The sequence below is a fragment of the Scyliorhinus torazame genome, chromosome 13 (assembly GCF_047496885.1).
Source record: "Scyliorhinus torazame isolate Kashiwa2021f chromosome 13, sScyTor2.1, whole genome shotgun sequence".
Classification (NCBI taxonomy): Eukaryota; Metazoa; Chordata; class Chondrichthyes; order Carcharhiniformes; family Scyliorhinidae; genus Scyliorhinus; species Scyliorhinus torazame.
In genome coordinates this window covers 73,855,311-73,917,667 of record NC_092719.1, presented here as the reverse complement: position 1 = coordinate 73,917,667, position 62,357 = coordinate 73,855,311, and the positions used below count along the sequence as shown (strand labels likewise).

Genomic DNA, 62,357 nt, shown 5'->3' with positions numbered 1-62,357 from the left:
ATTCCAGTATTTTAATATCCCTGAAACATTTAGCCTGCAAATTCCAGGATCAATAAAATGGCTGGTGCCCTGTTCACAAGGGGCACCTGGACTGAAAACCCTCAGCAAAAATGGGTGAGCAGGATGGCAGTATTGAAGGAATTTTGGTCAAACATACGAATAAGGAGCAAGAGTACACCACTCGAGCCCTCGCCATTATAAGATCATGGCTGATCTGATTCTAACTTCAGCCCCACATTACTGCCTACCCCTGATAACCTTTCATCCTACCCCCGATAACCTTTCATCCTGTTGTTGATGATCAAAAATCTATTTAGCACTGCCTTATAAATATTCAAAGAATCTGCTTCCACCACCTTTTGAGGAAGAGAGTTCCAGAGACTTACGACCCTCTGAGGGAAAAAAATAGTCTGAACCCTGGTTGTCTGTTGGGAGGAAGATGAGGATATGCAACCTTGTGGTAATGATACTTCTACTTGTCTGGTGGAGAGATTGCTATGGTGACAGTACTTTATTATTACAGATTGTGGTATTTCATATCTGGGTTCCTTCAACATTACAACATACTCAAAGGCCCCAGTGACAATGTGGCACTTGTTAAGCATAAATTACATATTGGGTATAAACTACCTTAATTTAAAAAGCCATGATGTGGAGATGCCGGCTTTGGACTGGGGTGGACAAAGTAAGAAGTCTTACAACATCAGGTTAAAGTCCAACAGATTTGTTCCGAATCACTAGCTTTCGGAGCACAGCTCGGAGCACATTCACCTGAGGGAGCTGTGCTCCGAAAGCTAGTAAGCTAGTGATTCGAAACAAACCTGTTGAGACTTTAACCTGGTGTTGTAAGACTTCTTACTGTACTAAATTTAAAAAATAGACAGAGTAGCTTTAAACACAATGGCTCCCCAGCATCGTATTTGGGGGGGATACTCAAATAGGGAAATGCACAGGATAATCCCTCTCAGAAGTTCCCAAATGTTTATCCAGCAATTTTGTCCAGAAATGCTAACTTCCCCAGACAATTGCGCTGGGCACCATTCAGCAAAGCAATTTAAGTCATTAACTTCGGATGGTTCTGCCTCTTTTACCCTAGTAGCTACTCTGAAAGTTAGAAGGAAAAAACACACTTCTAATTTCAGCAAAACTATTTTAACACCCAGATCCAGTCCTGCTCAGGACCCTCTCTCCTCCCAACATCCCCACTCCACCCTTGTTTGACCTCTACCCACCAACCCCGCCTGACTGCCACTCCCATCCGATTCCACCCCATGCCATAAAAGGGGATGTGTCCCCCCCTTCGCTTAACTTCATTTACACCCCAGTGCTGCAGCTTCGTTGTTCCTATCTCACCCTGTCTGAGTGAGGATGGGCAGGCGACACAGGAGATTTGCAATCTGAGCGAAGGAAAGTTCCTCGAGTGGCAATCTGCCGCTGACTGCCACACTGAGGAAATTACAGGCCAATGACGGAATTAACATGAGATAAATGCCTAGATAGAAAAACTGAATACTGACAAAAAAAATTACAAGTTTCACTTGTGCTTTATAAATGTTGAAATATTAAGGGCAAATTTTGTTTGGCAGTGAAGCATTTCCGGATGTTTTAGTAATTTAAAGGCCCGACATAAATGCAAATTGACGTTGCTGGTTTGATGCTATTTATTAAAAAAATGACAAAACAAAGTAGAGCAAGAAGCCTTCTCATCAAAGTATCAATTTCCACGAGGTCAATCACAATCAAACATAAAACATAATTCAGAGCACTTTTCCCCCCCTAGAAGAACACAATTTATTTGGAAGATCCGAGAAAGATGGAATCAATTCATGACATTTTAGTAAAAATACAACTTAAAGCACTTTAAACCTATCAGGATAGATATTACACCTCCCACATCCTCAGGATATCCAGAAGTGCTTCAGAGTCAGAAGTGCAGTCCCTGTTTTTTTATGTAAACAATCAAAGCAGCCAATTTCCACAGAGCAAGGTCCCCTTAACAGTAAAGGATACAAATGACCATCTAATCTGTTTTGCTTGTGTTGGCTGAGGGAGGAAGGTTGATCAGGACATTGGAAGAACTTCCTGCATCTCCTCCAATAATACCATGGAGTCATTAACAACCACCAGGCACAAGGTACTTCACTATAGTCCATCAGGACAGAATTAAAGAACTTTCACAATAAGAAGCAAATGTGTTGCAGATCTGTTCATCTTAATCAAAATAATCCTCTATATCAATGTTTGGGTCGAGTAAATTCTCTCCATATGCAGAAAGATCCATCTGATTCAAAATTAGATTTTCGAAGGTCTCTTCCAAGTCGGTTTCACCAATGAGCACGGCTCCCTTCATCCTTCCATTCTGCATCACTGTTTTCACATACTCCTGGCCTCTGGTGCATCGCAGTAGCAGCTCATGATCTGTCCCCAGGCCCTGGCCGTTGTACTTTGCGAGCAACACCACCTTAAAGGGAAAAGAAGTATAAACAACTTGAAAGCATCAATGTCAAATTAAGTCCTCAAATGAGTGAGTTTTTACACATCATTGAGTCATTTAGTTAAAAGCACGAGAGGGGCTGGAGCTGGTATACGCCTTTACCAGGACTTTACGGTGGAGTTGGCGAGGAGGCAGGCGGCCTTCGGCCGGGTGAAGAAGGCACTGTACAACAGCAAGATGCAGTGTGGCATAGTGTATCCAGCTAAGTTGATGGTGACCTACTAATCCAAGGACTTTTATTTTGGGACGGTGGAAGAGGCGGAGGGGTTTGCGAAGGCAGAAGGACTGTGGCAGAATTGAGAAATGGGACTGAGAGCTGGTCTTGTATTGATGTAGCCTCATGTAACTTTATTTTTCAACTTTGTGTTGGTATATGTACTAAATGAGTCAACGCTGTATATTTGGACAAGGGAAGAGTTGGGACTTTCATTTGCAATGATGGTTCTTTGGGGCTTGGGTGTGTATGCTGGGGTTGTGTTAAAGGGGATTTCTTTGTTTCCCTGGGACCGTGCAGGGGGGGAAGGAGACCCGGGCGGGGGCCTCCACGCTGGCTGGTTTAAGCCGGCCAGTGAACGGGAGAGCGGTCGGGGGAGAGCTGTGGCCATCGGAACCTGGTAGAACAGGTTTTGATGTGTCTAGCTGGGGTGAAAAGTTGGGGGAGGGAACTGATGCTGGGGGGAGGAGTTTAAAAGAGGAAGTGGAGGGGAGGAATCTGTGTGTGTGGGGGGGTCTGCAATTCATGGGTGTCATCCACAGTACACCATCGGGGATTGGATGGCGTTGAATATTGGGGGGGATGGGGATGTTGGACTATATATGGTAATGGTGTCTGTGGCGATTCCTGATTACTTTTTCTTTTTTTTCTTGGGAGGTTTCTTTTTCTTTGATGCTTATATTGTCATGCGGGCCGTTGTTTGGGGGTTGGTGGGAGGATGGGATCATTGTTGTTGATAAGGGGATTGACATTGTATTCGTTACCGTTTACTGTTTGTTGGTGGGGTGTAAATTTTAAGAAAATGTGAAAAAGAATAAAAATATATATATTTAAAAAAGCACGAGAGAACCATTCTCTCAGCAGTCATTGTGTAAAATAAATGGTAAATCGATTTAAAAAGCAGCACACAATGAATTTTCCGCTATTATTAGTACAGATACTCAAGCTTTAGCTGAAAGCACTGGGTTCAGCTTATTTTATTGTAACTGCTTTCAAGATTACCTTATAATTGAAGAATTTGGTGACGTGGGCAAATGATTCAAAGCAGAAGTCCAGTTCAATCGATTCCCCCAACATTTCTGCTGCTATACACTTTGCTGCATAATATCCCATCTGTCTCGCCTGGGTCCACAATCGCATCTGCTCGGTTGAGTAAATGAAAAAGAAATATCCGCTCATTCAGGCAAATTGCATTTTCTAAGGTGAATGACAAATGCTTTGACAGATGGCATATACTGTACCTGTTGCCAAAGAGCACGAGGCTCCCATGATACAGTGCAGACGTCACCTGCAGCGAAGATGTCTGGGATCGAGGTATGCATCTGCTCATCAACTTTAAGACCCCCATCTTCTGCCACGTCAAGCTATAAAAGAGAGAATTTGGAATTATGAATCAACTAGAACAGTACGATCAATACAAGAATGCTTCCACCTGTTATTAATTAAAAGTTCAATTTAGTAATTTATTTTGATCGCACCGATACACAAGGTGGGCAATTGACCTGTCGTGTCTATACTGGCTTCTTGCTGGAGCAATACCGAATTAATTCCACTTCCCTTTGCAGCGTACTCACTGTTCTAGCAAAGAGAAATACAGCGGTCAATTTGTGTACAATAAATTCCCACAGATAGTCATGTGATGGCGCCCAAATTTGTTTTCTCAGGTAAGATTGGTTCAGGAATAAATATATTTGCCAAGGGAATGTAAGCAAGTAATTCAATATTTTTGCACTAAATTCCTATTTCCATACATTATGTATATAACTCAGTTTCATAAAATCCTTTCAGTGCAGAAAGAACTCCATCGAGTCTATACCGACCTTCCGAAAGAGCACTCAACCTAGGCCCACTCCCCTGCCTTAGCCCCATAACCCCACCTAACATACACATCTTTGGACTGTGGGAGGAAACCGGAGCTCCCGTGGGAAACCTACGCCGACATGGGGAGAATGTGGAAACTCCACAGTCACCCAAGGCTGGAAGTGAACCCAGGTCCCTGGCGCTAAGGCAGCAGTGTTAACCACTGTGCTGCCAAGGGATTGTGCCTTGTGACTAAGTTATATAAGCAATATTGACACTGAGCTGTAGTCCTGGTGGGTATGGGCCAGTCATGATGGCGGGATGGGGAAGCATTCAGAATTCAGGGGCCAGAAATAAATGCTAGTCATTAATAACACCCTGGAATTGTCAGGTGGGCAGAAAAGTGGCAAATGGAATTCAACCTAGAGGAGTGTGAGGCGGTGCATTTGGCGAAGTGAGAGTGACTGCCCTTGACATCAAAGTTGTCCAAATGTGGCATCAAGAAGCCCTAGAAAATCTGGAATCAATGGGTAAGCGGAGAGGGTTGGGGGGGGGGGGGGGGGGGAAGAGAGAGAGAGAGAGAGAGGGGGGGGGGAAGAGCGGGGAAGCTCTCTGATGGTTGGAGTCATACTTGGTATAAAGGAAGATGGTTGTGGTGGTTGAAAGCCAATCATCCTAGTTCTAGTATATCACTGCAGTAGGACCTCAGGGTAGTGTCCTGGCCCAACCATCTTCAGTTGCTTCTTCAATGACCTTCCTTTCATCATAAGGTCAGAAGCGGGAATGTTTGCTGATGACTGCACAATGATCAGCACCATTCATGACTCCTCAGGTAATGAAACAGGCCATGCCCAAATGCAGCAAGACTTGGAACATATCCAGGCTTGGGCTGACAGTGGCAAGTAACATTCGTGCTGCACTCATGTACAAGAGAGAATCTAAACATTGTCCCTTGACATTCAATGGCATTACCATCACTGAATTCCTCACCATCAACATCCTGGGGTTACCATTGACTAGAAATTGAACTGGACTATCCATATAAATACTGTGGCTACAACAGCAGCTCAGAGGTTGGGAATCCTGTGGCAAGTAACTCACCTTCTGAATCCCCAAAGCCAATCCACAACATAAAAGGCACAATGATGGAATACTCTCCTCTTGCCTGGATGAGTGCAACTCCAAAAACATTCAAGAAGCTCACATCATCCAGGTCCTACTGCAGTGATATACTCTTTCCACAAACATTCACTCCTTTCACCACCAACGAACCACACCTGGAGTACTGAAAACAGTTTTGGTCTCCTTATGTAAGAAAGGATGTACTGGCACTGGAGGGGGTGCAGAGGAGATACACTAGGTTTTGATTCTGGAGTTGAGAGGATCGGCTTATGAGGAGAATGGGACTATACTCATTGGAAATTAGAAGAATGAGGGGGGATCTTATAGAGACATATAAAATTATAAAGGGAAAAGATAAGATAGAAGCAGGGAGGTTGTTTCCACTGGCAGGTGAAACTAGAACGGAGTGCATTGCCTCAAAATAAGAGGGAGCAGATTTAGGACTGAGTTGAGGAGGAACTTCTTCACCCAAAGTGTTGTGAATCTGTGGAATTCCCTATCCAATGAATCAGTTGAGGCTTCCTCGTTTAATGTTTTAACCACTAGCTTTCGGAGCACTGCTCCTTCTTCAGGTGAATGAAGAGGTGGGTTCCAGAAACATTTATATAGACAAAGTCAAAGATGCAATATGATACTTTGAATGCAAGTCTTTGCAGGTAATTAAGTCTACAGGTCCAGACAAAGCAACTGGAGAGAGGGATAACCCCAGGTTAAAGAGGTGTGAATGTAATGCGACATGAATCCAAGGTCCCAGTTGAGGTCGTACTCATGTGTGCGGAACTTGGCTATACGTTTCTCGCGATTCTGCATTGTCGCGGGTCCTGAAGGCCGCCTTGGAGAACGCTTACCCGAAGATCAGAGGCTGAATGCCCTTGACTGCTGAAGTGTTTCCTGACTGGAAGGGAACATTCCTGCCTGACGATTGTCGTGCGATATCCGTTCATCTGTTGTTGCAGTGTCTGCATGGTCTTGAGGGGCCAAATGGCCTACTCTGGTCCTAGTTATTATGTTCTTATGAACAATTGCAGCAGTGTGTACCACCTGCAAGATGCACTGCGCAAGATGCACTGCAGGAACTCACCAAGGTTCATTAGGCAGCACCTTCCAAATCCATGACCACTACCACCTAGAAGGACAAGGACAGCAGATACATGGGAACACCACCATCTGGAGGTTCGTGTCCAAGCCATTCACTATCCTTTTAGAATTAAAAATTTTTTTTAGAATACCCAATTGTTTCTTTCCAATGAAGGGGCAATTTAGCATGGCCAATTCACCTACCCTGCACATTTTTTTGGGTTGCGGTGGTGAGACCCACATAGACACGGGGAGAATGTGCTAATTCCACACGGACAGTGACCCGGGGCCGGGATTGAACCCGCGTCCTCGGCGCTGTGAGGCAGCAGTGTTAACCACTCCCCCACCGTGCTGCCCTAGCCACTCACTATCCTCACTTGGAAATATATCACCATTCCGTCACTGTCACTGGGTCAAATTCCTGCAACTCTCTCCCTAATCACTACCTGAATGTGTAGTAGAGTCGCGAACCTCCCAGCTCTTTTAAAAGGTGCCTGAATAGGCACCTCGAGTGCTGTATCCTACAGGGCTATGGACCAAAGGGTGGAAAGTGGGATTAGGCTACGTGGTTCATTTCTCGGCTGGTGCAGACACTGGGCTAAGTGGCCTCTTTCTGTGCCATACGCTTTCTAGGATTCTGAACCCACTAGGGAATTCAGGAGAAGCTTCCTTACTTGATGCAGAGTTGGAAGAGGGTCATACAGAGCACAAACATCAGCCTCAACCTGCTGGGTCAAATGACCTGTCTGTCCTGCAAATTTTATGTAATTTATCGAACCCTCACAGCATATATTCCATTTGTTCCTTCCTCATTTACTCCTCTAACTTTCCCTTAAATGCATCTAGGCTGATCGCCTGTTTGCCCAAAGGTTGAAGGGAGATCTTCACTGTTTTGTCAACGCTGAAATGATGGCAACTGACGCACAAGCCACACAAAGCTGCATTACTGGATATTCAGCCATCCTCCCTAGAGTTAATTATCCATTTTAAATTGCAATATTACGCACAAATGTTCTTGTTTAAAATAAAAACTGTACCCAAAATGATTTCTCTAAGCCACTTTTAATCAACTGCAGCCAAAAAGTCATTTAATTTTGACGTTGAACATCCAAGTATAGCAGCCACACAGCATACTTCAAAACAACATGCATCAAGGAACTGAGTGGTCCAGCTGGTGTGCAGTCAACTCCAAAGTGTCAGCTTTCTGTATACATGAAGTGGAATAATTGTGGAGCTGCTGGAAATTGTAATGAAGCCAGATGCCGAGATTTTCCAGTAGAGGAGAAAGTTCCACAAATATTCCCAACCTTAATGATGGAGGAGTCGAGCACATCAGTGCAGAAGACAAAGTTAAAGAGTTTCTCGCCATCTTCAGCCACAAATGCCGAGTGGATGATCCACCTCACCCCTTTCTGAGAACCCAGCAATACAGATGCCAATCTTCAGCCAATTCGACTCACTCCATGCGATATCAAGCAACGACTGAAGGAATGGGATGTTCAAAGACCATGGGCCCTGACAACCTGCTCACTGATTCTCAGTTTTGGTTCCGCCAGGATCACGCGGCTCCTGACCTCATTACTGCCTTATTCCAAACATGGACAAAGGATATGAATTCCAGGGTGACACGAGGGTGACTGCTCTTGACATCAAGATGACATGTGACCAAGCGTGGCATCAAAGAGCCTGAGCACAGCTGAAGTCAATAGGTTTCTGTAGGTTTCAGGTTGGAGCCATACAAAAAAAAAAGGAAGGTGGTTGTGGTTGTCGGAGATCATTTGTTGTGGCAATGTTTGCACAAAATGATCTCAGAAGACTCGGGTACAGTACGATCATTTATTCTTCCATCATATACTGGGAGAGAATGATATCGGAAGAACCTCTGAAGGAGAACTCTGCTAACCTATAGAATTGCAGTACCTTTATACACTGATAGTCATGTACGCAGAACATTATTTAGATTCCAATGCTGTCTGCATATAGGTTTATATATTAAAAGTTATTAGATTCCAATGCTATCTGCATATATGTTTATGTATGAAACAGATATCTCTAGATCCAGGAGGTACTTGGTTCACAAGCAGGACTTAGGCATTATCTGTCCTCCTCCACCTTCTCAGAGGCTGCACCTAATCGCTGTCTCAATGTCTGTTCCTCCTGCAAAGAATAAGCCACCTTTTCCTTCTACAATAAAAAGCTACGGCCTTGAGGAGTACAAGGCTCTCTGGGAAACTCATCCCACTGATATGTGTAAAATTGACTGACCCCTTATGTAAACATGTAGCTAGTGGCGTTTTTTACTCCAAGTGCATGAATATTGGTTATAATCTCTTTTAATAAATTCATTCTAACAATTCTTAACACTAATGATCTCAGACTCAGGACATTGGTGCGGGTATCTCAGTCCCAGCCATCTTCAGCTGCTTCAACAATGACCATTCCTGCATTCTATGGTCGGAAGTGGGAATGCTCGCTGATGATTGCACAATGCTCCATTCATACCTCCTCTGATACTGAAACAGTTTGTCCCTATATGGAAGCATGATCTGAGCAACAATCAGCCTTGGGTTGGTGTGGCAAATAACATTCACACTATACATTAGTCAGACAATGATCGTCTCCAACAATAGGGAATCTAACCATCTCCCCATGACATTTAATGGCATGACCCATTGCTAAATCCCCCACGAATAATAATAATAATGTTTATTGTCACAAGTAGGCTTACAGTAATACTACAATGAAGTTATTGTGAAAAGACCATAGTCGCTACATTCCGGAGCCTGTTCAGGTACACTGAGGGAGAATTCAGAATGTCCAAATTACCTAACAGCATGCCTTTTGGGACTTGAGGGAGGAAACTGGAGCACTCGGAGGAAACCCACGCAGACACAGGGAGAACATGCAGACTCCGCATCCCAGGTGTCACCATTGAGTAATGTTATTGAGTAATATCATTGAGCATAATCCCACTGGGGAATCAAACTTGGACCAGCCATATGAATACTGTAGCTACAAGGTCATTACAAAGGCTTTTTTTGGCTGGGAATTGCACAATGAGTAACTCAAGGACTCCCCAAAGCTGGTCCACCATCTATGTGGTACAAGTCAAGGGTGTGATGGAATACTCCGCGCTTTCTTGAGTGAGTGCAACTTCAATAAACCTTACTTGTGACAATAAAGATTATTAAGCAGCTTGACATCCAGAACAAATCACCCTGTTTGATTGGCGCCCTGTCATCTTAAACATTCACTCCCTCCCTATATCACCAGTGCACAGTGACAACAGTGCCTACAATCTAAAAGGTGCACTGCAGCAACTTGTCAAGGCTCCTTCAACCTCTACAAACCTCTTCCACCTAGAAGAACAGGGGTAGTAGATGCATGAGAACACCACCATCTGCAAATTACCCAAAGCCACAAATCATCCTGACTTTCAAAATATAATGCCATTTCTTCATGGTTATGGAGTCAGAATCCTGGGGCAGGATTCTCCGATTCTGCGGCTATGTCCGCAGGATCCGTCTGGTCTTACGACCAAAATGTCGGCGCCGCCCCCGCACCGATGCTCCGTCTGGTGGGGGGCAGGCAGCCGCACCACGTAAAGCCAACTCACAACGTGGACGCAGCATTGCCGGCTCTGTGGCAGCACATGCGCACAGCGGCGGCCTGCATCGGCCATGCCATACAACATCGTACCGTCCACGCGTGAACCCGGCCTGCCAAATTGCACCCCTGTAACCCCCCCCTCGCCAGTCCCCCCCCAGCCCCCCCTGCCAGCAGAACGGCTGTACCCCCCCCCCCCCCCAACTGTGGCGATGCTGGACACAGTCCGCAGCCGCCGCGCGAGGTCCCCGAAAAGTTAGAGGACTCGCGCCCCATGCCATCGAGAACCTGGCCCATCGGAGGCGGAGCATCGGGGGAGGGTCTCAGGCGACGTCCTGGGGCTGCCCCGGCAGCGTGGGGCATACTTCTTGAGTACGCCATTTTTGAGGAGGCAGAGCATTGGAAAAATAGAGGCTCCCCCGATTCCGGCGTAACAATGGATTCTCCGGCCAGTCGCCGAACCCGATCAGAGAATCCCGCCCCTGGAAGTCTCTTCCTAACATCACTGTGGGTGTTCCTACACCACAAGGACAGTGGTGGTTCAAGGAGGCGGCACACCAACACCTTCTCTAGGACAACAAAAAATGGGGAATTAATACTGGACTTGACGCTCACATCAAGCGAGTAAAGAAAAATTTTAAAGTTGTGAAAAAGGACAAACAAAAAGTGAGGCATGGTGAGCTTTCAGAGCGGTTACAGCGACATTTTATACAGAACACTGTATTAACTTTCAATGACTGCTCCTTTACCTGTTTTTCAAATTCCAATTGATTGCATAATCTGGATTATATTTGCAGGGTTTAAAAAGAGAAAAGAACAGGAGCAAAAAGTACAGCAGCTGCAGAAGTAACACATGCCTGGTGCGCTAGGGAAAAGAAGTTAAAAATGAAGCAAGTTAAATATTCACGCAACTCAACTAAAACATTGAGAACTAACCCAGCATTAATAACTGCAAGTATAAGAAGAAATATAATACTGGAAGAAGTGATTGTTTTTGTCAACATTAGGATTCAGCAACTTGGAAGAAGGTTTTCTTTTTATATCCCTCACACAGCTTTCAAAATTAACAAATCCTAATCATGAACCTTGATTTAAAAGGGTAAGAGGCACACTTCATTAAGGTTGAGTAAAGTCTGGCAGCACATCTAACATAATTATAAACTCGAGTTTACAGTTCAAAAGCATCTTTATAAATGCAGTAGTGAGTGCAAGATGGCATAGAGAGAACATTTTAAGTTTAAGATTCAGTGCTTCAGAATGGTTCAGCGTGTTTATCCCATGAACAGCTGGATTACATAGTAAAGGACGGAGTCCCGGTCTGTTATATTCATTTCTTGCGTGAGTAGGTGTGGGAACGTTACGCCAACCTCTTGAGCGGGTGCATGTATGTGGGTAAGTACCTTCCAGATGAGGGCAAAAAGAAAATCTGCACAAAATAAAAATCCTTCCTAGACATTCAAAATTCACACCTGTACATCACCACAATGCAATACAAAAGTCAAATGATTATTGCCATATAACATTTACTTTCATCAACTGGAGATTGCTGGTAAGTATTGCACACTATGTACGCTGCGCACACACTCAAATTCACTTGCTGAGCATTCAGATACTCAAGCATACATGAGGAGTTACTGCTCGGGTGAAATGCCCGCACAAAGAGTTATAACAACTCAGCATGGGACCACCAATAAAATTCAGATCCAGCTTTTCGTTTTCCAGCTTATTGATACTTCCTGTTGGGGCAGATGTAGTCAATCAGGAAGTTACATTATTTCCACCTTCAAGTTTGATCAAATAACAAGTTGAGATATCAGAAACAAATTTCAAACTTCTGCAATTGTTCTTCATTTATTAGAGGTCAGGTCTTCCAAATGATGAGAACTAAATAAATCTGCTTTATCAACTGTGCTACAAACTACCATTACTTACATACAGGAAGCAAAATATTCAGTGCCTTCCATTTGCCATTTTGTTCTATTGACCGATAAATATTTTAATGCTCATTAGCTTTTAAATGTTTACTAAACAAATTTAACGAGCGGTTTTGAGGGTGAAGAGACAAATTAGTCGTTCCCTTCAATGTTCAAATTGAACGCATTTCGAGAATTAGAGTATGTTTTCACCCAGTGCTCTCTAGGCATAGAATAAACCCCCTTCTACCTGTTTTAACCCCAAATTCTAATGAGCACACTTTAATGCAAAAAGGTGAACATTCCCAAGGTAACTATCATTGCATCCCAAGCAAAACTAGCAATTTATTTGATATTGATTTTCACATATTATTATCTGGCAAAGATCAAATCCACCACTAACTCATTCAAGGGTTACTGAAGACATTCTACATAATTGTGGCAAAACCAGCCCTTAAACCAATACATCTAGAAACAATGTTTTAAAAAGATGTGTATATGAACCTGTTGTATTTGACAAACCAATCACAATACCAAACCATGCCAAACATTCACAAAGTATTTTCAGTGGAAACAGCATATATAAAGCCAGCAGGGGGCAGCCTTTCATAAGTTGCCAAAACAGTTTTGCAAGATTGCTCCATCCTCCCTCAGTTGACACAAGGGGATCATTTATTTTTGTCAATACAAAGATTCATTTGTAACATAGCAAAAATGCCTAAAAGTTCTAAGTTAAGAAAAAAGAGAAGACAACTTTTGACAAGCATGATTGATGCATGATTGATGGGGCAGCACAATGGTTGAGGCTGCTGCCTCACAGCATCAGGGACCTGGGTTCAATTCCAGTCTTAGGTGACCGTCTGTGTGGAGTTTGCACTTTCTCCCCGTGTCTATGTGGGTTTCCTCTGGGTGCTCTTGTTTCCTCTCATAGTCCAAAGATGTGCAGGTTAGGCGATTGGCCAAACTAAACTGCCCCTAAATTGCACCAGACCTTAGTGCCCAACGGTTTGGTGGGGTTATGGAGATAGGGCGGGGGACGTAGGGGGAGTGGGCCTAGGTAAGGCGCTTTTTCAGAGGGTTGGTAAGGCTCGATAGGCTGAATGGCCTCCTTCTGTACTGTAGGAATTCTGTGGTTAAAATCAGGATTTCTGAATCGCTTTCAACAAAGTTGGAGAATTGCTGGTTTGAGACGCACAAGGAGGAAGCTTTCGATTGGGCATCAAATTTGAATAGATAGCTCATGTTGGACTCCAAAATGTGCACCTGATTCAACCATTCATATTTCACGATTTTGATTCATTTCTTACAAAGACAGTGAGCTGGATTCTCCGTCCCACCACGCCAGATTTCTGGTTCAGCACGCCGGCGGGATGCTCCATTTCGCCGGCTGGTCAATGGGGTTTCCCATATGGGGCAGCCCATGCCGTCGGGAAACCGGCAAAACGGAGCATCCTGACGGCGGCGAATCCAGTATCCACAGATACTCTGTGTGGAGAAGCAACTTTGTGCCTTCGCTAAGGCCTAGTTCCAATTTCTAATACAGTACTCAAGTAGCTGAATAAAATCATGTACTGTACTTACAGGATTATTTGTGATGAATGGTTCAATATTTGGTGTCACTCCAGTTGCACTCACGATTAAATCAGAGCCATAGACCTTTCCATTTGTCAATTGTACATAAACAGGCCAAGATTCTGAAAGGAGTGGGAAAGTAAATGCCAGTTAACTCTTGTCTGGGAATTTAGGCATACCTTACTGCACCAGGCCACAGGAGATCATTCAAGGGAATATCAGCAGTAATTGAACAGCTTTGTGCAGCAAAGATTTTAGACAGTTTTCTTCATTGATTCAATTACAATGAGCTGAATTGATTCTACCCAGACATATTTTGCATAAGATTCTTACAGATGGGAGACAGAGGGAACTTTGGATAATCTGGACTGCATTTGAATGCAAATTCTAGCACGGAAAGAGTATTGTCCACTGTTCTACAAAATAAACTTGTAATATCCATTATTGTAATATCACATTTGTTTTGTTTCATTGTCAGTGCAGCAGTGAACCAATTTACATCCAGATGGAAGTGCTGAATTTACTTTTTATGTCATTGGAAGGCTTCGGGCAGAACAAAACGAAGGCTGAATATAGTTACGCACAATTTTGCTATTTTTACCCTCTTCAATTATTTATAGCCGCATGTTAAACACTGACAATCCTGTTTACTCTATTTAACCAAGTACAGCATCCATAATCTATATTAGGAATCCCGTTAGTAGCATTATGCAGTCAGCTGGGGATGTACGACCACTGACTCCCAGGATTATGGATTAGAAAATTATTAAAGTTTTGAACTGCGATGTATTCTGCAACACCGCATTATTAACTCTCTAAACAACATCCGAAACCAAAGTCTTTCAGTCTTTCTATAGATTCCAGCAACTGTCAGTCTGCACAGTAGCAATGTCGCTGTTTTTAAACTGAAAATGTCCTGGGAGTTACAGAATTACACATGCGAGAGGCATTAACTTCAGTAGTAATTGCAGCCTCTTCCTTTCTTTAATAACTAATGACTGGAAAATTAGCACATTGGACTTCATAGTTAATTCATTCATAAATTACTGCCAACTGTCTGAGGCTGAACCAGACTGCTCACAAATTTGGTGTCATATCCATCTGGCCCTGAAATGAGCTTCCGACCACTGGTGCAGCCAGCGACACCCACATCCCCACATTTTTAAAAATCTGCACCGTAGTTAAACTCACATTCTTCCACTTCAATAACATTGTCAGATTCGGCTCGGTCTCAGCTCATATGCTGCTGAAATCCTCATCAATGCCTTTAATACCTCTAGACTTGACTATTCCAAAACACTCAGATGGCCTCCCTTCTCCATTCTACTAATAATAATAATCACTTATTGTCACAAGTAGGCTTCAATGAACTGTGAAAAGCCCCTAGTCGCCACATTCCAGCGCCTGTTCGGGGAGGCCGGTACGGGAATTGAACCCGCGCTGCTGGCCTTGTTCTGCAATACAAGCCAGCTGTTTAGCCCACTGTGATAAACCAGCCCCTCAGGTCATCCAAACTCTGCTGCCTGTGCCCTTAATCGCACCCGTCCTATTCACCTCTGCACTCACCGACCTACAGCGCTCCAAGTTAAACAATGCCTCGATTTTAATATCTGCATCCTTAGTTTGGAACCTTTTCCCTCTCACCCCTCCCTACCTCGGTAATTCTCTCCAGCCCCACAACGTTTCTCTTATTCAGGCCTCTTGAGCATTCCTGATTTTAATCGCTTCACCATTGGTGACGGTGGCTTCAGCTGCCTGGGCCCTGGGCTCCGGAAATCTCAGCCTAAACCTCTCATTGAATTACAGAATTCCCTACTGTGCAGGAGGCTATTTGGTCCATGGAGTCTGCACCCACCCTCTGAAAGAACACCCTACCCAGGCCTACTCCCCCATCCTATCCCCCTAATCCGGCAACCCCACCTAACCTTTTTGAAGGGGCAATTTAGCATGGACAATCAAGTCAGCCTGCACATCACATGTGGGAGGAAACCGGAGCACCCAGAGGAAACCCACGGAGACATGGGAGAACGTGGCAACTCAATAAAATGAGTCACTCACGGTCAGAATTGCACTCAGAAGGCAGCATGTGGGGCAGTGGTTAGCACTGGTACTATGGCGCTGAGGACCCGGGTTTGAATCCCGGCCCTGGGTCACTGTCTGTGTGGAGTTTGCACATTCTCCCCATGTCTGCGTGGGTTTCACCCACACAACCCAAAGATGTGCAGATTATGTGGATTGCCCATGCTAAATTGCCCCTTAATTGGAAAAAAGATAATTGGATACTCTAAATCTATAGAAAAAAAAAGGATTTGAACCCAGGTCCCTGGCACTGTGAGGCGGCAGTGCTAACCACTGTGCTGCCTCATAAGAGTCAACCACATTGCTGTGGATCTGGAGTCACATGTAGGCCAAACCATACGAGGATGGCATATATTCTTCCTTCAAGGACATTAGTGAACCAGATGGGTTTTATGAAAATAGATAATGGTTTCAGGGTCATCATTAGACTTTAATTGAATTCAAATTTCACTATGGTGGAATTTGTGCAGGTGACCCTCAAGGCATTACCGTGGGTCTCTGGATTACTAGTAATACCACTGAGCCACCACCTCCCTATCCACCTCTCTACCTCTTTTAAGATGCCCCTAAAACATACATCTTTGGCCCACGTCTTGACAATCTGCCATAATATCGTCTAAGTGGTTCAGTGTCAAATTTTGCTTCATAACACTCCTGTGAATAATGATAATAAATGCTTACTTGAGAAAGGACGTACTGGCACTGGAGGGTGTGCAGAGGAGATTCACTAGGTTAATCCCAGAGCTGAAGGGGTTGGATTACGAGGAGAGGTTGAGTAGACTGGGACTGTACTCGTTGGAATTTAGAAGGATGAGGGGGGATCTTATAGAAACATATAAGATTATGAAGGGAATAGATAGGATAGATGCGGGCAGGTTGTTTCCACTGGCGGGTGAAAGCAGAACTAGGGGGCATAGCCTCAAAATAAGGGGAAGTAGATTTAGGACTGAGTTTAGGAGGAACTTCTTCACCCAAAGGGTTGTGAATCTATGGAATTCCTTGCCCAGTGAAGCAGTAGAGGCTCCTTCATTAAATGTTTTTAAGATAAAGATAGATAGTTTTTTGAAGAATAAAGGGATTAAGGGTTATGGTGTTCGGGCCGGAAAGTGGAGCTGAGTCCACAAAAGATCAGCCATGATCTCATTGAATGGTGGAGCAGGCTCGAGGGGCCAGATGGCCTACTCCTGCTCCTAGTTCTTATGTTCTTATTTTCACAAATAGGCTTGAATGAAGTTACTGTCAAAAGCCCCTAGTCGCCACATTCCGGCGCCTGTTCGGGGAGGCCGGTATGGGAATTGAACCCGTGCTGCTGAAGTACCGTAAAGATGTATTATTTCATAAAAGGCTCTAGATAAATACAAATTGTTGTTCTACCCACACTCAACTTTTAAGTCAAGTGTCACAATGAAAGAAAAGATGTAATAGAACAAAACTGAAAGGTAGTCTTGTTCCTGAATACCTTCATCTGCATTTCTTTTTCTTTCTTCTGACCCATTTTCAGGGAATGCCAGTGATGTTTTCTGTGTTGATACAAAATCATCTTGCAGGTAAATCTTATCAATTTCGCACTGGTATTCAACATGGACTCTGTGGGAAATCTGTAAAAAAAAGAACAGGGGTGTTTCACAATCGTAAGATATCCCAAAGGTTTTTTTTTAAATTTGCAAAATAAGTGCTTTCTTGTCAGTTCTGATGTAGGAAGCATGGTAACCAATTTCCACAAAACAAGTTCACACAAAAATCTACGTGATAATGCCAACAGAATATTTTTCCGTGATGTTGATTGAGGGATAAATACTAGCCAGGATACCGGAGAGAACTTCCATGCTCTTCTTCAAAGTGGTATCATGGGATCTTTTACATCTGTGATGAATGTAGGAATTTCTTGAGACATATTGCATTATAGGTATCTGGTGCAGTAATAGCTTTAAAGTCTGGGTTAGGGTATGTGTGTATCGGCTGCAGTAATGTTTTTAGAAAATCCCGATTTAAAAGACAGGCAGACACTGTGGCTGCAGAATGTGCAATTAACTGTTATACAAGAATCATTCATTCCAATCCTATTTTTTTTACCTAAATAGAACTATTGGAAATTTTCTTTGGAAAGAAGGCTCCCTGTGGAGCAGATAATTAGAGACATTGGGCCCGATTCTCCCCAAAAATTTCAAAGTTAATTTGTGGCGTTTTTTTCAGAGAATTTCCCGCCAGCTCTACTGGCGAGTTCCCCACTGCTATACAATGACACTTAGATACTTTTTTGGACCCTGGGGAGATTCCCACCGGTTTAGCCCACATTGAGTTTTTTTTAGCACTGGGGAGTTGAACTCAGAGATTGGGCCGCCATTATGAAAGGGTGCCCCGATCTCTAAGTGAGCTTGTGGGTCTCCCACACACACCCACCCATGGGCAATGCCATCCCCCACATACATGGACACTACCACACACCCTACAATGGGATCCCTGGGGGTCCCCCTTCTTCAGGCCCCCCCAAGCCTCCTTACAGCACCTCCTTCTAGGACCTCCACCCATCACCCACCCAACCTCCTGGAGGCCCCTACCTACCTGCTCCACACTCCCCCACAATCAACCCCCCCCTCCACCCTCATTTCATGAGCATGGTCCCCCTCGGCCCCTGGCCCTTGATAGTGCCACTCTGGCACTCAGGCGGTGCTCCTGCTGGCTTGGCAGTGCTATTCAGGCACCTTGGCAGTGTCAGGGTGGCAATGCCAAGGTGCCAGCTGGGCTGTACCAATTGTCCCGTGTTCCAGGGGCAGGGCCAGGGAACCACCGTGCACTTACCCTGACCACGCAGAGGTCTCTGGTGGCCTGGGATGCCCCCCCCCCCTGTGCTGTTCCACTTGGTCCACGTTTGTGTGGATCAGTGCTGACCGGCACCCAGCTGCAGCCTCCCTGGGGAGCATAAGAATCAAGGGAGGCCGGTGGATCCAATGAAGGTAGGTCGTAAGTAGGTTTACGACTTACATCCACGAGCATCATTCGGCCCCACCCATTTAGGACGGGGTTCTGACTCCGACATCTCGCATGACGTCGGAGAATCACGGGAGGTGTGGAGCCTGTCGGGAGGGTCGCTACAGGCCTTTCCCGGCATTCTCTGGCCACGTTGCGCTCAAGCGAGAGCCCAACATGGGAGATTTGCGTCAAATGTGTTTAGCCTTAGCAAGATGGTCATAACCTGGTGAGTGGGATAGAAATGATGATGATATAAGTAACGGGAGGAGCCAGGTCTGGGGCAGTCAGTTTTGAATCAGTATAGATTTGGCTGTGAACAGAACAGCAGCTTCTGAAATGGCTGCCAGGTTAAACAGGAGTCTGACACAAACAGGAATCTGCAGGCTGTTGCCCGACTGAATTTATCTTTCTCTCCAATCAGTCTTTTAAAAGAAACTCTATTGAGCAGGTGACCTTGTGTTTGCTGACTGTATTTAAAAGTGTTTTTTTGACCTGTGATGGCTTGATTGGAAATAAAAACAAAAGTATTGGGGTTTCTGTCCAGTATTCTAGCAAACATTGGAGTCTGGTCCGGCATCATAATACATCCACGTGAGGGGCCTCCAGGTTTATCAGTGTGACACTCACTCAGTACCCGACAGAGTGTTAGGTGGGATTTTATGCTAGGTAGTGCACAGGTACTGAGTAAAAATTTGATTATGCAAGAAAAATCAAACTGCGAAAATAGGCACACATAAATCAGCATTGAAACAGCTTATTACCTGTTTTGTTCCTTTCAATTTCATGCCCTCATGCCAGTCTGGTCCCAATGCACTACCATGTTCTCCATCTTCAGAAAGACTTTTCTTTTCCTGTTCTAAACCTGAATTTAAAGTGACCAAATAAGCTGCTATTCATCAAGACCATTTGCCACATCAGCTACATATTTAATTTGGACTAAAAATGATTGTTTAGATATCCTCAGCTCCACACAAGTGGTTCACCCCAGAGAGTGGGGAGGGGTGTCTCTTCAAACTCATGCTAGTGTTTAATATATTAGATGGGATTACAAGAGATCAGATCATCCCCAACATTCAACAAAAAACAGGTCAGTTTCAAGATACCACAGAAAATGACCTGGGTGAGGGAACACAACACTTTGACTTGAAATTGTGCTCATCCATTGATGCTCTGTAGTGCTGCAATTAATTTTTAAAAAATCTTTGAAAGATGTCAATTTAAATTGCAGATAACTGCAAGAGTAAGTGAAATTTCAGTCTAATTTAGGTTCATTTTATTCCACAAGGTGTACAGAGAAAAACAAATATTCTAAAATTAGATTCATGTGGGATAATGCAACTTTAACAGCAGCACAATTGGTCTAAAGTTATCTACACATCATTCAGTGTAAAGTGGATTACAAAAGCTGCATCTATACAATTACCTTCTGTAGTGTATTTTGTCCTTTTACAAGGAGGAATAGCCCCAGGCTTATCAGCCTTGAGCTGAGGAATCAGAAATTCAGCTGCTCCTGCATCAAAGAAATTATTTCCGATAGCTTTATCTTTTATTGCCCAAATCACTTCGCATCCTTCGACTTCATAGCTAGAAATACAATGGAACAATTTTAAGAACATTTGATGCTTATCGGGCACTCACAACATAATACTGTTGGAAACTCATAAACCTAGCCTGTCAACAGGGTTGTTGATGAACACAATGGGCATATCAGCGTGCAGTACACGGTATGTAGTCCTCACTGGCTGGTTTTCAAGGTATGGAGCGGAGCAGGTTTAATTCTTGCTCAATAGCATAGGTAGACGTAACCAATCCTGCTAATGGAGGAAAGACCAAACCAACGCTCCCAACCAATCCTTTCTTCGATGATTCTCAGGTCTTCGGCCTTACTCTACCCAAAGATCAAAGGACATTACGGCACAGGAACATACCTAATAGTCCATTCCATACATTGGCCACCTGTACCTGTAGTAAATTACATTTGTCACCGTTCTGCACATTTAATGGAGCTAACTCATCTCGTGGCCCCTTTAATATTTCTTCAGATCTCACTGCCCCTCATCTGCCTCCAAAAATAGTACAGCATCATCTGTGATTTGATCAGTTGACAGTGAATTTCTCAATCCAAGTCATGCTGTAAATTAAAGAGCTTTTTTTTCCTGTTCTAAACCTGCATTTAAAGCAACCAAATAAGCTGTTATTCATCAAGACCATTTGCCACATCAGATACATATTTAGTTTTGATTAAAAATGATCGTTTAGATATCCTCAGCTCCACACAAGTGGATCACTCCGGGGAATAGGATGAGGCTCGCCAAACTCATGCTAATCATGTATAATATATTATATGGGGTTACAAGAGATCAGATCGTTCCCAGCATTTTCTTGTTGCATTCCCTCCACCAACTGCTACAAGAGTGCCCTAATAAACAACTTCTGCTTCAGTATTGCTGAAGAAATTGGCATGCTATCAAAGCTTTTCGTTGTACTCATCAGAACAAGAATAGCAATAGTAACGTGACCAACAATTTATACTGCATGAGAAGAAAGCGCTGATTGGTTGGCAAGAGCTCTGATTAGTAATGGCGTTGTCCTGGAGAATGCACCAGGGAATAATTAACTGGCAAGCATTTGTTTGATTTCAAACCAGGCAAGTTGACTCTGATTGGTCAAGGTATTGTCATGGGGAATGAACTGGGGAATGGCTATACTGCAAGCCTTGGTTTAGCTGAAAAATGTGCAACATGTGGACATGCTCCTTCTGCCTGTGAAGGACAGGGCCCTGTGTGTGAATATATGTAACTTCTAATGTAGGTAAGAGAGCTGCACTGCGAGCCCAACTGATAATCTTAAGTTGGATTTCAGTGTAATTCTTAATACAATCAGAATTGTTTAGCAAGTGTTGTGAAATCGTGGAATCACATCTAATTTTATTTAAACGCATCTAACTTCTGCTTCCTACCTGCAGTTTATTTTCTATTGAACTAACAAACATCATAGAGTTGGCTATCTTGAAAATACGCCAAGACACATTTGGATCATGACATTTGCTGACTGAAGAGTGAGGATACTGGTTGGCAATTGATCAAGAGGTAGATTACTATTCATCTTTTTAAAAAAAATATGGACCTTACCCCCAAGTTTTAGCTACTGTTAATTTTAGAAAACAACTACTAGACTAGGTTCCTTCCTCATCATCATGTCTTCAGTGATGCCACATGAAGATCATTCATTCTCTTACACTGTGGATCTGATGAAACAATTGAACCAATTGAACAAGAGAAATGCATCACAATTTATAATGAAATATTGGGCACGCAAATAACAAATTCAGAATGGGGATTTAGAAATGTAAATATCGAGAAATGCAATGCTTTCCATTCAGGCACCATAGGGTCAATATCAAACACTCCCAGATTGTATATACATGCAACATGGTAAAAAAAATCCCCATATCTACCCAAATCACAGACCTCAGCCTAAACCTCACAGAAGCCCCTTCACTGAACAAATGTGACCTTTCTTCATTTTCCATACAACCGATCCTGTGGAGAGTCTAAACGGGATTGCAAATTATGGTCTGCAAGCAGAAACCCACTCAGAACTGCCCATTACACATTGGATCTTTGCGGAGCCTTTCTGGGCTGAATTTGAACCCAGAGAGTGAAAAGCCTCGTGTCCAACTCACAATATCTCCCCAGTTGTGAACTCATGTTTCCAACTGCCCAATATTCCAAACACTTAAACCTGGCAAATCAAATTTGAGCATTGGACTTTTCACTAGGAGACATACTTACACCAGTTCCAGTGCTATACCTCCATTGCCTATAACGGTAATCCTTTTGGCTTTAGCTAAACGACTTTGAAATTCCTGCAACGACAAACAGATTTCAAAATTATACAATACAGACATCTTCCCCTTTGGCAAGATGATGATGTATCTCTAATTCTGGCTCTCAAACACTTGTTTTTCTGCGGTAGTCACTGTAAAAAGGCAAGTTGCTGCTGCACTGTGAAATGAAGGAAGAGGACTGGATAGGGCCAGGAAACTGTTAAAAATCAGTACACTCTTGGTTTATTGGACTGACAAGATTAAGTTGTTTTGAGAACTGAAATGGACCAATTATCCTGGTCCTGACATGAAGGGCGAATGGTTTCCTTCTGTGCCAAAATTTTTGTCTCTTAATTTGTTCCAATGAGATTTTGCTGATGGACATTTTTTTTTAAAATAAACAATTTTATTGAGGTATTTTTGGCATATAAAACAGCAACATTATACCGTAGTGTACAAAAAGCAAATAAGATATAATGCAAGCATCGGCTCCCCTCTCGCAAGAACCTGCCTATTGATGGACATTTCTTGGCAGGGTCAATGATTAGAAGCATATTACTTGGAACTTTCAGCACCTGCACAGGTCTTTCAACCTTGTCTGTGATGTTCATGCTTCATACGAGTGTCTCCTTCCACCTTAAACTATCTCAACCCTCTCTGCTCATCCTTCTAGTTTTCTCCCCTATATAGATTGAGCTTCTAATTAAATACATCTATTTGCATCAAATAATCCATGTAGTTCCACATTCTCACCACTCTCTGCGTAAATAAGTTTCTCCCAAATTCCTTATTGGATTCACACACTACCTTATATTTATGGCTCTTGTTTTGGGTTTCCCACAAGTGGAATCCTCTTCTCTACACCTACTTTATCAAACCCTTTCATAATCTTCAAACACCTCTGTCACATAATCTCTTTTTTCTTAATAAACATTTTATTGAGGTATGTTTTGGTTTTACAACAATGACAAAATAAACAATATACATAAGTCTTAACATAGTGCAAAAACAAGGCCTGCTACCTCCCTTGCAGGTCCCACCTTTATTAACTCCCTACTCTAAACTAAACTACCCCCCACCCCCCCTAACTTCTGCTGACGATTAATTTTCTGCAAAGTCGCCGCCGAACGGTTGTCACCTCCGGGCAAACCCTAACAGCGACCTTCTCAAGGCGAACTTGATTTTCTCCAGACAGAGAAAGCTAGCCATGTCAGATAGCCAACTTCGGGGGCTTTGAGTCCCTCCAAGCTAATAGTATCCGTCTCCGGGCTACCAGGGAAGCAAAGGCCAGAACGTCTGCCTCTTTCTCCTTCTGGATTCCCAGGACTCCGAAAATCGCCACCTCCGGACTCGGCGTCACCCTTGTTTTTAACACCGTGGACATGCCATCTACAAACCCCTGCCAGAATCCCCTGAGCTTTGGACATGTCTTCTGTCTTCTACACCAAAGAACCTGCTCATCCGGGCCACTGTCATGTGAGCCCGGTGAACGACCTTGAACAGTATCAGGCTGAGCCTGGCACATGTTGTGGACGCATTAATTCTACTCAACGCATCCGCCCAGAGACCATCCTCTATCTCTTCACCTAACTCCTCCTCCCATTTGCACTTCAGCTCCTCGGTCTGCGTGTCCTCTGACCCCATGAGCTCCTTATAGATATCGGAGACCTTCCCTTCTCGCACCCACACTCTGGAAACTACCCTGTCCTGAATCCCATTTGGTAGTAGGAGCGGGAAAGTTGAGACCTGTCTACGTAGGAAGTCCTGCACCTGCAGGTACCTAAATTTGTTTCCCCTCGCCAATCCGAATTTCTCCTCCAGCTCCCTCAAGCTAGGAAAGCTCCCTTCTATAAACATATCCCCCATCCTCTCAATTCCTGCCCTCTGCCATCTCTGAAACCCCCCCGTCCATCTTTCCCGGGCAAAACGGTTGTTATTACAGATTGGGGAACAGACCGATGCTCCCTCCGCTCCCACATGCTTCCTCCATTGTCCCCAGACTCTCAGGGCTGCCACCACCACGGGGCTGGTGGAGTACCATGCCGGCGGGAACAGCAGAGGCACCGTTATCAGCGCCCCCAAACTGGTGCCCTTGCATGAAGCCGCCTCCATATGCTCCCATGCCGACCCTCTCCCCACCACCCACTTCCTGATCATAGCTATATTCGCCGCCCAATAATAGTTACTGAAATTTGGCAGCGCCAGCCTGCCCTCTCCCCGGCTCCGCTCAATCATCCCCTTTTTTACTCGCGAGGTCTTGCCTGCCCATACAAAGCCCGTGATAACTTTGTTAACCCGTTTAAAGAAGGAGCGCAGAATAAAGATGGGGAGACACTGGAACACAAACAGGAATCTCGGAAGGACCGTCATCTTCACCGTCTGGACCCTCCCAGCTAGTGACAGCGGGAGCACGTCCCACCTCCAAAATCACCCTTCATTTGGTCCACCAGACAGGCCAGATTAAGTTTGTGTATCTGTTCCCATTCCCGCGCCACTTGGATTCCTAGATACCTAAAACTTCCCTCTACCACTCTAAACAGCAGTTTCCCCAATCGCCTCTCCTGTCCCCTTGCCTGGATAACAAACATCTCGCTTTTCCCCATATTTGGTTTGTACCCCGAGAATCGGCCAAATTCCCCCAGAATCCTCATGATTTCTTCCATCTCCCCACTGGGTCCGACACATACAGGAGCAGGTCATCTGCGTAAAGTGAGACTCTGTGTTCCACTCCCCCCCGGACCAACCCTTTCCAGCCCCTTGAGGCTCTCAGCGCAATTGCCATCAGCTCTATAGCTAGCGCGAACAGCAGTGGGGAGAGGGGGCACCCCTGCCTCGTCCCCCGGTGTAACCTAAAATAGTTTGATGTCGTCCTATTCGTTCGTACGCTCGCCACAGGAGCCTGATACAGCAACCTGACCCAATCAATAAAGCCCCTTCCAAATCCGAACCATCCCAGTACCTCCCACAGATATTCCCATTCTACTCAATCAAAAGCCTTCTCTGAATCCATTGCGACCACTACCTCCACCTCCCTACCTTCTGGGGGCATCATGATCGCATTTAGAAACCTTCTTACATTGGACACCAACTGCCTTCCCTTAACAAACCCCGTCTGCTCCTCCTCAATCACGTCCGGAACACAATCTTCATTCCTAGAGGACAACATTTTGGCCAGCAGTTTGGCTTCCACATTCAATAGGGATATCAGCCTGTAGGACCCACACAGCTCCGGATCCTTATTAAGGGGCTTCAGAATCAGTGGGATCGTGGCCTGTGACATCATCGGGGGAAGCACCCCTCTCTCCCCTGCCTCATTGAATGTCTTCATCAACAGCAGCCCCAATATCCCAGAAAACGTTTTGTAGAACTCCGCTGGGTACCCGTCCGGCCCCGGGGCTTTACCCGACTGCATGGCCTTCAGACCCTCCACTATCTCTGCGATCCCGATCGGGGTCCCCAGCCCTTCTACCAGCTCCCCGTCCACCTTCAGGAAATCCAGTCCCACTAGGAAATGCCTCATCCCCTCCGGCTCCGGTGGGGCTTCCGACCCATACATCCTACTATAAAAATCCTTAAACGCCTTATTCACCCCTGCTGAGTCTCCAACCAGGTTCCCGGCTTCATCCATAACTTTCCCTATCTCCCTGGCTGCTTCCCTCTTTCTAAGCTGCTGTGCAAGCATTCTGCTGGTCTTCTCTCAGAGCTCATTAATCGGCCACCTCGCCTTTCTCAGCCGCTCTACCACCCTCCCTGTGGTTAACAAGCCGAACTCCGCCTGTAGCCTCCGCCGTTCCTTTAGAAGCCCTGCCTCTGAAGTCTCCGCATACCTCCTGTCGACCTGTAGTATCTCTTTTACCAGTCGGTCCGACTCTGTCCTGTTTACCTTCTCCCTGTGGGCCCGTAAAGAGATCAGCTCCCCTCTAACCACTGCCTTCAATGCCTCCCAGACCACTGCTGCTGAAATTTCCCGTGTCATTGACCTCCAGGTAATTCTGAATACATTTCCTCAACTGCCTGCACACCTCCTCGTCCGCTAAGAGCCCAACGTCTAACCTCCAGTTCGGGCGCTGATTACTGTCTTTACTAACCTGTAGGTCAACCCAGTGCGGGGCATGGTCTGAGATTGTAATCGCCGAGTACCCGTGTCCACCACCCCCATCAATAAAGCCCTGCTCAGAATGAAGAAATCGATCCGACGGTACACTTTATGCACGTGTGAGTAGAAGGAGAACTACTTCACCCTCGGCTGCCCAAATCTCCATGGGTCCCCCCCTCCCCCCCCCCCCCCCCCACCCACCCCCCAAATCTGCTCCATGAACCCTTTCAGCTCCTAAACCATTGCTGGCACCCTGCCCGTTTTTGAGCTTGACCGGTCTAAACCAGGGTCAATAACTGTATTGACGTCCTCTCCCATGACCAGCTTATGCGAATCCAGGTCCGGTATCTTCCCCAGCATCCTCTTTATAAACTCCACATCGTCCCAGTTTGGCGCGTATACATTTACTAATACCACCTGCACCCCCTCCAATTTCCCACTGACCATAATGTACCGGCCTCCCCCATCTGAAACTATTCTACCCGCCTCAAACACCACCCGCTTGTTGATCAGGATCGCGACCCCTCTGGTCTTTGAGTCCAGTCCCGAGTGGAAAACCTGTCCGACCCAACCTTTCCTTAACCTAATCTGATCAGCTACTGTGTCTCCTGCAGCATTACCATGTTCACCTTCAGTCCCCTCAGATGCGCAAACACGCATGCCCTCTTGACAGGCCCACTGAGCCCTCTTACATTCCAGGTGACCAGTCTAGTTGGGGAGCTCAACACCCCCCCCCGGCCACCCCCTCCCTCGCTTCGCCAATCAGCCAACCCCTCTCTTGGGCCAATCACCAGCCCGCGCCCCGCGCCTCCACCGGCCCGCCCCCAGGCAGCCTCCGCCCCCGACCTCATCTCTGTCCCTCAGCAACAGTCCCTCCCTCGTCAGCAGAACATTTCCTTCCCCCCCAAGTAACAGCACTAAATAAATCAACCCCTTTGATAAGCCTAACATCTGTATACCCCCCACTACGCCCCCGTAAGCTAGCCCGCCCAGCTGACTTGGTGGCCCTCGCCCCTGGCGCCAGACAATCTCCCACCTATTGTCCCTCCCCCACCCGGCTCATTCATACATATTCAAATGAAAAACAATCCCAACCCAATTGCCCGACAGAGATGAAAAAAACCCTAGTTGAACTCAAACAAAGGAAAAGGTCAAGTAAAAGATCCTGCATCTGAACAAACACACCTCCATCCCCCAACAGTGCAAATACAAACTTTTACCTCACTCAGCTCTGCAGCTGGTCCCAGATCCATACAGCAGGCATTACAAATAATGTCTGAAAAAAAAAATCCAAGAAACAAGAAACCTTTTCTTTGCAAAACATAGATGCTACAGCCAAATTCAAAGTTCAAAGTTCTCAGTCCAACACTAGTCTTTTTCGCGAAGTCCAGCGCTTCCTCTGGCGACTCGAAATAGAAATGTTGTTCCTCGTATGTGATCCAGAGGCGGGCCGGATACAACAGCCCGAACTTCACCTTTTTCTTGAAAAGGGTCGACCTGATTGAATCCCACTCTTCTCCTGGCCACCTCCGCACTCAGGTCTTGATAGATCCGTAGGATACCATTATCCCAGTTGCAGCTCAGTGTTTGCTTGGCCCACTGTAAAACACGCTCCTTATTCAGATATCTGTGGAATCTCACCATCATTGCCCTCGGGGGGGGGGGGGGGGGGTCTCCCATTCGCGGCTTCCTCGCAAGCACTCTGTGAGCCTGTCCACCTCCAAGGGTCGGGGGAATGCCCCATCCCCCAGCAGCTTCTCAAACATGGCCGCTATATATGCCCCAGCGTCCGCTCCTTCGGATCCCTCCAGGAGCCCAACTATCCTCAGGCTCTGCCGGTGGGACCTGTTCTCTCGGTCCTCCACCTTCTCCAGGAGCCTTTTCTGCTGGTCTCTTAATATCCCCACCTTCACTTCCACCGCTGTTTGATGTTCCTCCTGGTCAGCTAGTGCCTTCTCTACTTTCTGGATCGCCCGTTCTTGGGCATCCAATCTAAGTTCCAGGCGCGAAATTGCCTCTTTAATCGGGTCCAAGCAGCCCTGCTTCTGTTTGGCAAAGCCCCCCTGGATAACTTGCATCAACTGCTCCGTTGACCGCTGGGTCGACAAGACAGAGGTCCAGTCCTCTGCCATGCTTTCTCCCCCTGCAGCTTCAGCCCAAGCCTTCTCTGTCTTTCTGTTTCTGCCTTTACGAGCACTTCTAGTCCTCCTCTCCTTGTACCGATGTGGGAATTCAGTTCACAATAGCCTCTGTCATCAATTTTTCAAATCAAGTCCGGTAAAAAAATCGGGGGAAAAGGTCCAAAAGTCCGACCCGAGTGGGAGCCACCAAATGTGCGACTTATTCCTTCATAGCCGCCACCAGAAGTTCCGTCACGTTATCTCTTAGCCTTCTCTTTTCTGGAGAATAAAACCTGAGTCTGTTCAATTTTTGATGATCATTATAACATCAGTCCTGGTATCGTGCTTGCCGATCAATTCTGAACCTTCCATAATGCCTCTATATTCTTTTTAAGGATTATCTAAATTTGATGGGGCATTCGATGAGACCTCAACATCTCATTTTAAACTTAGTTTGTCTTGTTCAACAAAGCTTCCACCTTCACTGATGTCCCAACATCGTACTACCACATTCCTCTTCACTGCCCCTGCCAAGGCTCAATGCTGTGATGTTGCCTTACTCCTCCCAAATCCCTGTAACAGCGCAATGCTTATCAACCCCTCAAGTCATTTATCATTTCTATACTAGACCTCTACCCAGATTGAGATAATTGGAAATTTGCCAAGCCCAATGATTTCCCCTTTAAAACAAGAAACAAATATCATTTTTCAAATAAGACATTACACAATGAACCTCTGTTACTGCAGCTGTCAGTTTAAGTCTTCAACTTTAACTGTATGTATTTTGTAAAATTGCATTAAATATTAAAACAGAGATTTTGTTTAATTTTCAAGATATCAATCAAATTTTATGGTGAGTGATTAGTGGGAATTTTTTCGAAACTGTGTTTTTAAATTTTATTTTCCAGCAATAAAAAAAAGTTAAATAAAAACATCTGGGCCCGCGGGATTCTCCAATAATGTGGCTATGTCCTCACTCCCGCCAGAAAACGGGCGAGAATCACTCCATACATTTTTCTAAATAGTCCTGGCGATTCTCCGTTTTTAAGGGGGCTTGTGCGCCACGCAGCTCCTGCTGCCGATACGGGGCCCTGCACTCCCTGCACAGCGGGCCGGTGTGGAAGGTAGGCTCCCCCCAGATCGCACACGCCCACCGATCGGTGGCCTGGCTGTCGTGGAGGCCCCACCCCGAGACTGATCCCCTGCCCCCCACCAGGACGGCCACCACAGCCGCGACACCAAGCTCCTGCCGGGTGGAACAATACGAGAACCACGCCGGCGAGAACTCAGCCGCTCGACTGGCGCCGCGTCGACTGTGCGCGCGCGGCTGGCAGCGATTCTCCAGTCGCCGGAGAATCGCGCGAAGGCATCATGGGTCCGACGCCCCATTCTCCGCCCCCACGCCGGGCGCGATTGCGGCACGGGGGCTCGGAGAATCTCGGCCCTTATGTTTAACATTAAAGAACCATATCTCTTAGAGCCTAAAAGTAACAGAAATCAAAGAATAAAACTGAATCCTCCATTTGTCATTAGGTATTTCAAATAAAACAGTGAGCTACATTTTAAAATATATTTCCCTCTGTAACAGTTGCCACCTAAAAACCAACACGAAATTCAAAGGCTGAGGTCAGAGGCTAATGACCAAGGTCAAAGACAATCAAGGGTTAGAAGCATCCCCTACTTTGGTATGTTCTTAGATTTCATTACCAATTCTGTAAATTGGACCACAACAACTGGATGTCCCCCGGCAAATCCATATAAACAAGCACTTCAACCAAATATCAAGTTTTTGCAAGAAATAGCAGCAAAACATTTCATATAAGCCCAAGTAAACAACACAAAGGTTCTAGTTGTTAAATGGGTGGAATTCTCCAGCAATGGGGCTATGTCCCCACGCCTGCAAAAAAAGCACGCAAATCACTCTGGACTTAGCTGGAGTAAGTCCAGGGTGATTCTGTGATTTATAGGGGATCAGCAGGGCCCTGGAGTGCTCCTTGCTGCCGATATGGGGCCCTGCATTTCTGGTCGGGGGTCCGTGCAGGTGCACGACGGCGGCCTTGGTCGGCCACGCCGCGCGACATGGCCTACCCATACCGCGGACCGGCACCGACAACTTTGCACCCCACCCCCAGATCGTACACGCCCGCTGATCGGTGTAAAATTGTACTTGTTCATAATTAACCCCTGATCGGAACCCTGGCCGCCCTGGAGGCCCCCCCCCGGCGAAGGATCCCCCCCTCCCCCCCCCACCAGGGTGACTGTGTCTGCAGACACCACGCCGAGTGCCGCCGGGTGGAACCATGAGAAAACCACGCCGGCGGGAACTCGGCCCGTTGACTTTGGAGAATCGCCACAGGGGCCTTTTGCAATGGCTCCCGACCAGCGCCGCGTCGACCGCGCGCACCCGATTCGCAGTGATTCTGTGGCAACCGGAGAATCTAATCTTTTCTAATTGTACTTGTCCATAATTAACCAGACTAATGTGATCTTGAGATACTAAATGATAAAAATTCAATTTTCTTGCACAAATATAGTCCACAGAAGCACAGAGGGCAAGATTTGAGAGGAGGCTCAGGAAATCTTGCCCTCTGTGCTTCTGTGGACTATATTTGTGCAAGAAAATTGAATTTTTATCATTTAGTATCTCAAGATCACATTAGTCTGGTTAATTATGGACAAGTACAATTAGAAAAGGTTGACAACATGTATTAATTCCCCAATATCACAGGAGCAAAAGCACAATACTTCTAACACTGACCCTTCCCATCACATTCCCCTTGTTCTAACTAGCCTGCATATATCTACCTTTCCAGTAATATGATACATCCATGACCAATTTTATTGAAATCAAACATACATGGCGGTAAATCCAAAAGAGAAATTGTATAAAATAGTACTTAATTTGAAGAGACCACTAAAGACACTGGGAAATTGTTAAGATCCCTTTAATATTAAATATAGGATGTATTTTTCTTTTGAAACATTTATTTTATTGCTGAGAAATATTACTGAGACCAATAATGTTTGAAAAGAAATTCAACTTCCAGCTAAAAAGGATGATGCAACAAGATTAAGATTTTACTGTAACAAATGATTGAAAACACTATTAACTAAACTTGTTTTTGTAGGCAACATATGCTTTAAGCTACAGGAAGAAATGTTTGCCGTTTACACACTGTACTCTCGGCGGAATTCTAGTCTTAAAGCAAACATTCCACATTTTCCCCGAGTCGTAACGTCAGCTGACCATCTCCAAGCACCTCCCTCAATTTTCAGAGAGCCCCCCTGCCCCGACCATGCCAGGCGAATCTCCCACAGTTTCTTTAGATGGCTGCGGAATGCTTCTCTTCGACTAGACTGTGCGCCTTCCACATCCTGCCTCAATAACTCATAAAAACCTACGGCCTCTTCTTTCTGTTGACCACCAACTGCTGCTCTTTTCTTCTCTCGCTTCTCTTCTATCCAAAGGTTTGGAGCTGGCAAGTCTCTTTTACGTTGGCACAACAGGCTTTTCTTTTCCACAGAATCCCTACAGTGCAGAAGGAAGCCATTCGACCCATCAAGTGTGCACCAATCCTCCAAAGGAGCACTCTACCTAGGCCCACTCCCCACCCTATCCCTATAACCCCACGAATTGATCATGGCCTATCCACTAACCTGCACAGCTTTGGACTGTGGGAGGCAATCAGAGTACCTGGAGGAAACCCACGCAGACAGGGGATGCATATGCAAACTCCACACAGAAAGTCACCCAAGGCCAGAATTGAATCCAATCCCCGGCGCTGTGAGGCAGCAGTGCTAACAACTGTGCTGGCCCTAGGTGGGAATTCTGTACATTGCTTAGCCAATCCCTTGATTAAGCCAGGCTTGATGTCAGACAGAATTCAGAATAGCCACATAATCCCCTTCCTTTCAGCCTGTCTTTAAAAGACACAATCCAAAACATAATAATGTTTAAAAACCTCATTGTCATAGCAGAATAAATTAATTAATCCCACTTCACTGTCATTAATTCATCAGATCGAAATTTCTGATGCAGCAGTATCTTGCACTTCTGCCAGGGTGGAGGTGGGATCAGCTCATTGTAAACATGTTGATGGTATGTGCCAGCAATTAAGTGAAGGAAGAAAGATACCTTGCTAGAATATCACAGAGGAAAGAAGTTGGTAATACCATCTGAAATAGCACCAAGAGGGCCTATATTATTGTGCCTACCTGCCTACAGTTTGCTGGATTGCTCCAGGCTAAGATCCAAGCTTGGGCAACTTTTAATGCATGCTCACTAGGCTGGAGCCACCCTGCTTCTTTTAAATATAAGACAATTTCTAGTGTAAATGGAGCTAACACCATCCCAGTTGGAATAATCATGGGGCCCTTTTATAGTTGGAAACCCAGCATTTTGGGCTCAATTTCCCACTCCTGCTTCTCCTATTTCACCTCCCCAGAAAATCCAGAGTTCATTACCCAAACTGAGAAGCTTAGATGCCAACAAACACACTTCAGCTTTACTGTTGTAATTGACTCTTATCATCTGCAACCAAGTATGCAACATATTTAAACCTAGTTAGTGCACTTTATGTGATGTGAAAAAAGGCTGCTCTAATGCGATTCTGTAATTTTCACTAAAATGAACATTTCTGCTATTCAAATCATACCATTCAACAGTTCTATTTGAATCAGGTGGTTGGATCATAGGGATTGCTCACCATCGGCAGCTGCTCAATCGACTAGGCTCTGGAATTCCCTCCCGAAACCTCTTCGATTGTCCACGTCCTTGTTTTGTTCCTTAGACTAAAACAGAAAATACTGGACAATCTCAGCAGGTCTGACAGCATCTGTGGAGAGAAAAGGGAGCTAACGGTTCAAGTCTGGATGACTCTTTGACAAAGAGCTTTAACAAAGAGTCATCCAGACTCAAAACAATGGCCGCCGTTTCTCTCCACAGATGCTGTCAGACCTGCTCAGATTGTCTAGTATTTTCTGTTTTCGTTTCAGATTCCAGCATCTGCAGCAATTTGCTTGTATTTGGTTTTCCCCTTCCTTAGACACTGTTTAAAACCTATCAATTGACAAAGCCTTTGGTTACCTGTCCTCATGTCATGTTCTTCGGCTTGGTGTTAGTTTTTTCCAGTTATACACTTTTGAAGTACTCTGGATTCATTACTACACTAAAAGTGCTATATAAATACAAGTTGTTCTGTCCATAGAAGGCAATGACAAGGAAATCACCTCTACAAACTCACACCAAGTAAATTGTCACAACCTGGAACATACTTCAAAAGATATAATTCATTGCAGAGTTCCAATCAGATTGAAACAATATCTTAACGCTCTTGTTATATGAACTCAGTACTTTATTATATAATACACCACAGTTTCAGTACTAGTATTGTTCACAACCAAAAAGTTACGTTTTAGGGAAAAAAATAACTTTTCTTCTCTATACAGAATATGCTTTCATTGGAAGTTGGTTACTACCTTTGCACTGTCAGTATCCCGAATCCCTAACACAAACGGATTGTTTTTGACTATCAGTTTTGGTCTCGCTCCAGTACATATACACAGATTTTCGTAAATGTACTCTTTGCCTTCTTCTGTGTGAAGTTTCTGCAAGTAAATTAACAAAATTGTCAAAAAAAAAGTGAATGGCAAAATTAGAATCATAGAGACTTACAGTACAGAAGGGGACCATTCAGCTGGGCATACTGCTAGCTCTTTGGAAGAGCTCTAAAATTTAATTCCACATCCAGATATTTCCTCATAACAGCACAAAATAGTTCTCTTCAATCACACTTCCAAGGCAGGTTTTGATGGAATCTGGTGCATCCTAGATCTTATGCCAATTATTTTACATTTATGACCCCTGGTTAACAATCCAGGCATGGGCTGACAAGTGGCAAGTTACATTCCTGCCACAAATGTACCTGGCAATGACCATCTCCTACAAGAGAAGATCTAACCACTGCCCGTTGACATTCAATGGCATTACCATTGCTGAAGCCCCTACAATCAACGTTCTGGGGGTGACCATTGAGAAACTCAGCTGGATTAGCCATGTTAGTACTGTGGCTATTAGGACAGGTCAAAGGCTAGGAATCCTACGGCACGTAACTCATCTCCTGACCCCACCCCCCCAGAGCCTGTCCACCATCTACAAGTCAGGAGTGTAATGGAATACTCTCCACTTGCCTGGATGAGTGCAGCTCCTACAACACAAAGCTTGACACCACCCAGGACAAAGCAGCCCGCTTGATTGCTCCCCCTTCCACAAAAATTCAAACCCTCCACCACTGATTAACAGTGGCAGCTGTGTGTACCATCTACAAGATGCGCTGTAGTAACTAACCAAGGTTCCTCAGACAGCACCTTCCAAACCCACGACCACTGCCATCTAGAAGAGCAGCAGAGACCTGGGAACCTCACCACTTGGAGGTTCCCCTCCAAGTCACTCACCAACCTGACTTGGAAATATATTGCCGCTCCTTCACTGTCGCTGGGGCAACATCGTGGAACTTCCTCCCATAACAGCACAGTGGGTGTCAAGGACTGCAGCGGTTCAAGAAGGAAGCTCACCACAACCTTCTGAAGGGCAACTAGGGATGGACAATAAATGCTGGCCTAACCGGCGACGCCCACATCCTGTAAATGAATCAAGAAAACGACACAGTATTCTACATTAAAGGCATGGGTTGAAATTCTCCGATCCCGCGGCCAAGTTCTGACGCTGGCGTCAAAAGTGGCGCGAGCCACTCCGGCGTCAACGGGCCTCCAGGCCCAGGTATTCAACCCTTCGTGGGGGGGCTAGTACGGCACCAGAGTAGTGACCGCTGCTCCTCCACCCGAAAGCTGGCGCGCCACAGCTGGCGTGGGTCTGCGCATGTGTGTAGGTACCCGTCTCCGCGCCGGCCCCCGGGCAATATAGCGGAGCCCTACAGGGGCCTGGCGCGGAGGAACATAGGCCCCCCACGGAACTAGCCCATCCGCCGATCGGTAGGCCCCGATCGCGGGACAGGCCACCGTGGAGGCCCCCCCACCCGGAGTCGGATCCCCCCCCCCCAACCAGGACGGTCCCCGCAGCCAGAACTCCGGGATCCCGTCGGGTGGGACCATACGTAACTCACGCCGAACTCAGCGGGCACTCGGCCTGTCGAGCGCGGAGAATCGCCGGGGGAGGGCGCGGCGGCGATCCCGCGGGCGCCGGAGAATCGGCGGGCCGACATCGGAGCGGCGTGGCGTGATTCTCGCATCCCCCCGCCGATTCTCCAACCCGACGTGAGATCGGAGAATCCCGGCCATGATATTTGACTTTGTTACCGTTAGATTTGATTATCCCAATGGTCTCCTTGTCAGCCTCTATTCTTCCCATTCTGCAAACTTCAGCGCATCAAAAACTCTGCTGTTCATATCCTAACTCGTGACAAATCCTGTTTAACACCAACCCTATGCTTGCTGAACTATGCTATCTCCTCATTTGGCAACCCCCACAATTTTAAAATTATCATCCTTCTTTTCAAATCCATTCAGTGTCTTATTCCTCCCCAACTCTATCTTCCTCTAGTCTTACAAAACTCCAGGTTTCTTCACTCCTCCAATTCTGGTCTCTTGCAGGTCTCGGATGTTAACCATCCCACATTGGAAATCATTGCTGAGCCTTGGCGCAATTCCCTTCCTGAACAATTGAATGTAACAAATAGCGCAGGTGAAGATGATGTGGTCTGTCAAGCATTCAATATGATCAAAGCTGAACTTGGGCTTCACTCACCTTTCCGTCCATTCCTCATATTCCTCGATTCCCTGAGAGACCAAATATCTGTCCCTCTCAGCCATAAATATATTTAATGGTGGCATGTCCACAATCCTCCGAGATAAGAAACTCCAAAGATTCACAACCCTCGAGTGAAGGAGTTTCTCATCTTGGTACTAAATTATCAGTCCCTAATCCTGAAGCTGTGTCCCCTTGTATTAGATTCCACAGCCTGTGGAAACAACATCTCAGTAGTGACCTTGTCAAACTCATTCATAAATGTTCCAATGAGGTTGCCTCTTATTCTTCTAATAAGATAGGCCCAATTCATTTAATCTCTCATTGTAGGATAACCCTCTCATCCCAGGGACCAATCCAGTGAATCGGACTGCTTCTAATGCAAATGTATCCTTCCTTAAATATGGAGACCAAAACTGCACACAGTATTCCAGGTGCGGCCTCATCAAAGTGCGTTCAATATTAGCAACACTTTCTTACTCTCATTCTCTAAATCCCTCGCCATAACGGCCAACGTGTGTTCCCTAGCTCATGGATGATGGGCAAGGGGAGAGCCTGATACGTCTGGGGGGTTGCCTCTATTGCAGGCTCCCTGCCTGAGATGGTCTACATGCTTGTGTACAGTCTGTTCCCTGGTTTTGACCTTGTAGGAGACTTGTCCCGTCTTCTCCACTATGGTCCGCAGCACCCACTGGGTGCCAAACCCAAGGTTCCGGGCGTATACAGTATCCCCTGGCTTGAACCCACTTTTCCGGTGGTCATGATGCCTCTTCTGGAGGTTTTATTTCTTCTCCACCACCCCACCAAGGTTGGGAAATGTTAAGCTTAGACGGGTTTGAGGCCGTCGGCCCATAAGTAGCTCTGCAGGCACTACCCGGTTGTCATACATGGCGTGGTCCATAGTTAACTAAAAAACGTGCCTGTTTCATTTCAACTGACCCTGTGGTTTGTTTCTTCATGCACCTCTTAACGGTTTGCATTTCCCGCTCAACCAGACAGTTCGAAGAGGGGTGATATCGGGCGGTCCAAATGTTTTTTACCCCAATCGTCTGCATGAACCCCAAAAATTACTCACCAGTGAAGGGGGTGCCATTATCAGTGACAAGAACCTCCACAATACCATGGATGCTGAACGATTGGCATAGCTTCTTTATGGCGGCTCGCAAATTGGTGGACGGTATCCAGCATACATCCACACACTTTGAGTGGGCATCGATTAGTAGCAGAAACCAGGAATTAGTAGCGACCCCAGGAAGGGCCCGGTGAAGTTAATGTGTAATTGCACCCAAGGCCGAGCTGGCCACTCGCAAGAGTGGAGCAAGGCGGGTCCTCTTAGCATGCCACACACCACTGCACCTCCTGATATTGCTATTGAGCCCTGGTCCTCATATGTAGCTCCTGGCGAGCATCTTCATTTTGAACACCCCCAGATGTCCACCATGTAGGTCCTGCAAAATAATTTTTTGGTCTTGCCTCGGGACTATCACACGGGCTCCCCAAAGGAGAATGCCATCTTCAACACTAAACTCCAGTTGGTTGGTTGCGAATGCTCGTAATTCTTCAGGAGGTTTCCTCTGGAATCCTCCATGTAGAACGACAGGGTGCAATTTTGCCAACGTAGGGTCCTTTTGAATCCACACATGAATTTGTGAGGCCATGGCAGGCAACCTGTCCATACAATTAAGTACCACCACAACTTTGTCCGCTACTGGCAGGGACGGAGACGTATAGGCAGTGGGAGTTGGCTAATGACATCTGCGTGCGCAATTTGCGCACCCGGGCGATACTCGAAAATATATTCATATGCTGCCAACAGAAATGCACATCACTGGATCCTGGCCATGCTATCAGTGGTATTGCCGAAAGGCAGAGGACGGGCTTACGGTCCATGATAATTGCGAAGTAACATCCACAGACGTACTGCTGAAACTTTTTAACCAGTCCTTCCTTTTCAATTTTAGTGTACCTGCGCTCAGCATCAGCTAAGATTCTCGAATCATACACTATCGACCGCTCTGTCCCATCATCCCACTGATGGGACAACTCTGCCCGATGCCATAAAGGGGGGATGGTTATGAGCAGTTCAGATGGGTCATAGTGCGTCAATAGATTAAAGGAGAATAGTTGTGCTTTGCTTTGGAAAAGTGCCTCCTCACGTCATGCCTTCCATGCCCATTTCTAGTGCATTTTTTAAGAGCGCATGTAACGGCGTCAGTATGGTTGCCAGATTTGCAATGAACTTTCTATAATAATTAATGAGCCCTAGGAATGAACTTAGCTCTGTCGTACTCTCTGGCGTTAGGGCCTGTTTAATAGCTTAGACTTTGCCTTCCACCGGGTGCAAATCATTTTTGTCAACCCACTACCCCAGGTATATGACCTCTCTCGCCTTGAAGACAAATATACCCCTTTTCAGACAGACATCTACCTCTGAGAAATAGTGGAAGACTTCTTCTAGGTTATATAGGTGTTCCTTCTCAGAGGTAATCATTTTGTCGTCCAGGTCGACCGCCTCCTTGGGAAACCTTGAAGGATGCTCTCCACAACCTGTTGGAAGATTGCACAGGCGGATGATACTTCAAATAGGATCCTGGTGTATTCATACAATCCCTTGTCGGTATTGGTGGTCACATATTTCCTGGATGCCGTGTTGAATTCCAGTTGGACTTTTGCATGGCTCATGTCCAACTTGGAGAAAGAATGGTCCCCAGCCAACTTTGCATATAGGTCCTCTGCACTTGGCATTGGGTACCCATTCAAATGGGAGGCCTTGTTGACCGTCATTTTACAGTCGCCACACAAGTGGACAGTCTTGCCTGGCTTCAGCACTGGAACCACGGTGTTGCCCACTCCGTGAACTGGACTGGGCGAATAATCCCCAAGTTCACTAGCCTGCTCAGCTCGTTGCCCACCCTGGACAGCAGGACGTATGGAACTGGGCAGGCCCTGAAATACTTGGGTGGACATGCCACGTAGAATTTGGCCATGGTTCTCTTCATCTTCCTTAAATCATCTTGGGAGAACTCTGGGTATGTTCCCAGTGTGACAATATATGTATTGTAAGAATAATGAAGGGTTAACAATTTACTGTAACTACATCCAACCACTAGATGACGATCAAGCGCATACACGTGGATCACGTGATACTCTTGATTCGGGGAGAAGGTTGTTAGGCGAGATAACGAATAGTCGTGATTTCAGGAGCTCTGTAGTTAGAATCATAGATTTAGGCACTCTGTTATCTTTTATATCTCAGCAAGCAAATCAAACTATTTAGTTGTAGTGTAAATAAATTAGCTTTGTCCAATACATTGCTTGATGTTCTTGTGAGACACTACACTTCGAAGCCATCCTCATTCAGAAAGCAAAGAACATCGTTCAGAAAGCAAAGAACACCCAGGACCTCATACAATCTGCCTGTACCAATTCTAAAGATCTGTTGCCAAACTAGGCAGAATCTCTGTAACCAGTCATGGCCCAAAAGACTGGGTCAGGGCCCCTGCACCACTATCAGTGTCAGTCAAACTGATTGTTGCCCATAGGTAACCAGAGTTGTCGTTGTCCCAATGATGGTCACTGATTCTCCAATATACGTCACCAGCCATGCCTTAGTGTCCCTTAGACACAGGTGCTGGATCCCAGTGCTAATTTTCCAGTAGATTTGTTGTCCAATGACTGAGACAGCAGCCCCTGTATCTGTGACCTGTGAGTCCTCTTCCTGGACCTCAGGACAGATGTCTTGTCGGGCTGCGGTGGTTCTTGGCCAATGGGTCTGACCACAATGTTGCTCAGGTGGTGACTGGGTCGCATAAACCCTGTCGTACTCGCTGGTCGTCTCCTACAATAGCATTCGCTTGGAGGAAATACCGCATCCCTTTAGTTTACTGGGCCCAATTTTTCACGCCTGCTTCAGAGCCTTCCAAAAAGCGGCATTTTTAAATTTGCTATGACCTTGTTCTCGTGTGTGAAGGACATCCGGAACTGCAGTCGTAGATTTTCCTCAGGAGACCAGAGAAGGTGATCCAAACATAGGTTTATTTTCTAGACAAAAGAAAAGGCTACAACGCGGCAGACAGCACATAGGTCCAAATCGGAACTACCAATCATGCCGATCCTAATCTGGGGTGCTATTTTAAGTGTTGGTTTCACGAGTCCCAGCTGACAGGCCTCCACCCATCAGCGTGGGTGTTTGTATTCCATGAGCACTACATGGAGATCAATTGGGTCATCCCCATGGGGTCTTGTGAGAGTTATTACAGATCCCTTAACAACTTTTTGGTGGCCCTTTGCTGGTTTCTAAAACACTGCCAATCCCCAATCTTACAACTATTCTTTGCCACATTATAAGCCTCTTCTTTTAATCTACTATTATCCTTAATCTCCTTCATTAGCCACGGATGGATATTTCTTACTGAATTTTTGTTTTTCACTGGGATGTATTTTTATTCAATGTTTTGAAATGTCTTTAGCTCTCTGACCGCTCCCTTGTATTCAAGATGCTACATATAAATTATCTTTGACCAAGTTTATTGGTCACCTGTCCCAATATTTCCTTTCTTGGTTTGCTTTTACATTATGGTGCTACAAAATGGTAAGCTGTGCTAAGTGTTCAACAACTTTCTTTCAATGTCCAAATATCCTCCGGGTGCTCTGGTTTCCTCCCACAGTCCAAAGATGTGCAGGTTAGGTGGACTGGCCATGATAAATTGCCCTTAGTGTCCAAAATTGCCCTTAGTGTCCAAAATTGCCCTTAGTGTTGGGTGGGGTTACTGGGTTGTGGGGATAGGGTGGAGCTGTTGACCTTGGGTAGGGTGCTCTTTCAAAGAGCCGGTGCAGACTCGATGGGCCGAATGGCCTCCTTCTGCACTGTAAATTCTATATGACCTTGGGTAGAGTGCTCTTTCAAAGAGCCGGTGCAGACTCGATGGGCCGAATGGCCTCCTTCTGCACTGTAAATTCTATGATAAGGACAACAGTTTTGGTATTGCTGGCACAGAGGTCTGCAGCTAATAAATAACTGCTCAGTCATAGGCTGGGGATCAACATCCAAATAATATTGGAATACAGGCATATTACTACTCGGCATGGTCTAAACAACAACATTTCAAACAAGAATGGAAGCAAAGTCACATGGTATGACAAGTGTTTTGTATGGAGGGCAAATTGTGGGTTAGACACAAAGGACATGACATTCTTTTAGGCTCATCAATGAATCCAAAATTCCATTTAGTGCAACAATTTATTTTATCAGGGAAGCATTTCTGTTGTAGTAAATTGATTTGCATTCATAACCCTGATGGAAAATAATTTTTAAAAATAAATTCAGAGTACCCAATTCTTTTTCTTCCAATTAAGGGGCAATTTAGCATGGTCAATCTACCTACCCTGCACATCTTTGTGGGGGTGAGTCCCACGCAGACACGGGGAGAATTTGCACACGGACAGTGATCCAGGATCGAACCTGGGTCCTCGGCGCTGTGAGGCAGCAGTCCTAGCCACTGTGCCATCGTGCCGCCCCGATGGAAAATAATTTTAACTGCAAAGTCATTAAATCCTGAAAGTCTTCATGCCCATGTCATTTTGTCCCCATTAAAGTAGTAACATTAGAAACAGTGGAGGGATCGAGAGATGGTGGAACAGAGTGCTGTCAGTGTATATGTGGAATCTGGTTCTGTGTTTTTGGATGTCAGCAATGTATGTAGATGAGGAATAAGTGGGGGGCCTTCGGGGGCAGAGGCAATGGCTTGGGAGTGGGAAGAGAAGTCGTTTCGGGTGACTCTCTGATGGCCATGATCAGATACAAAATGGACCTAAGTGAATGCACACCCACCCAGCTGGATAGTAACCAATAAGTAGATGTAAAAAAAAATTTTTAACTTCTAATTTTCAATCGTAATTAAACAGATCACTGGGTAAATTAGTGAAATGTACGCTGTTATTTTATGAAATAACCAGCTTGGCAATCTTCTAATCATACTAGCATCACTTAAATATTTGCATCTGACTAGACAAATAAATAGCGGCTAGGGTTAATTGATAAATGAAATAACAGATTACTGTTCAGTTATGTACAATAGCACAACATTAACTGCATGACTGTGCGTGGGATGTAGATCCATGAGATTAATTTAGGATTCTTCGATAAATGAAAATTTAACATCATTGGAAAGCCAGTCTTGTCAGATTAAGTCTACGTGCGTATAGTTACCAATATTTCCAGAACATGTGAGACCTAGTCTTTATGAGCTGGCATTGGTGATGCTAGCTTTCCAAGTGATGAATCTCCAGGTGTAGAGAATCTCTGTTCTGGATACACTCGCTTCTGGATCAGCAGCTTAAAGCGCACTACTCCTTAACTTGCACACCTAAATTCATTCATGGGATGTGGGCATCGCTGATTGGGCCTGTCATGTTGCCCATCCCTAATTTCCCCGAGTGACTTGCTAGGCCATTCTAGAGGGCAGTTAAGACTCAACCCAACATTGCTGTGGGCCTGGAGTTGCAGGTGAGAATGGCAGAGGCATTAGTGAACCAGTTGGGTTTATACGACAATCGCTCCATGGTCATCATTAGACTTCCAGATTTTTATTGAATTCAAGTTTCACCATCTGCCATGATGGGATTCGAACCCGGGTCCCTAGAGCATTACCCGGCGCCTCTGGATTACTAATTACACCACCATCTTCCCTTACAATACACTTATATCTACTCATAACTGACTGGTTTGGCTATAAAAGCTTTACTCCTGTAAACTTTCTCCCTGTCAGAAATGCATTTTATATATTGTAAACAAAAACATCAGCATCCAAAGTTTTGCATGCCTTTGCTCAAACAGGACTCATGCACAGGTCCAGATGAGACAGGGCATCTCAAAGGCTTGTCTTCCATTTTTTGTTTGTGGCAGCCTTCGAGGCTTTCATAGAATCCCTACTGTGCAGAGGAGGCCATTCTGCCCATCACGTGTGCACCAACCCTCCAAAAGAGCACCCTAAGGCCCATCCCCTACCCTATTCCTGTAACCCCACCTAACCGTTGGACACTAAGGGGCAATTTAGCATGGCCAATCCACCTAATCTGCACATCTTTGGTTTTCCATTGGTCTGATATATGACTCCATTTTGAAGAGAAATTTAAGATGATTTTTGGTGCATTTCTCTTGGAACTCTGAAATGATTTTATAACAAGCAGATGAATTGTAACATAAAATGAAAGCTGTGTTATGTGAAAGAAAATTCCATTTGTAAACACTATTTTCAGAAAAACTTACTTTTTATGATATTTTAAAATATTCTACAAGCATCTAACCACCAAGAATCTCTAGTAAGCAATAAGCATGAATTATCTTTAAACAAATTCATTCTTACATGTTTTGCTGCGTCCAGTGCTCGAACAGCAGACTGTACCACTTTGACGTTGGGATAGTGCTCTTCTAGTATGTGAGATGGTCTTTCTTCAACCTCAAACTCTTCCAATGTCTTGGAAACCTTCAAGAAAAAAGACAACATTGCAACCCAGTCTTAGTATAAAGGCATAAAAATGTAGAGACAGAAATGGCTCACAAGTTTTCTTAAAACTCAACCATACCCACCTGTCTGAAGTTCAGCACTGCTTTAATTAATGGTGATGCTGTAATTAAAAGAATCTCATCTGCTGGGAACTGGCCAGCAAGCTACCAAAGCAAAAAGATAAATTCATCTGTTCAGAACTAATAAAATGAAGTCAGAAGATATGCAATTCAACAAACATAAAATGAAACAAACATTACAAAAATACTTTTTAAATATATTCCAAAATTACTTTTATCATTTCCGCATCACACTACAACGATCATCTGCACAGTCTTCTCCCCGCATCCCAGCAACATCCCCAACCCACCCCACATCCGCTACTTTTTCTAGGCTATTCATCTGTAGTAGCTTCCAGTTTCAACAATACATGACTGTTAACAATGCATCTTTACTTATAAATGCCAGCTGACTTACTGCCTGGGGGTTTCTGGCGACCACCTCAATTTTGAATGGGGTTCCCAGGTGAGTGAGTCGATATTGACGGCGGGGGTGGGGGGTGGGGAGGAAAGGAAATCCCTGGGTGTGTCAATATTGACATGGGATCAAGGATGATCATGCCGATATTGTCAGGGGAATCCCAGAGGATCATGTTAATATTGACTGGGGATCCCAGGTGAGCATGTTGATATTGACAGGGGATCATAGGTGATCGTGTTGATATTGGCAGGGAATCACAGGTGAGCATATCGATAATGACAGGGATCATAGGTGATCATGTCGATATTGACAGGGCATACCAGGTGAGCATGTCAATATTGACAGGGGATCATAGATGATCGTGTTGATATTGGCAGGATATCTCAGGTGAGCACGTCAATATTGACAGGGACCATAGGTCATCATGACGATATTGGCAGGGGATCACAGGTGAGCGTGTTGCTATTACCAGGGGATCACAGGTGAGCATTTCAATATTGACAGGGGTTCGTAGGTATCATTTTGATATTGACTAGGCATCCCAGGTAAGCACGTCGTTATTGGCAGGGATCACAGATGAGCATGTCAATATTACCAGGGGATCACAGGTGAGTATGTCAGTACTGACAGGGCATCATTGGTGATTGTGATATCGATAGGGGAATCCCAGGTGATCGTGTCTAGTGACAGAGGAATCACAGGTGAGTGTGTCAATATTGACAGGGGATTCCCAGGTGATCGTGCCGCTGCTGACAGGGAAATCCCAGGTGATGGTGTCAATATTGAAAGGGAAATCCCCGGTGATCATGTCAATATTGACAGGGGATCCCAATTGATCATTTTTGCTGTTGACAGGATCGCAGGTGATCGTGTCGATATTCACAGGGTATCCCAGGTGAGCGTGTCAACATTGACAGGGAATCCCACGTAAGCATGCCAACATTGTCAGAGAATCCCAGGTGAGCGTGTCAACATTGACAAGGAATCAGTGGGGGGGGAGGATTATGTCACTATTGCCATAAGATCTCAGAATCACAGGTGATCGTTGACAGAGGATCCCAGGTGATGCTGTCAATCCTGATTGGGAAGGTAGGTTCTGTCCTGGGGAGGTAGGTTCTGGCTTGAGGCCCCGCTCCTCACCTGTACCACCGCCCCCTCCCACGCCCCTCCCCCACGCACCTGCTCGGTGCAGGTCACTCCCGCGACCCCGCCTCCCACCACAATGAACCGGGCTCGAGCTGGACCTGGCACCGTCTCCATGGCAGCGCCGCGAACCGCCCCCAACCGACACACACCAGCCACACCGGAAGTGACTCCCTCCAGCTTCCTGGAAATTACGTCAGAAGGAGCGCGAGCCCTCCGCCGCCGGAACGCCCAGCCGCTGCGCATCCGCCTCCACCATCCCGGACCAACGTGATTCTGGATTGCCTGTGGCAGTGACACGTCAGGCGGTGACACTGCCTCAGGCGGTCACTTAACGTTGCTGCACTTATAACTTTCATCACAGAGCACCTAAAAAATAATTTCAGGATGAATTCAAACTCTGAATTTTTTGCAGTTTGTTTCATTATGTGTTAAGACATTTTCTCTATATAAAAGGAATGCTCAAAATCATTGGAGTGAGATGGATTTTTGTTGAATGAAATGACATGGAGCTGTGGCTGTGGGGTACAAGCTGTTGGGTGTACAGATTAGCCCTGATTTAATTGAACAGAAGAGAGGGTGGGTCAAACGGCTGAATGGCCTGGGGTCCTGATATTTATATTCAGTCACTTCCATTTGATACCTATTAATACTAATCTTTATTGTCACAAGTAGCCTTACATTAACACTGCAATGAAGTTAATGTGAAAAGTCCCTAGTCGTCACACTCCGGCGCCTGTTTAGGTAAACTGAGGGAGAATTCAGAATGTCCAATCCACCCTACAGCACGTCTTTCGGGACTTGTGGGAGGAAACCGGAGCACCCGGAGGAAACCCACGCAGACACGGGGAGAACGTGCAGACTCCGCACAGACAACGACCAAAACGGGAATCGAACCTGGGACCCTGGTGCTGTGAAGCAACAGTGCTAACCACTGTGCTACCGTGCTGTCCTGAAGTATCAAATGCTGAAATTGCTACCATCTGACACCTATTTATCTTGTATAAATAAATATTGTTCAAAGGACAGAATAGTTCACAAAGCAACAGTTATCAATCATACGTTTTCCCTGAGATGCAGCTGTTTCAACAGACTAATGGATGACTGATCTCTCAGCCAAGCAGCATTATGCTTTTTGGCACACCTGCATCCTTATCCTGTACTGGGAGAAAGTTTTGTGAATCATGGAATTGGATGCTGACTGCCACATTTAAAGATGCACAGAGTTTCACTATCTCCATGAAAATCCAGCCCAAAGTCTCCTTATGTGGCTCAGTGTCACACATTGTTTTAGAATGCTTCTGTGGAGCGCCTGGAGTTGTTTCATTATGTTAAAGGCAATGTATGGATCTATTTTGTTGTTCGCTGAATTTCAGTGGTATCCTGTCGAACAACAATTTGTAAATCCTCACCTTTAGTTTCAAATTCCATCATAGCCTCAACCCTCTGTTGCCACTAGCAGCCTTATAGACCTTCAGGATTTCAGTGCTGTAGTGAATTTAATCCACCATAGGCAATGAGCTTTCAGCTGTCTTGCCCCAAACACTGGGATTCCCTCCCCAAATATCTCTGCCTCTATATCACAGTCTCTCTATTAAGAAAACCTACCTCCTTTATTGAGCTTCTGGTCATCTATTCTGATTTCTCCTTTATGGCTCCATGTCAAAAAAGGTGTCAAAAACGTCAGGATGAAAGGTCACAATGGGAAACGATAATTCGGTTTCTCTCTGCCTAGATGCTCCCAGACCTGCTGAGTACTTCCAGCAGTTATTGCAGATTTCCGGCATTTTCAGTATTTTGCATTATTAAGAAAAGGCTTTGCTCATTTACACAGCAGTGCTCACCGTCATTGCGTTCCGTTTAGACAGACTTGAATTTATATGGTGCCATTAACATAAAGAAAAATGTCATAGAGCTAATCAGAAAAGAAAATAAACACCAAGCAAAAGAAGATATTGGGAAAGGGTGAACAAAAGGTCAGTTGACAAGATGGATTTTAATGATTATCTTACAGGAGGAGGGGAAGGTGAAAGGGAAGGAATTATAGAACCTATTTTGGGCCTAAGGTGCTAATCACATGGCTGCCAAAGGTTGGGTGAAGAGAGAAGATTGTCCATACCAGTCATTTTCAAACCAAGGGTCGTGACCCACAGATGGGTCGCAGGCGGGTGTCGGGAGGGTCGCGGGGCTTGCGTTGCGACGTTCCTGATCGCAGGGCCATGAGTCGCAGTATCCCCAATCATGGCGCCATGCGTCGTGGCGTTCCTGATCGTGGAGCCATGCGTTGCGGTATCCCTGATCGTGGGGCCATGTGTCGCGGAGTTCCCGATCACGGGGCCATTCGTTGCAGCATTTCCAATCACGGGAAGTAGTGCCCAATGCATGTCCGGGATTTGAAAATACGGGCTGCGACCATCTTTTAGAGCGCCAGCCGTCCCACGCATGCGCACTCCCTCAGCAGTGCGCAGACAGGCCCAGCAGGGCAGACTGCCTCCTCCGGACGTCAGAACGCTGACCCAGGAGCAAAGTTTTTTAAAAAACAATCGCTGGAGTCTTCCTGCCTGGCGTGATGACAGAGAGCAGGTCATACGTCCTGTACACTGACGTCACGTGCTCTGGGCGAGAGGGAGATTCCTCCATTTTGTATCTGCCAGCAGTGTTCATGTGAACTCTGGCACCTCTGGTGAACAACCCGTGGTGAACCACTGTAATAGGAGATTTAAGGTAGGACTTGCAGTACAGTTTCGCCGGTAGCTCCTGCCGGCTGGCTCCGCCCACGGAGAACTGTATAAATATGCATGACCTCCAGTGCCCTGCCATTTCGCCAGCTGCAGCAGGAGGCCACGCATCTGACTGTAATAAAGCCACAGTTGGACCCAACTTTAGTCTTTGTGCAATTGATCGTGCATCAATTTATTACAGTCAGCAGAAGCACCCCGCCAACACTGCCCGGCCTGCACTGCAGTTTGTAAAGCCTGCAGTAAAAAGGGCCACTTCGCGGCTGTGTGCCAGGCCCGCGCAGTCGCTGCGATCGTGCCCGCTCTCGCCCCCTCCCCCACGCCAGACGCACAATGGGAGCCGCCATCTTCTCCTCCCGGGTCCATGTGCGACCAATGGGCGCCACCATCTTGTCCCCCTTCGGCCACAGGTGCCCCATGGGCGCTGCCATCTTGTCCCGACCGCGCAATGTACGCACCATGGGCGCCGCCATCTTTCCCGACCCCGCAATGTGCGCACCATGGGCGCCGCCATTTGTCCCCCACCGGGTCTCCGGACATCCCGACTTCGGAATCGCACACGCTCGCCACCCGAAGCATCCGATGGCTACCCGCAGCTCGCTTCGATGACGCTGGACCAATCTTGCCTGCACAACCTGGCCACCGCGTCGACGACGGTTAAAATCAACAGCCACGCGACCTCGTGCCTGCTGGACTCCGGGAGCACCAAAAGCTTCGTTCACCCAGATACAGTAAGGCGCTGCTCCCTCGCGGTCCACCCTGCCAATCAAAGGATCTCCCTAGCATCCGGATCCCACTCCGTCCCGATCCGAGGCTTTTGTACAATCACCCTCACGGTTCAGGGCGTAGAATTTTGTAACTTCCGCCTCTATGTCCTTCCTAATCTCTGCACTGCACTCCTGTTGGGCCTGGACTTCCAGTGCAACCTCCAGAGCCTCACCCTCAAATTCGGCGGACCCTTACCCCCCCCTTACCGTTTGCGGCCTCGCGACCCTCAAGGTCGATCCCCCCTCCCTTTTTGCCAATCTAACTGCGGATTGCAAACCCGTTGCCACTAGGAGCAGATGGTACTGCACCCAGGACAAGACCTTCATCAGGTCCGAAGTCCAGCGGTGGCTTAAGGAGGGTATTATCGAGGCCAGCAACAGCCCCTGGAGAGCCCAAGTGGTAGTGGTTAAAACTGGGGAGAAACACAGGATGGTCGTGGACTACAGACAGACCATCAATCGTTACACGCAGCTCGACGCGTACCCCCTCCCACGCATATCTGATATGGTCAATCAGATTGCGCAGTACCGGGTCTTCTCAACAATTGAGCTGAAATCCGCCTACCACCAGCTCCGCATCCAGAAGTCGGACCGGCCATACACTGCCTTCGAGGCGGACGGTCGCCTCTACCACTTCCTTAGGGTCCCTTTCAGTGTCACAAATGGGGTCTCGGTCTTCCAAAGAGAGATGGACCGAATGGTCAACCAGTATGGTTTGCGGGCTACCTTTCCGTACTTAGATAATGTCACTCACCATCTGCGGCCATGGACAGCAGGGCCACGATGCCAACCTCGATAAATTCCTCCGCACTGCCACTCTTCTCAACCTGACCTCCAACAAAGAGAATTGTGTGTTCAGCACGACCCGGTTAGCCATCTCGGCTATATAGTCCAAAACGGACTTCTCGGGCCCGACCCCGAGCGCATGCGCCTCCTCATGGAACTTCCCCTCCCCCACTGCCCCAAGGTCCTCAAACGCTGCCTGGGGTTCTTTTCCTACTACGCCCAGTGGGTCCCAAACTATGCGGACAAGGCCCGCCCACTCATTCAATTAACCCAATTCCCATTCGCAGCCGAGGCACAACACGCTTTCGCCCGCATCAGAGCAGACATCGCCAAGGCCGAGATGCGCGCAGTGGACGAGTCACTGCCTTTCCAAGTAGAAAGCGACGCTTCAGACGTCGCCCTTGCCGCCACTCTAAACCAGGCAGGCAGACCCGTGGCATTCTTTTCCCGCACCCTTCATGCCTCTGAAATTTGACACTCATCTATCGAAAAGGAGTCCCAAGCTATCGTTGAAGCTGTGCGGCATTGGAGGCATTACCTGGACGGTAAGAGATTCACTCTCCTTACGGACCAACAGTCGGTAGCCTTCATGTTCAATAACACACAGCAGGGCAAGATCAAAAATGATAAAGTCTTGCGGTGGAGAATCGAGCTCTCCACCTATAATTCCGAGATCCTGTATCGCTCTGGTAAACTCAACGGGCCCCCAGACGCCCTCTCCCGAGGTACATGTGCCAGCGCACAAGTGGACCAACTCCGGGCCCTACACGACAGCCTCTGTCACCCGGGGGGGTCACTCGATTGTACCATCTGGTCAAAGCTCGCAATCATTGCCCTAGTCCGTTGAGGAAGTAAGGACAGTCACCAGGGACTGCCAGGTCTGTGAGGAGTGCAAGCCTCACTTCTACCGGCCGGACCGTGCGCACCTGGTGAAGGCTTCCCACCCCTTTGAACGCCTCAGCGTGGATTTCAAACGGCCGCTCCACTCCACCGACCGTAACACGTACATTCTCAGTGTGGTTGATGAGTACTCCAGATTCCCCTTCGCCATCCCATGCCCCGATATGACATCTGCCACTATCATCAAGGCCCTCAGCACCATCTTCGCACTGTTCGGTTTCCCCGCCTACATCCACAGTGATAGGGGATCCTCATTCATGAGCGATGAGCTGCGGCAGTTCCTGCTCAGCAGGGGTATAGCTTACAACCCCCGGGGAAACGGGCAAGTAGAACGGGAGAATGGGACCGTTTGGAGGGCCGTCCAGCTGGCCCTACGGTCCAGGAACCTCCCAGCCTCTCGCTGGCAGGAGGTCCTCCCTGACGCTCTACACTCCATCCGGTCACTATTGTGCACCACCACTAATAACACACCCCATGAACGTGTTTTTACCTTCCCCAGGAAGTCCACATCCGGGGTGTCGCTCCCGACTTGGCTCGCTGCTCCAGGACCGGTCACTCTCCGTAGGCACGTCCGACTCCACAAGGCGGACTCCTTGGTGGACAGGGTTCACTTGCTCCATGCCAACCCTCAATATGCCTACGTTGAGTTCCCCACCAGCTGCCAAGATACTGTCTCACTCAGGGACCTGGCACCGTCAGGTTCCACCCCAACACCCCCCACCCCCACCAATGTGCCCCCCCCCCACCTCCCACCATGCCACCAATATTGACCCCACCAGAGTACCCCCCCCCCCCCAACCCTTTTCCGCACAAGAGGACGAAGAGTACTTCTGCACGCTCCCGGAGGACGAAGAGGACTTCTGCACACTTCCGGAGTTCCCCGATGACTGGCCAGCATCAGCACCGCCACCACCGCAATCGGTGCCACCTCCACCACCGACTTCGCCGCCACCGTTACGCCGCTCCCAACGAAGCACCAAAGCACCGGACCGGCTGAACCTTTGACGGACTCCGGGCCGTCAACATGGACTTTTCTTTCCCTACCACTGCACATAATCGCACTAATTGTATATAATTTCACGTCACCCCCGCCGGACTCATTTTTACCAGGGGGTGAATGTGGTGAACCACTGTAATAGGAGATGTAAGGTAGGACCTGCACTACAGGTTCGCCGGTAGCTCCTGCCTGCTGGCTCCGCCCACGGAGAACTGTATAAACATGCCAGTGCCCTGCCATTTCGCCAGCTGCAGCAGGAGGCCATGCATTTGACTGTAATAAAGCCACATTTGTACCCAACTTTAGTCTTTGTGCAATTGATCGTGCATCACAACCCATGAAGAAGAAGCTGACATCAGGACCAAAGCAGGATAAAGATGATTACTTGAGGTGTGGGTTTACTAATTGTGGCACTGCAAACCAGGATTCAAAGTTAATGTGTATCATATGCAGGGAAACACTGGCAAATGAAAATTTAAAACCCTCAAAACTTCAAAAGTAATTTGAAGACTAAGCATGGCGAGTTCGAGGACAAACCTATTGATTTTTTTCACGGATGCAGTGAGGTCTTAAATAATCAGGTGAAGTCATTATCAGAAAAGTAACATTGAATAACAAAACAAGTGACATCGTGAGGACCGAGCATGCTCACCTGTCACATTAAAGGTAAGTGAAAATGGTTCGTCGTGAACGCCGGCTGGCATGGGTTCCGAAGGATGGCCGGTTGGGAAAAATGGGGGTCCAGGCAAAAAAAGATTGAAAAACACTGGTCAATACCATTCAAGCTACCACTAACCATTTCTGCCGATCAGGTCACACTTACCCAGGGAAGATTATGGGCTGAATTTTTGCTTTGAGTGGCGGGAATCCAAGGTCGGAGCCATTTCCAGATTTATTTTAGTGGTGAGATCGTTGGCACATTTTCACGGCAAAAGGCCAATTAATAGACAGTCCTCGTGTTTGCCACCCAAGCAGAAACAGCGGATGGGCTGCAGAAGCAGGAGTGCCAATGAAAGGCCCCTTCCTCAAGCAAAGTGGGTGTAGGGAGGGTCGCGGGGCCACACTGTGAGGGCTGCATGCTGCTGATCTGAATGGAGCAGGAGCAGGCAGCACAAGATGAAGGCACATTATGACTGGCATCTAATTCCTTCCACTCAGCACTATCCGCTGGATCCACCTGCGGGTGAGGTGCATTTATTTGTAAATCTTTGCAGGTAAGTGGCCTGAGGATTGCCTGTTTGCTTCTTCAAAGTTAAAACTTCATATTCACCTCGGGGCATTCTGCTCTCACCGGTAGGCAAGCTGCAGACAAAGCAGGGACCATGTGCACTGTTCAAAAAATATCTGCTTCTTACATGAATAATTGCTTTAAATATCTGCCAGATGGGTTAATTACCACTTTGCTTCTGCCGATGGGAAAAGCACAAGGGGACGGAAACACATGAGGGAGCAGGCCAATGGACTTTTATTTCCCTAAATTTGCATGATCCCCACCTCAAAATCCATCTCCATGGGACAGGTAGATTTCTGTCCCATCACTCGGCTGGGAGGCAAATCCAGAGATGTGCTGTTTGCCATGGTGTATTACAGGTCAGTGAAAGGGTCCATTTGATTGGTGTAGCGCACAAAGACTCCGAGAGACGAATAGAGTGAAGTCGATGAGGCTTTATTAAGCGTGTCTGTTCCCCCGCAGCTCGGTGGTAGACTGGCCTGCGGGGGAGGACTCCGGCTTCTTATACTCCGCCTTCAGGGCGGAGCTAGAGGTCAACGGCCAACCAGGACCCGGGATCTGTCAGCCAATGACATTAGGGCTTCCAGTCCCACATGACCCCCAATACATACTACCACATTCACCCCTTGTCAAAAATGAACCCGGCGGGGTGATGCTTCGCATGGTGGTAAGGGTTTACAGGGCTGGTCCTGGGAGGAAAACATTCATATGGCAATCCAGTATGTACAATTTTGTCCTGTTTCAACTATTTACAGAAGGTATCGGGAGAAAAAGCAAAATGTTCTTGTGAAAAGTCCATATATTGATTTAGATCGACGCCACGAGTCGGTCGGGCGGTCTGGTCGTGCGTGTCGATCGCCTCGGCCCCGGTGGTGGTGGTGGTGTTTGTTCCGGTGTTGTCGTCTCCGGGAGCCTTACGGTTTCAGCTTGGGCTTTATTCTTGGTCGGGCCTGGGGGGAGGGGGAACGATCCTCCTGGGAAGGGGGCGGTCGCGGGGTGCGGCGGTGGCAGAAAGGGTAAATGGTGTCGGGGGGGTGTGTGTGTTGCCGGCGGGCGCCAGATCTCGCAGGGAGACCGTGTCCTGTCGGCCGTCGGGGTACTCCACGTAAGCGTACTGCGGGTTCGCGTGGAGGAGGTGAACCCTTTCGACCAACGGGTCCGCCTTGTGTGCCCGCACATGCTTTCGGAGCAAGATGGGTCCTGGGGCCGCCAGCCAGGTTGGCAGCGACGTTCCAGAGGAGGACCTCCTAGGGAAGACAAGGAGATGCTCATGAGGCGTTTGATTAGTGCTCGTACACAATAGCGACCGGATGGAGTGGAGAGCGTGTGGGAGGACCTCCTGCCACCGTGAAACTGGGAGGTCCCTGGACCGTAGAGCCAGTAGGACGGTCTTCCAGACCGTGCCGTTCTCCCTCTCTACTTGCCCGTTCCCCCGGGGGTTGTAGCTGGTCGTCCTGCTTGAGGCTATGCCCTTGCTGAGCAGGAACTGGCGCAGCTCGTCACTCATGAAAGAGGACCCCCTGTCGCTGTGGACGTATGCGGGGCAACCGAACAGTGTGAAGATGGTGTTCAGGGCTTTAATGACTGTGGCCGCGGTCATGTCAGAGCAGGGGATGGCGAATGGGAAGCGAGAGTACTCGTCCACCACATTAAGGAAGTATGTGTTGCGATCGGTGGAGGGGAGGGGCCCTTTGAAATCCAGACTAAGGCGTTCAAAGGGGCGGGAAGCCTTAATCAGGTGCGCACCATCCGGCCTGAAAAAATGCGGTTTGCATTCTGCGCAGATGTGGCAGTTCCTTGTGACTGTACGGACCTCCTCTAAAGAGTATGGGAGGTTGCGGGACTTGATAAAGTGGAAAAACCGAGTGACCCCCGGGTGGCAGAGGTCCTCGTGGAGGGTTTGGAGGCGGTTAATTTGTGCGTTGGCACATGTGCCGCGGGATAGGGCATCGGACGGCTCGTTCAAGCTTTCCGGGACGATACAAGATCTCGTAGTTGAAGGTGGAGAGCTCGATCCTCCACCTTAAGATCTTGTCGTTTTTGATTTTGCCCCGCAGTGCATTATCGAACATGAAGGCTACCGACCGTTGGTCGGTGAGGAGAGTGAATCTCCTGCCGGCCAGGTAATGCCTCCAATGTCGCACAGCTTCCACTATGGCTTGGGCTTCCTTTTCCACTGAGGAGTGGCGGATTTCTGAAGCGTGGAGGGTTCGGGAGAAAAAGGCCACGGGTCTGCCCGCTTGGTTAAGGGTGGCCGCTAGAGCTACGTCGGAGGCGTCGCTCTCGACCTGGAAGAGGAGGGACTCGTCGATGGCGCGCATCGTGGCCTTTGCGATATCCGCTTTGATGCGGCTGAAGGCCTGGCAAGCCTCTGTCGACAGGGGGAAGGTCGTGGTCTGTATTAGAGGGCGGGCCTTGTCTGCGTACTGGGGGACCCACTGGGCGTAGTATGAAAAGAACCCCAGGCAGCGTTTCAGGGCTTTTGAGCAGTGCGGGAGGGGAAATTCCATGAGGGCGCGCATACGTTCGGGATCGGGGCCTATTATCCCATTGCGCACTACGTAGCCCAGGATGGCTAGCCGGTTGGTGCTAAAAACGCACTTGTCCTCGTTGTACGTGAGGTTCAAGGCTTTAGCGGTCTGGAGGAATTTTTGGAGGTTGGCGTCGTGGTCCTGCTGGTCGTGGCCGCAGATGGTTACATTGTCGAGATACGGTAACGTGGCCCGCAACCCGTGTTGATCAACCATTCGGTCCATCTCTCGTTGGAAGACCGAGACCCCGTTTGTGACGCCAAATGGGACCCTTAGGAAATGGTATAATCGCCCGTCTGCCTCGAAGGCTGTGTACTTGCGGTCACTTGGGCGGATGGGGAGCTGTTGGTAGGCAGACTTGAGGTCCACGGTGGAGAAGACTTTATATTGGGCAATCCGATTGACCATGTCGGATATGCGGGGGAGAGGGTACGCGTCTAGTTGTGTGTACCTGTTGATGGTCTGGCTATAGTCTATGACCATCCTTTGCTTCTCCCCTGTCTTCACTACTACCACCTGTGCTCTCCAGGGACTATTGCTGGCCTGGATTATGCCTTCCTTTAGTAGCCGCTGGACTTCGGACCGAATGAATGTCTGGTCCTGGGCGCTGTACCGTCTGCTCCTAGTGGCGACGGGTTTGCAATCCGGGGTGAGGTTCGCAAACAAGGACGGGGGTTGCACCTTGAGGGTTGCGAGGCCGCAGATAGTGAGTGGGGGTATTGGGCCGCCGAATTTGAAGGTAAGGCTCTGCAGATTGCACTGGAAGTCTAATCCCAGTAATGTGGGGGCGCAGAGTTGGGGAAGGACGTGTAGCTTGTAGTTTTTCAACTCCCTCCCCTGCACCGTTAGGGTAACTATGCAGAAACCTTTGATCTGTACGGAGTGGGATCCTGCAGCTAGGGAAATCTTTTGTGCGCTGGGATAGGTGGTCAAGGAACAGCGTCTTACCGTGTCGGGGTGGATAAAGCTCTCCGTGCTCCCGGAGTCGACTAGGCATGGTGTCTCGTGCCCGTTTATTAGCACCGTTGTCGTCGTCGTCTGGAGTGTCCGGGGCCGAGCTTGGTCGAGCGTTATTGAAACGAGACGTGGTTGTAGTAGTGGAGCGTCTTCCTCGAACCCCGTGGTGCCGTCGACACTGGGGTCCGTTGTTGCCGCCCAAGATGGCGTCGGGGATGAACAAAATGGCTGCCCCCATACATCGCACGTGGCTGGGGGGTCACAAGATGGCGGCGGGGGTGGACAAAATGCCCCCATGCGTCGTACAGGTCTGGGGTGGTCCAAGATGGCGGCGCCCTTCCTCCCCTCGTGGTGGCCGGGACCCAAAATGGTGGCGTCTGCGGGTCGCACATGGGGCGCTGGGGGGGTTGGGGAGCGTTAGGAACGCGCGAGGCTCCCTCATCTCTGGGGACAGCGGTGGTCGGGACCCAAATTGGTAGCGCCGGCGGGTCATACGTGGGGCGCGGGGGGGGGGGGGGGGGGGGGTTTGGGGGGCGTTAGAGCCGCGCAGAACTCCCTCTTCTCTGGGGAGAGCGGTGGTCAGGACCCAAAGTGGTAGCGCCGGCGGGTCATACATGGGGCGCGGGGGGGGGGGGGTTGGGGAGCGTAAGCGGCGTGCAGAGCTCCCTGTTCTCCCGGGACCGCGGTGGTCGGGACCCAGAGTGGCTGCGCCTGCGGGTCGTACATGGGGCGCTGGGGGGGGTTGGGGAGCGTAAGCGGCGTGCAGGGCTCCCTGTTCTCCCGGGACAGCGGCGACCTCGCGGGACCGGCACACAACCGCGAAATGGCCCTTTTCCCCGCAGCTCTTGCAGATTGCTGCGCGGGCCGGGCAGCGCTGCCGGGGATATTTCGCCTGGCAGCAGAAATAGCAGCGGGCGCCCCCGGTGCGACTTGGCGTTTGGACCGCGCAAGCCTGTGGGGTGTCTGGGGGGGGGTGTGGGTTTGTCGCAAAGGGTACGTACGGAGCCCAATGGGCTGCCGCGCGGTCGGGGCCGTAGGCGCGGGTATTACGCGCGGCCACGTCTACTACCGAGCTGCGGGGGAACAGACACGCTTAATAAATTGTAGCGTACAAAGACTCCGAGAGACGAATAGAGTGAAGTCGATGAGGCTTTATTAAGCGTGTCTGTTCCCCCGCAGCTCGGTAGTAGACTGGCCTGCGGGGGAGGACTCCGGCTTCTTATACTCCGCCTTCAGGGCGGAGCTAGAAGTCAACGGCCAACCAGGACCCGGGATCTGTCAGCCAATGACATTAGGGCTTCCAGTCCCACATGACCCCTAATACATACTACCACAATTGGCAACATGCACATTTTACATACATGTTGGATAGTGATGGTAGAGGATCCAGGACATAGCTCACCAAGAATCTCTCCCACCGTTACTGCTTCACATCCGTGCGGAAGGGTTTGCAGGTCAATACTTGTCATGGGGTGAGACTCACTTGAATCTTCAGAGGCAGAGACACTACCCACTGCACCACAAGACTCCATGTTATTCACTGTGAGGGCACCTACCTAAAGGCATGTTAAGGGGCTCACCATTTGGCAGTGGTCTGGCACAAGCAGGGAAAGCGATGCTATGTCATAAAACTTGGCTCTATTGCCTGGTCGATAGGCTGCAGTGCTGACCCATGGTGATAGTACAGTGGAATTTCAAAGACATCAAATTCTCCTTACAAGCACCTCATACAACACAATGTAACCTTCAGCAGTGAAACAGAATGCTCTATCACTATGAGGATATTGGCCTTTTCTCTCTTCAGGCATCACTGCTCTGCCTCCACAACTCTTATATGTATCATTTGTTCAATGTTTTATTTTTATAAATTTAGAGTACCTCATTCTTTTTTTTCCCAATTAAGGGTCAATTTCAGCACGGCCAATCTACCTACCCTGCATATCTTGGGGTTGTGGGGGTGAGACCCAGGCAGACACAGTGAGAATGTGAAAACTCCACACGGACAGTGACCCGGGGCCGGGATCGAACCCGGCTCCTCTGTGCAGTGAGGCAGCAGTGCTAACCACTTTGCCAGGATGGCGCCCTTATCATTTGTTCAATGTGACGAACTTCCTGATATTATTTTTAATTTCCCTTTTACTAGTTTGAAGTTAGTCCCATGTCTTCTTCTCATAACTTAATTTAAAGCGTAGCTCACTCGTGTTCCAGCTCTCAAACATAGTATGGAGAAGGGTCTCGCATTCCAAGTGTGGGCTGGATTCAAACACAGATTCCTCAAATCGGGGACCAGTGTTCAACCCGAAGTATCAGTTCCTCCTCTCTGAACCAGGTTACAGATTAATTGTAATGAAAAGATGACCGGTTAAGCAAGTTAAACTAGCTTTTTATTTAAACAACTGTATAATTTCCTTCTAATGCCATGATCTTTAAAAAATGCCACATGTGCTTCGATTTTACGTTTGAGCCATTTTCATAATTGGGATGCCTGCCAGTAATGATTAATGATTTAATTTTATACAATGCTCATGGCTCTTCTTTCAATTAACCTGCAGAAAAAACGTGACAAATGCGACTTTAAACAGTTCCAGGCATTCTCCATTTTTGACATTGTACTTTCCCCTCTAAAATAGATTTTTCTAATAATGAAAAAGATTTGAAAAAAAAATCTTCTTGTACTCTTCAACGTATCTTGTATTGTGTGTCACATGGAAAAGTAAATGTCTCTATCATAAACTGCCTAATGTGGTCCTCAGACTGCATGGGGAGAATGCCTTCCCCTCAGTGTTTTTAATTTGCAAGGCTGAGCAATTCTGCACTGTCCCATCAAACACTCCCAGGGCAGGTAACCGCAGGTTACATGCAGGGTGTAGCTCCCCATGCACTTTCTCCATCAAACAATCCAAGCAAATACAGCACAGATTAGATATAGAGTAAAGCTCCCTCTACACTGTCCCCAGCAAACATCCCTAGGACAGGTACAGCACAGGTTAGGTTCAGAGCAATGCTTCCTCGACACTGTCCCATCAAACACTCCCAGGGCAGGCGCAGCACAGGGTTAGAAACAGAGTAAAGTTCCCTTTACACTGTTCCTGTAAAACGCTCCCAGGACAAGTACACCACAGGCTAGATACAGTGTGAAGCTCTAACTACACTGTCCCCAACAAACACTCCAGGGCAGATACAGGGTGGACAAACACTCCAGGTTAGATACAGGGTGAAGTTCCCTCTAAACTGTCCCTGTAAAACACTCCCAGGACAAGTACAGTACAGGGTTAGAAACAGAGTAAAACCCCCTCTACATTATCCCCATCAAAAGCTCCCAGGACAGATACAGTACAGATAACTTTTGGTGAAACAGACCCATACAGATTTGTACCATGACTTTGCAGGTAAAATGGATAAAGGTTAAATTCAGAGTAAAGTGTAATGAACATGGTCAGTGGAAATGGGTAACCTGGACAACGGGTGGCCATCCATGACTACCATTTCTCTGCATCTTCCATTAATCCTCTGTTCCATTTTAACTGGCCCTTCTTCTGCCTGATTTCTGGCATCTATGGAAAAGACAATGAAAACAGATTGTGTTGGTTCATTTAAATGGAAGTTTGAATTATTTATCATTTTTTGGGATTGGAGTATATGAGTAATTTGAGACATGACATCCTGTAAGTGTTGCATGTTTGGGATGAACAGATGACTTTGGGCTATGATTCCCAAAGCTCTCCACCACTCTAGTTGTCCTCACCCCATTGTCGTGTTGGGTGTTCTGGTCTACAAACAGGTCAACATGGCTGGAGATGGTGTAACTCTATTTTATTAACAACTTAACTGTAATAACATACTGTAAGCTTGGGTACGTGCATTACCAGCTTATCTGTGGACCCTGTCCTATCACTATCTAGGTGAGGCACTCAGCACATGGTGAATGTCTGAGAGGCAGGCGGTGAGCTCTGTGCTCTGAGCTGGCTGCTGCTAGAAAGAGCGGGAACTCTGGTGTCTCCTGTCTTTATAGTGCGTGTTCTCTCACTGGTGATTGGCTGCGATGTTGTGTATACTGGTTGGTCCTACTGTATGTCCATCAGTGTGTGTGTGATTGCACCATGATATGCTGATGTATATCATGACATCCATGTCTGGGCCTCATTGATAGAAACAGATTGCCATGGCTAGTAGCATCCTATGGCTACCAAGAGAATTAGCTATGTAGTCTTGGTCTCTTTTTGTCCAGTAATTCCGAAGTTCCACAAAAACATGATGGTGAATTCCATAGTTTTGTTAAAATCGGGTTGTTTATAAAGCCTAGCGCACAGTGTGCAGGAACCACCACAACTGATGACCCATGTCTGTCAGATACAGAACAGACAATATTCCTTCAAAGGGGTGTGTAAGAGCCATGAAGGTACCACGCAGGCCTCCAACAAGTTGTCATGTATACTATAATAGTATATTCGGACGTGGCAAGAAAATACAAAAATACGGTGTATTAAAATGAACAGGCTGTGCACACAACAAAAAATGGAAGGGATTATTGATAGCAGGCCCCAGCTCCTAGTGCTATGTTCCCATAAGCCGGGGTGCTCACATTTGCTGGGTCAAAGGTCACATTAGTGACTCCACGCTTTTCAACCTGCACAAAATACAAGGGTAGAATTCAACGTGTCTGATGCACTATCAATTACGACGAGACGAGAGTAGAATGTAATCGAGGCTTTATTATACAGAGATGTGTGGCCTCCTATAGCAGCTTACGAAATGACTGCTGTTCGGAGAGCACACACATTTGTACTCCGCCTACTGGGCAGAGCCAGCAGGAGGGGATCTATCCCCGTACCTGTAGTACAGGGGCCTTACCGTAATACCCATATATACAAGATAATACAACAGTGGTGACTACCACAGTGTCCTTTTATGAGGTGGAAAGTGATTGTTCTGTAAAGACAGTGACAATAATTTCCTTCATCTTTTTCATGCTGTTTAATTGCACCTACCTTCCACAAGAGCTGACATCTGCCATCGGATCCCAGGATCATCCAGCAGCAGCCACCGACCGAGGAAGCGAGGGAAAAGCGGCGGTCTGCAGGTTAGACTGAAGCAACGCGGTTTCAAGACCCCTCTCCCCAGCATACTCCTGGCAAACGTCCAAGCGATCGAAAACAAGCTGGATGAACTTAACGCCAGACTTACCTCTCAGAGGGAAGTAAGAGACTGCTGTGTGCTCTGTTTCACAGAGACATGGCTCACCCCTGCCTCACCGGACTGTGCCATACAACCTGAAGGCTTCTCAATTCACCGGGCGTACCGCACGGCATCATCAGGCAAAGCGAAGGGTGGAGGGGTTTGCCTCCTCATCAACTCCTCCTGGTGCTTGGATGTGGCGACTCTGGCGACCTACTGCTCCCCAGACCTGGAATACCTGACCGTGAAGTGCCGCCCATATTATTTTCCACGTGAGTTCACTTCAGCCATTATCACAGCGGTCTACATCCCACCCCAGGCAGTAGTGAGGAAGGCGCTGGACGAACTATACACAGTAATAAACAACTACGAAACAGAACACCCGGAGGCCTTGTTCATCGTGGCCGGAGACTTCAACAAGGCCAACCTCAAGAGTGTACTGCCAAAATTCCACCAGCACATCTCCTGTCCCATCAGGGGCGACAACACTCTT

The 62,357-nt window shown here is 47.1% G+C and overlaps 1 protein-coding gene across 2 annotated transcripts; it reads right to left on the bottom strand.

The window, feature by feature from the left end:
• Window positions 1-1,647: 1,647 nt before the first annotated feature.
• Window positions 1,648-45,979, bottom strand: pyroxd1 (pyridine nucleotide-disulphide oxidoreductase domain 1). Of its 2 annotated transcripts, XM_072471763.1 has the most exons (12): window positions 45,819-45,979; window positions 44,243-44,323; window positions 44,019-44,138; window positions 34,371-34,499; window positions 22,642-22,715; window positions 20,271-20,431; window positions 19,609-19,709; window positions 17,337-17,475; window positions 13,808-13,920; window positions 3,950-4,072; window positions 3,711-3,848; window positions 1,648-2,461 (listed from the first exon to the last, which is right to left on the bottom strand). In XM_072471763.1, exons 1-12 carry the CDS (start codon window positions 45,897-45,899, stop codon window positions 2,213-2,215), a joined length of 1,509 nt encoding a protein of 502 aa, XP_072327864.1. In that variant the 5' UTR covers window positions 45,900-45,979; the 3' UTR covers window positions 1,648-2,212. The 2 variants fall into 2 exon arrangements, with proteins under 2 accessions (XP_072327864.1, XP_072327865.1); XM_072471764.1 differs by lacking the exon at window positions 44,243-44,323 and having other exon boundaries at window positions 45,819-45,956.
• Window positions 45,980-62,357: the final 16,378 nt, after the last annotated feature.

Coding starts and splice junctions, on each gene's coding strand:
- pyroxd1 (XM_072471763.1), bottom strand. CDS start 45,899: ATGGAGACGGTGCCAGGTCCAGCTCGAGCCCGGTTCATTGTGGTGGGA. Junction 44,139..44,242: donor CAGTGCTGAACTTCAGACAG/GTGGGTATGGTT, acceptor TTTTTCTTGAAG/GTTTCCAAGACATTGGAAGA. Junction 2,462..3,710: donor CCAAATTCTTCAATTATAAG/GTAATCTTGAAA, acceptor TTTCCCTTTAAG/GTGGTGTTGCTCGCAAAGTA.